Source organism: Polypterus senegalus, chromosome 1 (assembly GCF_016835505.1).
Source record: "Polypterus senegalus isolate Bchr_013 chromosome 1, ASM1683550v1, whole genome shotgun sequence".
NCBI classification, from domain to species: Eukaryota; Metazoa; Chordata; class Cladistia; order Polypteriformes; family Polypteridae; genus Polypterus; species Polypterus senegalus.
In genome coordinates this window covers 149,028,710-149,100,798 of record NC_053154.1, presented here as the reverse complement: position 1 = coordinate 149,100,798, position 72,089 = coordinate 149,028,710, and the positions used below count along the sequence as shown (strand labels likewise).

The following is a 72,089-nucleotide window of genomic DNA, read 5'->3' as shown; positions in this document are numbered from 1 at the left end:
TCGTTCCGGGCGAGTCACTCGATCATTAAGCATAGGAAGTCCTTCCAAGATGGAGAGATGATAAAAGATGCCTTCGTTGAGACAGATGGCTAGGGAGAAATTCCTGCTGAGATTTCAAGACCCCTGGCCGGAGAAAAAGGAGTTTCTCCTTGTCATTAAACATGCAGAATACAAGCAACTTAATAACGATCAATGGCCGCTAGACTTGGCATTTTTTTTCCGATCTGACCAACATGTTGAATGAGCTTAATTTACAGCTGCAAGGAAAAGAGAAAACCATGGTCAATATGATTAGCTTAGTTAATGCTTTCAAACGAAAAATGCAACATCTGTCCTCAAAGCTGCAGCGCCTTCATTTGGGGAACATCCAAAACCTCGAGTCAGAGATGGAGACGCAATGGAAGGCGTGTGCGCAACTTGACAGCATACGCTACACAGAGCTGATTGAAAATTGTCTGTCAGACTTTATCTAATGGAAAAAAAGTAACGATTCGAGTGTTGCCCAATGTAATGGAGTAAGAGTAGAGTTTCTTTTTCACAAATGTACTCAAGTAAAAGTAAAAATTATGGTGCGGTAAAACTACTCTTAGAAGTACACTTTTTTTTTTAAAGTTATTTAAGTAAATGTAACTCGTAACTATCCACCCCTATACTACCCCTATATATATATATATAGCATTTTTAATGTAGGTAGATCATTTTGACCTGGTCATTTTAAAAGTAGCTAGTGTGGACAAAGACTTCAGACTAGACAGTAGGTGTGGTTAAAACGCAGCTTTATTTTGCAGAGTCACAGTGAGAAGAGTTTCAGAAAAGCAGACAATCAAATATACATGACAGCGCCAGGGCTCTTCTGAACCCCGTCTGTTGGGTGGGGCAAGTTTTTATACCCCTAGAATGCGTGATTTAATATCATTATGAAATGTAACAGTCAACACGTTTATTATACACAATCCTTGAGCCCCTTCAACGCCCCTTATGCAACTTGATTTCTTGACCCCTTTTGTTATGGCGTTCAGATGTAAGCTAGGGGAAAACGTGATAAGGCAGACTCATGTGTGGAATGCTTAGACCTTGAGTCCTTTGCACAAATATTTTTCTGTTTGCTAAAACAAAGCATGCTTTTACATAGTTTAGTAAAGCTTACTTCTCAGACATGAATTAGTACAAGGGAACGAAGAGAACATTCATCTTCCATATTCCCCCATTTTTTAGCAAACAAAAAATATTTGATCAGGGGAGAGTTGAGTGGGAAAGGGCAGGAGAGGTGGATGGAGTGGAGTGGGTGGAGGAGTGTGGGGTGGCTGTGCTGATCTGAAGCATTTTTTCTTTGTGTAAAAAGTAAGCCTTTGCCATAGAGGCAGTAAAATACTTGGATACAATGTATCTTATCAAGGGAACAATACAGCAAGCTACAAGCAGGAGAATGATAAAAGCAACTGTAAGAGAGATGAAAACTGACTTAAGCCATTTAACCAGGTTGAGTGGAGGCATGTTCTGACTCAGGACCCACAACAGTGGCTACAGCTCAGCTAAATGAGCCACCAGAAACCTGCAAACAGGAACAAAGCACAAGGAGTCCCGAGCATTGAAAATAAATCACCCTAAAATGTCCAAATATTGCTGTTCTTATAGCTGAAAGTGCATACAATTTTTACTATTATGTTCAAGAAAATAATCTGTTGGAAGAACAAAAATCCAGCTTTCTTTCAAGCCGTGCATTATATAGCGTCTTTCATACATTCATCAGTCCATCCATTTTCTAACCCACTTCAGTTCAGGGTCACCTATCAAAGTTGTGGGCACTGGAACCCTTGAACTGGATGCCATCCTATCACAGGGCACACTTGTTCACATGTCCATAAGAAACACCAGGCAAAAGTAAATTATCCAGTTAACCCAGTTTTTACATCTTCAGGATATGGCAGCAAACAAGGATACCACAATCAAGGGTGCCATCTTTTGCAATGTGAGATGTGAATCCAAGCAGGCAGTCCCTCAACTTTAACAGCGTGTGGTGTCGACAGCAGAACTTGGAACAGTCCTCTCCACCGAGGGTGATGCCAATATTTCCTTCAAGTATCTCTAACCAGAATCCAGGTTCCTAACGGAATCGGGGAGTCCTTTGATGGAGGACTAGTTCTCCAGGCCTGATTCACCTGCTCGTGGACTTCCTTCAGAGAAGCTTGGAGACCTGTAAGACTGGAAAGAAGATCATTGTCCACAGTATGCAGTGTAACATTACCTATGACCATGCCGACTGGCATGGGCCATCCGGTCAGAATTTCGAATGGCGACATCCCTAACTGCCAATGTGTTCTTCCCCTTAATCCCATCAAGGCCAGAGGCAGAGCATCAGGCCAAGTTAAATTTGTTTGCTCACAGATTTTAGCCAATTTAGATTGCAAGGTACCATTGCATCGTTCCACAATACCTCCACTCTGGGGGTGGTAGTTGCAATAATGATGCACATTTATCTGGAGCCAGGTGGTTACAAAGTGTGTGCCATTATCAGTTTGTAATTTCTGCGGTATGCCCCATCTAGGAATGATTTCCTTTATCAAAGCTTTTGCCACAGTTTTGGCATCTGCATGTTTGGAAGGGAAAGCTTCCACCCATCGGGAGAACACATCAACAGTTACTAAATAGTATCGGTACCCCTTTGATGGTGTTAATTCAATGAAGTCCATTTGAAGGTGTTCGAATGGACCCATTGGGTTAGGTGTAATGGAGGGACTTACCTGGGTGCCTTTTCCTACATTAAACCTTTGACATAATACACAGCACCTGCTGAACTGCTCTGCATATGTAGAGAAACCTACAGCTTCCCAATGTTTTTCAACATCTTGAACCATGGCATCTTTTCCAGCATGGTCTAGGCCATGGGCGATTTTTTCCATACCTGGGAAAGAAGCCTTTTGGAGGAAAGGTTTGTTAGTTTGCTTATGAGTCCAGATCTTGTTGGCCAATGATCCTTCCTTAGACCAGGTTCGTCTTTCTTTTTCTGAAGCTGAACTCTGTAAAGAAATTACTAAATTACCGGAATCTCTGTCATCTGTCTGTTGGAATAAAGAGATTTGGGTATTATTATAAGCAGCTTGTTTTGCAAAGTGATTGGCCAGTTTATTTCCTTTACTAATGGGATCTTGTTTTTCAGTATGGGCTTGGCATTTAACTATAGCCAATGTTGATGGCTTTGTTATAGCTTCTAAGAGGGATTCTATTAGTTTTTGATGCTGAATGAGCTTGCCAGTACTGGTCTTGAATCCCCCGAGTTTCCATAATGCCCCATGATCATGGCAGACTCCAAAAGCATATCTAGAATCAGTATAGATAGTTACAATTTTTCCCTCTGACAACTGACAAGCTCGGGTGAGAGCTATCAACTCAGCTGCCTGCACATTTAAACTTAAAGAAATTTGGTTTGCTTCCAGCTAAAGGCTAAGCCTTTGTTTTTTTTTTCTTCATGGAGTTGTGTAACAACTGCATTCATATATCCCCCCTTTTCGTCCACGAACAGAGTGAATGGACGAAAATAGACAATAGTCCCAACGCAGGCGCAAACAGGAGTGCACATTTTTTTTTTTTTTTTAAGTCACATAGAGCCTTCTCAGCTTGATCATTCCATGCCACCTGACCAGAAAGGGGGAGATCAGGGGTGATCGCTAAAGATTGCAAAAGCTGTGCTCTTTCAGTGAAGTTTAAAATCCATTGCCGGCAGTATCCTAGAATGCCTAATACCGACACAACCTGTTGCTTTGTAACAGGTCGAGGAAGATTTTGAATGGTGTTTATACGATCGCTAGAGAGTGAGAGCTGTTGTTCCGCAAGAAATGTCATGACCTAAATATTTCACAGTTGTTTGAATTAACTGCAGTTTTGTTTTAGAAACTTTATGGCCATTTTCTGCTAAAAATAATAACAATTTCTGAGTATCATGTGCACAATCTTCTTCTGTAGTACTACACATTATATCATCTACATACTGTATCAATACACTGTCTTTATCTGGCCTTCTAAATTTTGAGCAAGAGCTTGTCCAAATACACAAGGGCTTCAGTATATCCCTTAGGCATAACAGTCCATGTCCAATGGCGGTTTTGGAAAGTAAAGGCAAACCAGAATTGAGAGTCAGGGTGCACAGGGATAGAAAAGTAAGCGTTAGCAAGGTCAATAACAGAGAAATAACGGGCAGACGGGGGTATAGTAGAAAGAATAGTGGAAGGATTAGGAGCAATAGGTGCCCTAGGAACAACTGCAGAATTAACTTGTCGAAGATCTTGAACAAAACGCCATGAACCGTCAGCCTTTTTAACAGGTAAAATGGGGGAGTTGACTGGAGAGTATTTAATTTGAATGAGTGCTCCACGTTTCACGAGATCGGAATGTACGGCGGAGATGCCAGCCTCTGCTTCTGGAGACAGAGGACACTGGGCGCGATGCGGGCGGAAGGATGATTCTGGGTAAATCACCACTGGCTCACAGTGCACCATCCTTCCATAATCATTTTTCCCCTGGGACCACAGTGCATCAGGAAGTGAGGAAAGCTAAGACGGATATGAGGTCTGTAATGAAAATGTGGAAAGGGTGGGATGACATAATGAACGGATAACTGGAAGGTCATCCCGAAGTAAAACCTTAGTTATCAAATGATCTGAAGTATCAAAAATACCCGGAGCAACGTGCAGCCAGTCCATCCTATCGAGACATTGTCCCACCCATTCCCCAATTTCGACTCAGTGAACGGTGCTAGATTTGGCTAAGAAACATGGGGAACCGAACCTCCTAAATAGAAAACGCTTTGTGAATATGTGAGGTGAACTGACACAGCAGCTTTGTTGGATGAGAAAAAATGCAAGGGATATGGAGGGTCTCTGGGCTACTACCTGAAGAGAGAAAAGATTCTAACCAAGGTGTGTCCACTTCAGAAGGGAAGTACTGGGCAGTGCAGTGGAGGGTGTTGGGGACTTGCAAGTGAGGAAAATGACATGAAGGAAAAGAGTGTAGGGCTTTAAGGAGAATGGTTTGTGAGGAGATGTGCAGGGTCCAGGCTGCAAAAGAGGGCTTAGTGTGGGGGGAGGTTTGGCACAGGAATTTAGGAAAAGAACAGTAAAACCCTCGTTCGGTTAGAAATATAGAGAGGGAGAGCTTAGTCATCAGACCCCTACCTAACAGATTAACAGGGCAGAGCTGATTTAATAAAAAACCGTGCATCAAAGTGGAACCACTGAAATGAAGCTGAACCCGAAGAGGTTTAGACACCAGCAAAACATGAGGTTGTCAAGAAGCAATAAGCACAGTCACTGTATCTTTCGAGGCAGACTAGAAAAGCAGTTTCAGTGCCATTCACCAGCAAAGTCAATAAAGGATCTGTGTCCGCATGGCGAGTGAGCAAAGGCAACTGAAGAGAATGGCTGGGGGTCCCTGTGAAAGGAATATCCTCAGGTTCAGGTAAGGGAGGCGGGGGAGGAAGCTGATGTGGGCAATTGCGGCAGAAGTGTCCCGTCTCACCGCATCCGTAACAGGCATAAGATATAGATGCTTGATCTGAGGGGAGAGGCGGCTGAGCAGATTAAGCATTCCGATTCGCCCCTGTTCTCGGAAAACTCCACGTCCTCGACCCCTGCCTGAGGCAGCTCCACCTGCATAATAATTCATTTGTGCCGCGATTAACTTGGTCTGAGTATTTGACTCTTTTTGCTTAGTCTATCGTTCAGCATGTTCTGCGTGTCTTTTAACTTCATCAAAAGTGGCACTTTCCCATCCAAATACAGGACATGCTTATTTTGGATATCACTTCTGAGTCCTGACACAAAAGGAGGAACTGCTGCCTTGGCACGGTCGTCTGGGCTGTCTAAGCCAGAATGGTTTGTTATCAAGTTCTGAATGCAGTGTGCCCATTCATCTACCGTCTCATCTTTCTTTTTGTTTGAAATAAGGGACCAGTCGGTGCCCTTTTTATATTTTGCAGTTTTCACGGGTTCCCATTGGGCAAGGAAAGGACCCTCATTATTTTGTCCACGAGGCAATGCCTCATTCCACTGCCACTGTACTCCATTATGCTGCCCATGATTGACAGTAGCCCAAGTAGTGCCCATCTTTCTGCGTAGCACCTGGGTCCACTTGGCTGCACTGGGTTTGTATATGTTGTCTAGTTGCTGCACCTGTTCCACAAACTTCAACCCACCGATTACCTTAGAATCAGGCAATGCAGACACTACGTCTTTCAGCTCTTGCAGATCCCAGTTACGATGTATCATTACCGTAGTGGGATTATTGTTTCCTGGGGGTTGTGTGGGATCGTGTCGGGGTAAAGTTTTCAGGGGACTTATCTTGGAGGGTCTTGCTTCTAGTACGTTGTGAAATGGAGGGCTTTTTGTGTGAGTTAGAACAGCCTCCCATAGCCCCTAACAAGTGGCCGTCAGTCTCCTCATCTGGATCCGTAAGTGAGGAGGGGTCGCACTGATATTGTTCATCAAAGAAATCATCAGTAGCTGGGGCATCGGTAACCACAGGAGACATTGGGGCAATGATTGAATGTGGCGGTGGAAGGGGTTGTGGGTAAAGTGTTGGGGAAGACAGCATGGGATATAAAGGGTCTTTTTTATCACTCTTCTTCCTCCTTCCTTCAGACTGGGGTCCCGAATCAGCCTGCACTTTCTGTAAAGCTATAAGCAGCTCTTCCTTTTCCTTTATATTCTTAAGTTCAACAACTAAAAGCTCATTCCGTTTCTGTGCCGCTTCCAACGTACGGTCTTTAATAACCAATTCCCATCTGTCATACATATCCATCCGATAAAGACCTCCATTACAACAACCCTGTGTATTTCTGCACAGTATTTTTCTAAAATCCTGTATCTCATTCATACCTCCGGTTCCTTCCACTACGCCATCTACCTGCACTGTCCTTATTCCACTTCCTACATGCCTTTTTTTAAATCTAATCCTGTCTTCTTTTCAATGAGCTTTCTAGGGGACCCGCCTTTCGATCCCGACAGCGCACTAAGAGCCTGGCGATCCCCCGAAAATAACATTAGGTTTTTAGGACTCAGGGGGGGACTGTTTGACTGGCTTGCTTTTTGTTTTTCCCATAGTGAGAGGCAGGATATCAGCAGAAAATGACTCAGCCCTCGATAAACCCCGTTCCTCCCGCTGTCCGATCCTACTCCCGGATTACAGCCTCAGGTGACTTCGTGTACGTTTATTCGCATCAGCAGAATCCTGCATCAATACGCCCCGTGGAGTCCGGGATATGGAGGTTTTAACCCCGATCTCTTCATCAGACGGTTTGTACGCGTCAATCTGCCAGGGTACTGTCTCCGTCACCTTAGCAACCCATTGAAACAAGAGTATGACCAGACAGCGGATTAAAAACTCGAACTCCCGTTTATTTAGACACACATTCTCTAAATACGCCCTTTCACCCCCATTCCTCAAATTATTATAGGAGCGTGCCACTCGCCTCTTTCTATTCCACTGAACAGGGGTGACTAGCTAACATTCACACTGTGCCGTTTTCCGTAGGGTCCCAAAGCCACTTTCCGTGAGTCCCTAGAACCCTCCTATGGGTCTGATACAGTATGCTCTCTTATTCTTTATTTTGCATATGCTTTTTATTCTTTTTCTTTTTATATTCATATTACTTCTAGCACACCAGTCAAACTCAAACTAACAGGAATCCCCCGATCTACTCACCGTGACTCCGTCCACCTGCCTGGAAATGCCGTTCAAGTCGTGCCTCCTATCGTCTACGAGGAGGTCAGGGACTCCCCACGCAGGAAACGCCCAAGGCAGGCCAATCCTACTTTTACCGAAGCTGGACCCGACCCGGCCGGAATCGGCTCCACCACGGTCCTCTGGACGATCCTGCTCGAGGAGCCGCCTGCCATCTCCTGCCCCACGTTGGGCGCCAAAACTGTGGACGAAGACTTCAGACTAGACAGCAGGTGTGGTTATAAAGCAGCTTTATTTACCAGAGTCACAGTGAGAGAAGTTTCAGAAAAGCAGACAATCAAATATACATGACAGCGCCAGGGCTCTTCTGAACCCCGTCTGTTGGGTGGGGCAAGTTTTTATACCCCTAGAATGCGTGATTTAATATCATTATAAAATGTAACAGTCAACACGTTTATTATACACAATCCTTGAGCCCCTTCAACGCCCCTTATGCAACTTGATTTCTTGACCCCTTTTGTTATGGCGTTCAGATGTAAGCTAAGGGAAAACGTGATAAGGCGGATAAGGTGTGTGGAATGCTTAGACCTTGAGTCCTTTGCACAAATATTTTTCTGTTTGCTAAAACAAAGCATGCTTTTACATGGTTTAGTAAAGTTTACTTCTCAGACATGAATTAGTAAAAGGGAACAAAGAGAACATTCGTCTTCCACACTAGCAAGCCAAAAAGGTGTTGCCACCCCTGCCCTAGACTGATGTATACTCAATTATGTTGTCCTCTTTTTGTAAATCACTTTGGATAAAAGTGTCTGCTCATCAAATAAAGGTATATAAATGTTTCCATTATTTGAAAATCAATCCACTTTGGTCTGCTTACCCCCTTGCTTGTATCTTCTCAACACCACTTCTTCAACTCCTACTGGAACATCCTGTCACCGTATTTAAAAGTATCTTTGTATGCATATTCAGTGATTTAGTGGTGAATGAATGCACCACAGCAAATCAAACTTGCATCTCAATAATTCATACTCTGAATTCTTTCAAGTTCAAGTTCATCCTTTCAGTAGTGCAGTCTAACAATCTTCAGCCTCAGTTTCCCTCTTTTCACATTTCCTTTGATCTTTCCAACGATCAGAGTCTTCCCCAGCAAATTCTGCCTTTGCGTTATATGGCTACATTTTTACATGTTAATCACGTTATTAATCCTTCAAGTGATCAACCTGGGTGGAATTCCTTGAGAATTAAATAATTTGATCTTTTTGCAGTTCAGAGAACTCTCAAGTTTTCCTCACAGCATATTTAAAAGCATTGATTTTCAGATGCTCAGCCATTTTAAAGATACAACACCAGTTGACATAAATCACAACTGGGAAGAGTTACAGCTCTAACTACACAAGCTTAAATGTATATATTCATGTAAGGCTTTTGCAAAATTTCAAATATGTCAATTAGAAAATGAGAACATTTTGAAACCATAAATGAATGAAGATGAAAATGAGTGCACTTGTAAAATATCTGCACTTTGAAGAGAGTCGCCAAACTATAAAGAAGAGATCAAAGACAAACAGAAGATTTGTAAAATGCCATAGGATAAAGACCTTGTGTTGTAATTCTTAGTACAACAATACATAAAATTAATTAAATACATGAAATAAATAGTAAAATACAGGCATAACTAAAATATTTCCCTCAGTCTACTGCTTTTATTATAAGAGATGTAAATAGTTTGCTACTGAATATGTAATAATTGTATAAGGTAACCTTGAAATTACCAAAGTGTTATGTTAAACTATATAAAATATTTTTTTAAAAATAAACATTTATTTTCAACCACTATGGTGACTTAAGAAGGGTGTCTAACCTTTTTAGTTTTATACTCATTCCAAAGCCATGTCTCAACCAACAAACTCCACCTTAGTCAGGTATGTTAGACAACAATGTTGCTAATTAACATGAGTACAAACAGAAGATACACTGGGCATGTTATTGCAATGTTATATACATGGTAGCATGGTGACACAGTGCTTAGAACTGCTGCCTCAAAGCTCTGGGAGAGTATGAATCCCAATTCTTCACTGTCTGGGCTCACATGGGACATAACATTCAAATATTCTAGCTATCCCTCGACCAAAAGTCCAACTTGAGCTGACCCTTTAATGTACTGATTTCTAATCCTATCCATCATTGTCACGCCCAGTACAAATCTTAGCATCTTAAAGTTTGCTACTTCCAGCTAGGTCTCCTGCTTTCTGGTCAGTGAAACTGTCTCCAACCTATATAACATAGCTGGTCTCGCTACCATCCCCTAGACCTTCCCTTTCACTCTTGTTGATACCCATCTGTCACAAATTACTCTTGAAACGCTTCTCCACCCATTCCACCTTGCCTGCACCTTCTTTTTGACCTCACTTCCACAATCCCCATTACTCTGTACTGTTGATCCCAAGTATTTAAACCCATCCACCTTCACCAACTCTACTCCTTGCATCCTCACCATTCCACTGACCTCCCTCTCATTTACACACATGTATTCTGTCTTGTTTCTATTGACCTTCATTCCTCTCCTCTCTAGAACATATCTCCACCTCTTCAGGGTCTCCTCAACCTGCTCCCTACTCTCGCTACAGATCACAATGTCATCAGCAAACATTATAGTCCACAGGGACTCCTGTCTAATCTCATCTGTCAACCTGTCCATCACTATTGCAATTAAGAAAGGGCTCAGAGCCGATCCCTAATGTAATCCAACCACCAACTTGAATGCATCTGTCACTCCTACCGCCAATCTAACCACTGTCATACTTCCCTCGTACATATCCTGTACAACTCGTACATACTTCTCTGCCATTCCCGACTTCTTCATACAATATCACAACTCTTCTCAAGGCACCCTGTCATATGCTTTCTCCAGGTCCACAAAGACATAATGCAACTCCTTCTGGGCTCCTGTATACTTCTCCATCAACATCCTCAGAGCAAAGATGCTCAGATGCTCTCTCTTGGCATGAAACCATACTGCTATTCACTAATTATCACCTCTCTTCTTAACCTAGTTTCCACTTCTCTTTCCCATAACTTCATGCTGTGGCTCATCAATTTTATCCCCCTGTAGTTATTACAGTCCTGCACATCCCCCTTATTCTTAAATATTGGCACCAGTACACTTCTTCTCCACTCCTCAGGCATCCTCTCACTTTCCAAGATTCCATTAAACAATATGGTTAAAAACTCCACTGCCATCCCTCCTAAACACCTCCATGCTTTCATAGTTATGTCATCTGGACCAATGACCTTTCCATTTTTCATCCTCTTCATAGTCGTCCTTACTTCCTCCCTGCTAATCCACTGCACTTCCTGGTTTACTATCTCCATATCATCAAACCTCTTCTTTTTCTCGTTCTCTTCATTCAGCAGCCTCTCAAAGTACTCTCTCCATCTGCTCAACACACTCTCCTCACTTGTGAGTACATTTCCATCTTTATCCTTTATGACCCTAACCTGCTGCACTTCTTTCCCAGCTCGGTCCCTCTGTCTAGCCAATCGGTACAGGTCCTTTTCTCCCTCCTTAGTGTCCAACCTCTCATACAACTCATCATATGCCTTTTCTTTAACCTTTGCCAGCCCTCTCTTCCCCTTATACCTTATCTCCTTGTACTCTTGTCTACTTTCTGCATCTCTCTGACAATCCCACCTCTTCTTCGCCATCCTCTTCCTCTGTATACTCTCTGTATTTCCTCATTCCACCACCAGGCTTCCTTTTCCTCCTTACTCTGTCCAGATGTCACACAAAACACTCTTCTTGCTGTCACCCTTACTACATCTGCTGTAGTTCCCCAACTGCCTGGTAACTCTTCACTACCACCCAGTGCATGTGTCACCTTCTCGCTAAACTCAACCCTGCAGTCTTCCTTTTTCAACTTCCACCATTTGATCCTTTGCTCTGCCCTCACTCTCTTCCTCTTCTTGATCTCCAACATGATCCTACAGACCACCATCCTATGCTTCTTAACTACACTTTTCCCTGCCACTACTTTGCAGTCTTCAATCTCCTTCAGATTGACTCTTCTGCATAGGATGTAATCCACCTGTGTGCATCTTCCTCCACTCTTGTACGTAACCCTATGTTCCTCCCTCTTCTTAAAATACGTATTCATCACAGCCATGTCCATCCTTTTGGCAAAATCAACTATCATCTAACCTTCTTCATTCCTCTCCTTGACACCATACCTACCCATCACCTCCTCATCTCCTCTGTTCCCTTTACCAACATATCTGCTCCAATCACCACTGTACACATATTGATTTGGCAAAATTTTACACCGGATGCGCTTCCTGACATAACCCTCCCCATTTATCCGGGCTTGGGACCCACATGAACAAACATTGGTTTGTGCATCCCCTGTGGCTGGGTTAGATAGAAAGACAGATATAATATAATATAATATAATATAATATAATATAATATATATATATTATATATCTATATATATATGCCAGCAACACTCATGACAATGACAAAACAATTACATTGTCATTCATGTTACGTTATTATTAAAATGTTTCCTTTTCTTTTTACTTCTCCGCTGCCAAGCACGGGTATTTTGCTATATATATATACACTCACCTAAAGGATTATCAGGAACACCATACTAATACGGTGTTTGACCCCCTTTCGCCTTTAGAACTGCCTTAATTTTACGTGGCATTGATTCAACAAGGTGCTGAAAGCATTCTTTAGAAATGTTGGCCCATATTGATAGGATAGCATCTTGCAGTTGATGGAGATTTGTGGGATGCACATCCAGGGCACGAAGCTCCCATTCCACCACATCCCAAAGATGCTCTATTGGGATGAGATCTGGTGACTGTGGGGGCCATTTTAGTACAGTGAACTCATTGTCATGTTCAAGAAACCAATTTGAAATGATTCGAGCTTTCTGACATGGTGCATTATCCTGCTGGAAGTAGCCATCAGAGGATGGGTACATGGTGGTCATGAAGGGATGGACATGGTCAGAAACAATGCTCAGGTAGCCCGTGGCATTTAAACGATGCCCAATTGGCACTAAGGGGCCTAAAGTGTGCCAAGAAAACATCCCCCACACCATTACACCACCACCACCAGCCTGCACAGTGGTAACAAGGCATGATGGATCCATGTTCTCATTCTGTTTACGCCAAATTCTGACTCTACCATTTGAATGTCTCAACAGAAATCAAGACTCATCAGACCAGGTAACATTTTTCCAGTCTTCAACTGTCTAATTTTGGTGAGCTCATACAAATTGTAGCCTCTTTGTCCTATTTGTATTGGAGATGAGTGGTACCCGGTGGGGTCTTCTGCTGTTGTAGCCCATCCACCTCAAGGTTGTGCGTGTTGTGGCTTCACAAATGCTTTGCTGCATACCTCGGTTGTAACGAGTGGTTATTTCAGTCAAAGTTGCTCTTCTATCAGCTTGAATCAGTCGGCCCATTCTCCTCTGACCTCTAGCATCAACAAGGCATTTTAAGCCCACAGGACTGCCGCATACTGGATGTTTTTTCCTTTTCACACCATTCTTTGTAAACCCTAAAAATGGTTGTGTGTGAAAATCCCAGTAACTGAGCAGATTGTGAAATACTCAGACTGGCCCGTCTGGCACCAACAACCATGCCACGCTCAAAATTGCTTAAATCACCTTTCTTTCCCATTCTGACATTCAGTTTGGAATTCAGGAGATTGTCTTGACCAGGACTACACCCCTAAATGCATTGAAGAAACTGCCATGTGATTGGTTGATTAGATAATTGCATTAATGAGAAATTGAACAGGTGTTCCTAATAATCCTTTAGGTGAGTATATATATATATATATATATATATATATATATATATTAGATATGACAACAACTCATATCAATAACAAAACAATTACATTAACAATCATATTAAGTTATTTTTAAAATTTTTCCTTTTCTTTTCATAACTTCTTTAACACACTACTTCTCCGCTGCGAAGTGCAGGTATTCTGCTAGCAATATATATAATATAATATAATATAATATAATATAATATAATATAATATAATTCTCAGAAGCACATAAAAAGCCCAAGACAGGACTCATACCCACTCTGACAATTGAAAAGGGCCAATTTGGAATCTCCAACAAACCTAACATGTATAGTACATGTTTGTGAATGTGGGTACCGAGAGGAAAATCCACATAACAATGTTATTTGAACCCAGGGCACTCTACCCGTAAAGGAGCAGCACTATTAGCCATGTCCTCCTATAGTATAATATAATATAACATAACATAATCTATTATCTTGCTCAGTGTTTCTTACTGTCAGTTTTCACAGCACCACCAGATGCAAGGCAGAAGCCACCTCTCGATGTGGCGCCAGTCCATTAGAGTTCACACTCACATATACACCTACACTCATAAGGGCTCAGTTTATAACCACCAGTTAACCTTAGGTGCATATCTTTAGAATGTTGGAGAAACCCCACCCAGCACAAAATCACATGTGGGCATGTGGAGAATATTTCAAATTGCAATTTTGAACATGGGAGGCAGCAGTACTAACCACTTTGTGGCACCTGTGAAAACATTGTGAACTGATTTAAATGGGATCAATAACGGAGGGATGACTATTAAATTGGAGGACTGGTGTCACACACATAGCTGTTTTCAGTCTGGTGGCCATTCATCAGATTAAAGTGAGTTTTAAAAAAATTGACAGATGATACAATATCCCAACATTTCAGTTTGGTAGTCTGCATATCATGCCCTGAAGATATAGTATAAAGAACTGGAGTTTATTTCAGCAGACTTAGGAATAAGCCAGGAACGAACATAAGATAGGATGCCAATGTATTGTAAGGCACAACACATGACAAATTTAGAATCAGATTTGAGAATGGTGTTATGTTATGTTAATGTAGCTAAAATGGACAAATTTGCAATGCATTGTTTTCTGAGATTATTCCAGGTATTAGGTGAAAAGGGGACAGGCATACCCATAACAATTCAAGTCTTTTGTGGGGCACAGATGAAACTGACACAAGCAAGGGAAGGACATTCCTCACTCAAGCCTGATACCAAGCCCTGTGAGGCAGTTGTACGTCCCACCATGCCCCCCTCATACTGTAGTAACCTAACCTTAGGAAATAACAATGGAAAATGAACTTATGCATGAATACCCCCAGGCAAGAAAGCTGTAAGTATTAACCTTCAGCAGTGCCCAAGCCAGAGGTTCACGCTAATGTGCTATGCTTCATTTAACACTCAAAACATAAAAGCATCTAGAGCAGAGAATGCCTAGAATAAGCAAACGGCAGGAAATCCTGCCGACCTGACATTGTGCCCTTTCCTGTCTGCTGAGAGGGAAATGGCAGCAAGTCAGGATGTTTGTGTAGATGCCAACCATCTGTAATGTAGGAATGGGCAAGGAAAGGTGAATAACTGAGAAAATCATTGCTGCATTTCATCTGACAGTATAAATGTATCATGCACTATGCATATTTGCCTTATTATGACTATTGGCAACCCTGGAAAGGCAAAAAAATAAAAATTCTTTAAGTGAAATTGGCTGCAAATATGAAGCATCTAATACTGTCTGAGATTTAATCACCGTAGTAGCAGCAGCAGGTTCTATCCTTCCTGCTGTTTTTTTGTTTCTGCCACACTTATCGCAGCCCAGTTAATGGAAAAGCAAGAAAGAAGAAGCAGCAGCAGGTTCAGGAGGATGCACACTTTCAATACAGGATCCACAAAGTCACTGAACACTGACAGAGAAGACATCAATTAACCTGACAGTGTGTTGGTGGACTGAGAGATGCAGCTGAATAAATCCACAGTCCTCAAAACTTGACGGAAATTTCAGTCTCATAATAAGAACATTCCACTGGGCTGTGTTAAGAAATCCCCTGGAGGGCTTGTTACTCAACAATGCAATCAGCATTACTACTCAAAAATGTATTCTGGTGGGGGGGCACATTTCCACATAAGCACATCTAAGGGGGCACAGGGGTGGGTGGAGTCTGGGTCAAAGTTAGCAGCCTCCCAAGGTGCACTGCAGCATGTCCAGATCAGCAAGATAAGAAGCACAGTGAAGTCTTTTAATGTATAAAAAAATACAAATGCTATGGCAACAAAAAATAAATAATGTATAGTGCCTTTTCTATCCTGTGTGTCGGTCTAATGGAATCTAAATGGAAGGTTGTGTTACAATAGGCTGTTTTTTTAAACTCTGATCTGATGCCAGGACATTTTCCAATGTCTGAACAGTTCTTTGTAGCTCATTATGTGTTGAAATTATCTTGCTATTTTGGATTGTTTTTTCTATCATTTTGCCATGTGCTTTTTATAAGGTGAAACTTGCTGTACAACACACAAATGAACTGACTTCTTCCTCATCTAGGAATGTAGCAGTCACCTGACTGAATGGCAGTGGGGCGAGTCAGCCTCAATCAGATTATCATTTAAAACAAATGGATGTGATAACAGCTCATTTCTAACAAATCTTACAAATGCTGGCAGGCTGCACATAAAACCTGATTATCTGTCTCTGCTTTCTCGGCTCAGTTCCAAACTGTTAACAACAGCATTTCAAGTAAACAAAGTTAACAACAGATGTTGAAGCGAGCCTTCCACAGGCATTCTACTGAGTAGCTCTGCTTTTTCACAGTTTACTTCAGAGTCCCACCTTGGCCATCAGGCATCATCTAGTGACAAAATTATAGAACATCCTCTGAATTTTAGAAGGCAGCTTCTGAGTCAGGCCCAAGTTTGGATCTGCACACACTTTTGTTGGAGTTTAAAGAGTCCCACCAGACAGACCAGATGCCATTTACCTCTCACCACAAAAAATAAGCAGAAAGAGGAGAATTCAATTAATCTTAAATGAAACATAAAGTACGCAGTACCCATAAAATCAATAAATTCAGTCACAAGACGCTCACATTAAAACTCTTGTAAGGTCTCTTTCACAGTCCACAGTGCTTTTGTCAGTCTGTTCGGCACTAAAAACAAATTAGCTAAGGTTTTCAATTAATAATGACTTTGAGTTTTGCCTATTTAAATTTCTTTTTGTGGTTACTGTATTTGTATTTATTATTGTTATTCTGGCAGTGACATTCTGTTTTCTGGTCAACACCATTTCGCAATAGGCTATGCATGGCTGAAGTTATGTAGTTTACAGTCACTGTGCCTATTGTCTGCTGACTCCGCTGGCTGGCAGCAGGATTTAGATAAGAATGGAATTAGAAGATGGATAGGGCTTTTTTAACAGGTAAAGGTTGATATTAGGAAGACAGTACTCTAATAAACAAACCCAGGTTGTGAAGCCAAAATTGCAAATCAAAGGACATAGTGGAGGAGGCAAAAACCAAGTCAGTATTGTAGTATACAGTGTCATACAATATCCATAAACACAGGACAAGGGCAAAACAGGCAAGGAACTATACCATAAATATAGATATATATTTATATATATATATATATATATATATATATATACATATATATGTATCTATATATATAGATATAGATAAATAATCTATACTAATAAAAGACAAAGCCCTCACTGACTGACTGACTCACTCACTCACTCACTGACTGACTCATCACTAATTCTCCAACTTCCCGTGTAGGTAGAAGGCTGAAATTTGGCAGGCTCATTCCTTACAGCTTCCTTACAAAAGTTGGGCAGGTTTCATTTCAAAATTCTACGCGTAATGGTCATAACTAGAAGCTATTTTTCTCCATTTACTGTAATGGAGTTGAGCTCGAAAGTCATAGGGGGCGGAGTTTCGTGTGACATCATCACGCCTCCCACGTAATCACGCAGTACGTAGAAAACCAGGAAGAGCTCCAAAAACCGCTGAAGAAAACATACATTATATAATTAAGCAGGCAGCGAAACAATTAGAAGCGAGCGAGTGACATATAAAACCATATTCAGCGGCTCACGTGAACTGACTCAGTGCGCTAGACAAAAAGCAACAGTTCCAAAGAGTGCTGAACAAAAACTGAATTACACTGCTACGCTCAAATAGACAAACCACACGCCGTGGCGCAATAGTAGAGGCTTCGCTAGACCCATCTTCCGAGGTTCGATTCCCGAGAGGGGATGCACTAAGTATGTACGCGCGCTTCCCAATACATTTTAGCCTCGCATCCCCTTGGTTTGAGACGATGAAAAATATGCGTTAACGAGAAAGACAGATCACCAATTGAAGCTTTATGAATAATGGATACTTTATTCGCGATCAATGATTGTTTTGGTAAAGCCATACTCAGTGTATTCATTAGATGAATGGTAAAAAAGTAAGAGCTAGGGGAGCATGACTTATTGAGGCACGCAGGCAAAACCACAATAGTACTGTAGTGCGTCAACTCGATCTGAATTGCGCGATCACATTTGAAAAAATATATCTTTTCAAGTTCTATTTAGTCCATATGTGTCAAACTCAAGGCCCGCAGGCCACATCCGCCTGGCGTGTAATTATATCCGTCCCGCAAGATCATTTTATATATTATTGTTATTAATGGCCCGGGGATATGAAGCGCAGGTAACACAATAAACTACAGATCCCATAATGCAGCGCTTCAGCTGCCTTGCCGAACACTTACCGCGTTAATCAAGTCTAGCTTATGATGCTGCAAGTTATTGCGAAGCTAGCCCACACGATGAACATAGAGCCTTTAAAAACCGATGGGCGGCTGAGTATATGTTTACTGACATTGCCAGTAAACCCGTGTGTCTCATTTGTGGAGCTAATGTGGCTGTAATTACAGAATTTAATCTAAGACGGCACTATGAGACAAAACATCAAGATAACTTGAAAGACCTGAATGCAATGCACAAGATACAGAAAGCAGAAGAGTTAAAGAAGAATCTGACACTTCAGCAGATGTTTTTACCCGTGCAAAATCACAAAGTGATTTCAAGTGAAGCTACTTTTATGGGAGACACAAATGCACCAGTGCAACTTGCCCCACTTTCCCTGTTGCCAAGTAATGTTGAACCAAGTCAGCACAACGGTTTTCCCAAATACACATTTTGCTGATAAACTGAGCGCACTGAGTTTGCACGGCGCTTTGGTGACTTTGAAGAACAAAAAAAGTCCGTCTACATGCGGCTCGAACCTTGTGCATGTTTGGTAGCACATATCTGTGTGAGAAGCTCTTCTCAGTCATGAAGACTAACTAGACAGCACACAGGAGTCGCCTCACTGATGAGCACCTGCAATCCATCCTGAGAATCTCCACAACACAGAACCTCACACCAAACATAAATGAACTTGTTGCCAAAAAAAGATGCCAGGCGTCCAGCTCTAAAATGACATATGAGCAAAGACAACTGAATGATTTGATTTGTTATTGCTGAAAGGAACACATTTTATTTATATTTCCAGGTTTTGTTATGCAGCATGTTCATATTTGAATTTGTATAATTTTGACAGGATATATTTTTATGGAGAGCAAAATCTTTTGGGATATTTAAAATTTAAGTTTACTCTTATGTAATTTTATATAAAAAAATAAAGAAATTTGAATGTTTGTTCTTTTAACGTTTACTTTATTTCTAACTTGTATAATTTAGACAGGATATGTTTTTTCATGGAGAGCAAAATATTATAAGTTATTTAAGGTTTGAGTTGATTTATTCCAGAATAATATTTCTGTCGACTAAATAAAAATTCCTTCTATTTAAAATTTAAATAGAACCTGAACAGAAACGATAGTTGTGTGTGTGTGTATATGTATATATGTAGATATGTATGTATATACAGTAATCCCTCCTCGATCGCGGGGGTTGCGTTCCAGAACCCCCCGCGATAGATGAAAATCCGCGAAGTAGAAACCATATGTTTGTGTGGTTATTTTTATATATTTTAAGCCCTTAGAAACTCTCCCACACTGTTAAAATTATTAGAGCCCTCTAGACATGAAATAACACATTTTAGTCAAATGTTTAAACTGTGCTCCATGACAAGACAGAGATGACAGTTCTTTCTCACAATTAAAAGAATGCAAACATATCTTCTCTTCAGGAGCAGAGAATTTCAGAGAGAGAGAGAGAGAGAGTGCTCGCAAAGAAAAGCAAACAATCAAAAAATCAATACATGTGCTTTTAAGTTTGCCGCGGCATTTTTTAGAGGAGCGTCAGTATCTTCTAAGCAAACAGCCTCTGTGCAAACAGCCCCTCTGCTCACATCTCCTCCGTCAGGTGCAGAGAACGTCAGAGAGAGAGAGCGAGATTAAAGCAACAATCAAAAAATAAATAAGTGTGCTTTTGGAAGCACCGCGATAAAGCGGCCGACATTTCTTAGAGGTGCGTTCGTATCCACTAGGTAAACAGCTTCTGTGCAAACAGCCCCTCCGTCAGGCGCAGAGAATGTCAGAGAGGGTGAGAGAGAGGCAGAGACAAGCAAACAATCGAGCACCGCACGGGAAGCATATCTTATAGCATTGAGGATTTTTAGTTGATATGTAATACATGCTCTGATTGGGTAGCTTCGAAGCCATCCACCAATAGTGTATAAAAATCAACTGGGCAAACAAACTGAGGAAGCAAGTACCATAAATTAAAAGACCCATTGTCCGCAGAAATCCGCGAACCAGCGAAAAATCCGTGATATATATTTAGATATTCTTACATTTAAAATCCGCGATAGAGTGAAGCAGCGAAAGTCGAAGCGCGATTTAGTGAGGGATTACTGTATATGCTTATATATATGTGTGTGTATGTATGTATATGTATGTGTATATATGTATGTATATATGTGTGTGTGTATATATATGTGTATATGTATATATGTATGGATATGTATATATATATGTTTATATGTGTGTGTGTGTGTACAGTATATATATATATATATATATATGACAGCAACACTCATCACTCACAACAGTGACAAAACAATTACATTGACAATCATGTTACTTTATTTTCAAAATGTGTATATATATATACTGTATATGTATATATATATAACTGTGTATATATATGTGTATATATGTATATATATATATTTATATTTGTATATGTGTATATGTACAGTATATATCTATATATATATATATATATATATATATATGCCAGCAGCACTCATGACAATGACAAAACAATTACATTGTCAATCATGTTACGTTATTTTTTAAATTTTTCCTTTTCTTTTTCATAATTTTTTTAAAACACTACTTCTCCGCTGCAAAGCGCGGGTATTCTGCTAGTTAAAAATAAATAGACAAGTTAATAGATATAGTACGCTGAGACCCCTGTTTTGATAACAAAACAGAAACATTCATAGGCATCAGAAATATTGTTGGCCCCTATGCTCCTGATGCCTCTGGTCAGTGCCCATTGTGCCCATACATTAAGATGTCCCTGTGCAGCCCTTCACAATGTTATAAGCTTTGTGGATACAACGTTTTACAATGATGTCTTCAATGGGGGTCAGAGAGAACACAACTTTTTTTCCGTGGTGTGCTCTATCCATTTTAGTACCTTACAAGTCAGAGACACAGCAGTTTCGAAATAATATTAATTAAAATAATTTCACATACCTGGAGACAAAATGTAAGACAAAAGTCGGAGTCAACTAAACAAAAGAATCCACAGCCAAAAATCAGATTGAAAGTATTTTCTTTTTTGTATCCACAAACTTGGACAAAGCAGGAAGTGTTGACCTTTTAATGCTTGGCCTAGCAACTGCTTGGCAACAAGACTAAACAGAATGCACAAAATGGCTGTGCCCATGTCACAAAGAAGATGTCGCTGCTGCAAAACACATTTGCTTTTTTAAAAAATATTAAGAACTGGGTCTGTTGCAATTTCCAGATGTAATACATTTTTCCTGGCTTCTGATGTTTTTTCTCATTAGTTTTCTGGGCTAATTTCCACATTTTTCAATATGCAGAATTCAAATATTTAACTATTTCCATTATGAATTTGCATTATAGCATGATTAAAATTATTGTTTTTAATTTACCTCAAAGCTGTTACGGAACCGCCATTCATGTATGGACTAGACTTCAGGTTGCTAGGCAGCACACCACTGGAGTTGCATCAAGTATCATCATTAGGGTTATGATTTATTAGCCAGCAACTATGTACATTCCATGTCCAAGTTTGACTATTCTAATTACAGTTTAAAGTGATTCATGTTTTAGCTTTTTTGGCACTTAAAACAGTGCACCAACTTTAATTTTGAGAGTGTTTTAATTATATAACAACAACAACAACATTTATTTAACTAGCACATTTTCATACAAACAGTAGCTCAAAGTGCTTTACATAATAAAGAATAGAAAAAATAAAAGACACAATAAGAAAACAAAATAAATCAACATTAATTAACATCGAATAAGAGTAAGGTTCAATGGCCAGGGGGGACAGAAAAATCAAAAACTCCAGACGGCTGGAGAAAAAATAAAATCTGTAGGGATTCCAGACCATGAGACCGCCCAGTCCCCTCTGGGCATTCTACCTAACATAAATGAAGCAGTCCTCTTTGGATTTAGGATTCTCATGGAAGGGCTTGATGATGATGGTCACGTAGACTTCTGGCTTTTAATCCATCCATCATTGTTGGAGCATCATGATGCTTTGAGTAGGTGGAGGTGGCGCAGGCCACCACCACAAAGAAACCGGAAAAAGAAACAGAAAAGAGAGTAGGGGTCAGTACGGATTTTAGAGCCACCATGGGTAATTATTATGAGGAAATTGAACATACAGAGTATCAGGATTAAGTTAAATTAAGTTAAATTGAAGCTATAAAAAGGCCATGTTAAAGTAATATGTTTTCAGCAGTGTTTTAAAGTGCTCTACTGTATCAGCCTGGCGAATTCCTATTGGCAGGCTATTCCAGATTTTAGGTGCATAGCAGCAGAAGGCCACCTCACCATTTCTTTTAAGTTTTGTTCTTGGAATTCTAAGGAGATACTAATTTGAGTATCTGAGGTTACGATTTGGAATATAACGCGTCAGGCATTCCGATATATAAGATGGGGCGAGATTATTTAAGGCTTTATAAACCATATGCAGAATTTTAAAGTCAATCCTGAATGACACAGGTAACCAGTGTAGTGACATCAAAACTGGAGTAATGTGTTCTGATTTTCTTTTCCGAGTTAGGATTCTAGCAGCTGCATTCTGCACTAGTTGCAAATGATTTATATCTTTTTTGTGTAGTCCTGAGAGGAGTGCGTTACAGTAATCTAGTCGACTGAAAACAAACGCGTGAACTAATTTCTCAGCATCTTTCAGTGATATAAGAGGTCTAACTTTACTTATGTTTCTTAAGTGAAAAAATGCTGTCCTAGTGATCTGATTAATATGCGATTTAAAATTCAGATTACAGTCAACAATTACCCTAAGCTTTTACCTCCGTCTTGACTTTTAATCCTAATGTATCCAGTTTATTTCTAATAGCCTCATTGTATCCATTATTGCTAATCACTAAGATTTCAGTTTTCTCTTTATTTAACTTGAGAAAATTACTATTCATCCATTCTGAGATACAAGTCAGACATTGTGTTAGTGAATCAATAGAATCGGGGTCATCAGGTGCTATTGATAAGTACAGCTGTGTGTCATCAGCATAGCTGTGGTAGCTCACGTTGTGCCCTGAGATAATCTGACCTAACGGAAGCATGTAGATTGAGAATAACAGCGGACACAGGATAGAGCCTTGTGGAACACCGTATCGGATATCATGTGTCTTCGAGTTGTAATTCCCACAACTAACAAAAAAATTTCTCCCTGTCAGGTAGGATTCAAACCAATTTAAGACTGTGCCAGAGAGGCCCACCCATTGACTAAGGCGATTTCTAAGAATGTTGTGATCAATGGTGTCAAATGCAGCACTCAGATCTAAGAGGATGAGAACAGATAAATGGCCTCTGTAATATAAAACTATCTGGAATGTTTTTTTGATGGTTTTGACAATGCTCATTTCACAGCCTTGTTTCATCCTCTGAACTGTTATTATTCTCCCCTTGTGGCTTGCCATTTTCCTCCTCTTGGCAGAACAGTGTCTAAACAAAAATAAACAAACTTTTGTGTTCCTTGGACTTAATAAAAATACAACTCAGATCATGACACATTGCTGGTGATGTGATGTATTTCGTCAGTGCAACCCTATATAAGATGGTGGCATGCTACTGAGTGATTCTCAGCAGTGTTTGTTTTATTATTGGAAACTCTCCACTTATTAACCTTTAACAGACCAGCAGCATGGCTTCACTTACGTTATGGATTCCCAACAGCAGCATCTTCTTCTTCATAGAACATTCAACTTTAACATCCAATAGTGAAACGTTGCTGATTTTAAAATATACTGCAGTTGGTGAAAGAGACAAAAACTTCAGAGTAAAAACAGAATGTCTTTGTCATGCATGCACATCAAAAAAAACACCTTCTGGGCTCACCAAAGGTATGTGGTACCACCTCGGAATGAGAACAGCAGTTGTCGCTGACAGTCTTGTTTCCTTTTTCCCTCGAAACCTTGAGAAACCACCCCTTGAGGGCAGCAGAGCCAAAGAAGTCCCACCCCTGCCAGTATAAAGGTGGGACACTCTTAAGAGGCAACATCTTAGTTCAGACCTGAGGAGCCACAAGGAAGGTGACACGGATGCCTCAGAGCTTTTCACACCATGGCAAGTTGCTGATCATTTTTCCACCATTGTGCACTCTTTTCTGTTAAAACCTTGTTTAACCTTTTGTAGCAATGTATTAAACAGAGTTTTGTTTGATTGGTACCCCAATTATTCTTGGTCTTTCCCAGGGTCAACAGTTGCCTCACTAAAGTATTAAATAAAGCCAATTAAATTGTAAAAATGTGATCAATTGATCCAGCTCAAGTGGCTCAGGCTGCACCGCCATTTATTAAAGGCACCTCATTCCCCACACAAAGCAATTATATTAAAACTGAATTCAGGTATAAAGAATTTTAGCAAAAGATCTGAATTGTGGAAAGCTCACATCCATCTGCTCTCATAATGTGGACCTTGCTAAATCAAATAGCCTTGATTTCATATAGCTTCCTCCATAGCAAGCATTAAACAAGAGCAATTTTTTTCCCTAGCATTTGAATTTCAACTAAAAAATAAATCATTGTAGCCAAATGTTGCAAAACCCAGCCCTTCAAGAATGTTACAGTGTTTCAGATCTAAACCTGTTTTCAGACTGATGGCTCTCAGGCTATTATCCATTAAGTGCTGTCACTCATATCTTTTGCATGGCTTCCAGGCACATTTTTGATTGGCATAAACCTGAGCCGAGTTTCTTCTCAGGCCTGAATGGCATTGGCAAGGTCACAATTCAAGAAGGTAATAGAAAGATCTAATTCACTGCTGGGGGGCAGTCTGTGAATACGTAATGACCAGAAGCCATTCCAGTTTCAATCAGGCTATCCAGTGTTCTATACTATTAAAGGTTCACACACCCATGATTTTTAACTGCAGATCCATCTACAAATATGGAACCAGTCCCAAACTATTATCACACTGGCATTAATTGTTACAAGACATACTTAGTTGAAAAGTAGACAACCTGCCTTATGTGATGATATACCTTAAATTAGAATATATAAAAGAGCAACTATTAACATGTTGCTTATTACAAATCAAGTTTTTCAGCTTTTTAAAATGACATATCTTAATAAGAACATTAGGCATCATGTTCACAGACTCAAAAAAAAGCCTTCACAAGGAATACAGTGAATACAGAGAACCAAAGGGACTTGTGGTCAAGCCCTTATACTTTAGATAAGCGACTTCCTCAAAGTGTAGGAAATGTGGCCCACTTTCTTAGATTGCGTGTCTATTTCTGCTGTATAATGATACACTGCATTCCCTGTAACAAGCTCCATCTTTATGTTGGAGGACTTGGTCTGGTGCCCACCACCATGACTGCTATTTTTTGCAGCTGAGTCCCATCATGCTCCTAATTAGATTGCAGTTTTAATTAACACATTTCCATTTTTACATTTTAAGAACCAATCCACTAGCAGCCAATCGGAGAATTTTATGTCCTATTGACAGGAGTTGATGACAGTGGTGTAGCATTTACTGCTGCTGCCTCATAGCTCCAGAGTCCTCAGCTCACATCATGGCTGGGTCACATATTAAGGAATAAGCATTGTCAATCTGTGGATTTGTGGCATTTCAACTGGTACATGCTGACATGCACTGTAGGTTGGTTTTGTTAAATATAAGTGAGTGTGTGTGAATCTTCACCCTGTGACAGAGCTGTGCCTACATTATGGTCCAGTTCTCCGCGATTCTGTTATGCAATAGGTAGGATCAGACAATCCATTAGCAGATGGACTATTTTTACCTGAGCATGCTTGCTTGTATTGCTTCATAAGAACATAAGAGATTTGACAGATGAGAGGAGACCATTCAGTGCATCTAGCCCATTTGTTCAGCTATTGGCTAAGCTGTCCCAATATCTCATCCATTCTTGGTTTTCAAGGTTTCAGTTCAATATATGCTTATACTGGCATTCTTCTCAGTAGACAGGGTAATCAGATTTACAGATTTATTTATGTATCCATTTTCTGACTCGTTTACCCCAGTTAGTGTCATGACAGTTAAGTACCATTTAACACAAAGGCCCAAGCATTGTCTGTCTAGAGTTTGTTTGTTCTACCACTATCTGAATTGGTGTTTCTTCCACTTCACAAAGTCATGCAGAAGAGGTTAACTGGCCCTGTGTAAGTAAGTGTTTTAGATTGTGCCCCCACTTCAACAGTCGACTCCTCTCTTAAATGATGCTGCCTGATTAGGCTTTCACTCCCTGTATCTTCCCTCAAACAGCAAGAATGGTCAATGAATATGGGTGGATTGGGCAAAATGTTACTAAAAACAAACATTTGTAAAATTGTAAGAAACCAAATGCAGAGCATACTGTACTTTTTTGTGTTAAATGTTATGGTGGTATACAGATCAACTAATTTTGTAAACCCTTAGACTTGTAGGACTTGACTAATGATCCTCTGTCTGTCTGGACTCTTCAGAGGAAAGTGAGACATGAAAAGAGCAGCCACAACAGAGACCCCCCTCCCAGGATCATATCTGGGAAACTACTTTGTTATGTTGCTACTTATAGTCACCAGGCAGGTTAGGCCACATGCTCTGGGCCTTCCAGCTGGGAGGCAGTGGGATTTGGACCTCTAAACTTGTTCTTTGAAGTCTAACTGCTGGAACAAATATTGGCCAGCATTGCCCATCGACAGTGAGGAGAAAGTACTGTCCATCTTCAAAAGCAGTAAAGCAGCGAGGCTCAATGGGTCAGGAGTTGGAAGTCATAAGGTGACAGATTCAAATTCTGTGCTATTTGGGAAAGGAAGAATCCAGAGGTTTCCAGATAAGGTCCAAGTTTGACTAGTAATACTTGGTGTTCCTAACAACTGGGAGTGAGGATGTGTTCCATGTTGGACAGACATGCAAGTAAGAATTTCACTGAACTGTGCAAAAGAGCCAATGAGTTTGAATTTGCTGTCTAGCCAAGCTGCAGATGCGGATAAATTGTCAAATGTGTGCTTCATATTCGGCATCTTAACCAATCCTGTATAAAATAAATGCTAAAAAAGTGTAAAGGTTATTTACATGCTGAAAAGAAGGTTAAACACACAATCAGGTGTGCAACTGCAAAGCAAAAAGCAGATAACATACTATTTACAGGAAGCGAAGGAGAGAACACAGATGAAAGGAGAAAAGGTGAGAGTAGGTATGGAAAAGTTGCCATTAGAGGAGATGAAGTGAGAGATTAAAAAGTTAGTTAGTCATTAAGACCTGGAAAAATATGTGATACAAGACTGAAAACGAGCTTAATGTCTCCTTTTTTCTTGAAAAAGTGTCTTTGAAACACTGTGAAAGAACATAGACAGAGATATCCATGTGGTTATGATCAAAGGATGTGATATTATCTACAATAGACTTTGTAACATTCTTTTATCTTAATAGCTCAAAAGTATTCTTCTGAAATGCTCTGTTAACTGTCTCCTTGTTTCACCTATGCAGATGGATGAACACTTTATACATTAAATATAGTAAATAAGATTTTTAGACTGGTAAGAGGTCAGTTGTTTAATATTAAATTACAATACAATGGATTGTTGGTGACATTTGAATGTGACACAGTGGCTCCTGTTACAACTGAAAGTGCCTGGTGGAGAAAGTGCCTCTACCCTGTGAAGAGAGCTGCAGATGAAATGTTTGCATGGGTTAGGTGGTTGATGGAAGGAGATTAAGGGAGAGTTAAGAAAAAAGGTTCCTGTGGAAGGATCAGTCTATAAAATGGGGACATTTTGTTTAATGACCTGAGGGAAAGAGTGAGCATTCGGATGGAATGGAGGGATTCATTATTGGGGTTCCTCTTAGAGTGAATGTTATGAGGTCTACTTATAACTACTCAGGTCTACTGGCTTCATTGAGGGCCCTGTCCACAACATGAGAAGGTTATCCTCTATCAATGAAGAAACCCATTCTGAGTGCTCCATTACAGAAGCCACCCTCATCATTGTAGAACCTGGTCAATTCAGTCGCTCATTTAAAAACACAAAACTGTATCATTTGTGTAAAAACATAAGAGATTTGAAAAATGAAAGGACACTATTCAGTCCATCAAGCTCATTTGTTTAGCTAATAACTAAGCTGCCCCAATATCCTTCCCAGATTCTTCTTAAAGGTTATGAAGGTTTCTCCTTTGACTACATATCTTAGGTAGTTTGTTCCAGAGTCCCACAACTCTTTGCATAAAGAAATACTTTCTGGCTTCAGTCTTAAATGCTCAAACCTTTCATGTCCATTGGTGTCCTTGAGTGTGTGATTCACTGTTAAGTTGAAAGAATTTATAAGGGGGAGGCCATAGTTGAACAAAAAATAAACAAAATATCACAGTCTTCTCAAAGTAAGTAAACTAAGGAGAGCCTTGTTATTTCAGGCTTACAGTTTCAGGAGCTCCAGGTCCTTGTCAAGGTGGTAACTAAGTAAGGCAGGAATTGGAATTTAAGTCTGGACAAATTAGTTTTATTTACTGTATCGTTTGTTCTGAGGGTGTTGATGAAGAAGTATAGAGAAGGCCAGAATGAGTTTCATTGTGTCTTTGTGGACTTAGAGAAAGCATATGACAGGGTGACTAGAGAGGAGTTGTGGTATTGTATGAGGAAGTCAGGAGTGGCAAAGAAGTATGTAAGAATTGTATAGGATATGTACGAGGGAAGTGTGACAGTGGTGAGGTCTGTGGTAGGAGTGACGGATGCATTCAACGTGGAGGTGGGATTAGATCAGGGATTGGCTCTGAACCCTTTCTTATTTGCAATGGTGATGGACAGGTTGACAGAGGAGATTAGATAGGAGTCTCTTAGAGTGAATGTTATGAGGACTATGATGTCTGTGGATGACATTGTGATCTGTGACGAGAGTAGGGACCAGGTTGAGGAGAACCTGGATAGGTGGAGATATACTCTAGAGAGGAAAGGAATGAAGGTTAATAGGAACAAGACAGAATACATGTGTGTAAATGAGAGGGAGGTCAGAGGAATGGTGAGGATGCTGGGAGAAGAGTTGGTGAAGGTGGAGGAGTTTAAATACCTGGGATCAACAATACAGAGTAACAGGGAGTGTGGAAGAGAGGTAAAGAAGAGAGTGTATGCAGGGCGGAGTGGGTGCAGAAGAGTGTCAGGAGTGATTTGTGACAGATGGTTACAAGCAAGACTGAAAGGAAAGGTCTACAAAATGGTAGTGAGACCAGCTATGTTATATGGGTTGGAGACGGTGGCACTGACAAAAAGACAGGAGACAGAGCTAGAGGTGGCAGAGTTAGAGATGTTCAAATTTGCATTGGGTGTGACAAGGATGGACAGAATTAGAAATGAGTATACTAGAGCTCATGCTGGACAGTTTGGAGATAAAGGCAGAGAGGCAAGACTGCATTAGTTTGGACATGTGCAGAGGAGAGATGCTGGGTATATTGGGAAAAGGATGTTAAAGATAGAGCTACCAGGTAACAGGAAAAGAGGAAGGCCTAAGGAGAGGCTTATGGATGTGGTGAGAGAGGACATGAAGGTGGTGGGTTTGATGGAGCAAGATACAGAGGACAGGAGGATATGGAAAAAGATGATACACTATGGCAACTCCTAACAAAAACAGTTGAAAGAAGAAGACTGTATTGTTTTAACAGAGTTAAAGACTTCTCTAGACCAACCCACTTCACTCTACCCTTTATATCTTCCAGTGGGGTTGTTCTTGTCACCTCATTGCACTTGGAGCTTGGTGGAACAGCTTATCTGTGACATTTCAATGCTCTCCCTTTGTTCTTGTGGTTAAATGGTGACTATAGACAGGCTGAGCGTGTTTGCATTTGAATGTGTGTGAGCATAATTCCTTGAATATGTGTATAGTAAACTTGTCCAAGCCTACACTCAAGGGAGAGAGTTGTATAGAAATAAGCTGAATTGAACTCATGTCCCATCAAGGTTTGGTTCATGCACTGCACTCTATTTTCAGCCTATCTTTGGCCTAGAAAAAATAAAAGAAATTCAGAAAATGGATGGATGGAGTTTAGTGCACTAAAGCAATAGCTTTCTATTATGTTCAAAAAGTGTAGGCAGAAAATGTTTAAAAAAAAGAAAATTACTTAATATCTCTAAAAACAATTTTGAAACTGAACTACGTTATAATTTCAGAAGGCTTATATAATTTTCTTTATTACAATGCTGCAGAAAATCAATATTGCCCTACAGCAACATACACTAACCTGAATGGACTGCAGATGGGTGTCGCATTGTGGGGGGGCAGTGCTGCGTGCAGTCAAACACTCCTTTGATATGAAAGATATCAGCAGAGGTGAGCCACTTCTAACTAGCACAAGCTGAAAAAACAATGAATGCAGAAGAGAGGCCTGAGTTTGCCACTGCTAATTTTGGTCTTTCTAGTAAATTCTAAAGATCTCCATTCATTCAGTCATTCGTCTGGCATAGTCTTAGACTCCATGAGAGTCTGCAGTTAGATTAATTGGGATCATTACTAGGACAGGGTGATTTTCTAAAAACTGCTTATTCCTGTACGGCAGTGGTTCTCAACCTGTGGGGTGGGCCCCCCTAGGGGGGCACAAAGTAACAAAAAGGAGGGCGCGAAGATGTGAAAAAAAGAAAACAAGAATCAAAAATATGAAAGTAAAACAAATTAACTTAAACTACAGTCTGATACCAGAACAATAAATCTAGAGTTTGATAAAAGTTAAGTAGCTATAATAAAATATGCATCTACATTTCAAAAAAATGTTAGGGGGGGCGCGATTAAAACTGTTATGAAAACTCGGGTCGCAAATACTTAAAGGTTTAGAAATGCTGCTGTACGGCCTTGTTCGGAAACCTAAGTGTATATTCTAGGATCAGATTAAAGAATGAGCCCAGATCTGAGTGGACTGCCAGTCCATCGTAGGACACACTCACTCACACTGGGCCAACGTGACATCACTAGACAACCTAACCTGCACTACTTTAGGATCTGAATAGATACACCCAAGAAAGTTCAGCTTAGTACCTGAATTATGTTCAAATTCCATATAGAAAAAGTAACGTCTGAGCTTCAAATGCAGAACAGCCCCAGCTGTTGTGCCTCCTATATCTTCTGCTGGCCTCCTTATAATTACATTCTAGGTTGACTGTCTTCTCTCTTTGCCTTTCTCATGTCCTCATTACTGTACTGTCTGCAGCTGCTCTGTTTATTCTCTAGCTGTGCTTGACCTCCATTGCTTCTTCATATTAGTTTGCCTACTGATAATGCTATGTAATTTTATACCATAGCTGTCCCAGATCTGTATAATTCTTCTTGACACTTATCTGTAACTAATCTGACTAATTCAAGGTCCTTCTGGTGTCTACCTGTGGTCCAGCTACTAAGTGCATACTGAGTTATTAAATTTGATATTGTGTTGTAATTCTGTTAGCTCTGCACAGAGTTCCTAGTTGTACATACTGCTAATGGTGCTACATACAATAATGACTGATCGATTAATTAGTCTAGTAATGAAATATGAATATCTCAGTCCAGCAGGTAAGGTGCTATATAAATCAATGACTTGTTAAAATAGACAAGGATAGCATGGTAGTGCAGGGGTTACCACTTTCATCTCATGGATCCATCAGCCAGTGTTGAAATCCAGCACCCTGTCATTGTCTGTGTATTGTCTGTGTGGGGGTCCTATGGGTACAGCAGTTGCGCTCTTACATTCCCAAAGACATGCAGTTGGTCAATCCAAACTGACCCTTGTGTGAGTGGACCCATTCGATTGACTAGAATGGTTCCTGCCAGCCAGAATACACCTCTGCACACAAGAATTGGATTAAGTGGGTTTGAAAATGTTACATAATAAGTGAATGCCACATAAATAACGGTGTAACAAAAAATCATTTTATAATGTCAAGGAGCTGCAAGGTGAACAGATTCCCACTTCCATTATTATTTTACACAGACCTTTGTTTTTTTTTTTCCTGCACTCTGTTAATTTTCTGCTTTCCACCAGCAACATTTCACATAAAATGATATGCAGCATTTGTTACAAGTCACCAGAGAGCAACAACAAGGAAAGTGCAAATAGCTCAACTTGTAAATTACCGAACAAAAGAACTGCTGTACATCCTAGTCTAAAAGCTTTTCTTTTTACTTCCAACCAAAAAAAAAAACAGGAATTTAGCCTTTAATTTTTTTTCTTTATTTCACACTACCTCCCAAAAAAGCAGAAGTACTGTGACAATAATCACTTTAACATATTATCTGAATCCCACTGACAAATGAAAAGGATTAAAGTGAACTGCAGAGGATCAATGATATGAATATAAATATTTATACACTTGTAAACACTTTCAGATGGAAAGCCAGCTCGCTCACACGTTGTGAGAACTACAAACACTGCTAGACATTATGGCTCTTTGGTGAAAGTAGTTTAATCTGCTTTTTCTAAGGTTTACAATATTTGCAAATGGTCTTACAGGGGCCAGTTCTGTTGTGGAAAAACTTGAGGTATTTGGGTTGAAGGCTCAGTCTGGATATTGTGTGTTACGATTCGCACTTTCTCCCAGGGGATGTGTAAGTGTGACAGACTGACGTCACTTTCAGGGTTGTGCTCTGTTGCTGTCACACCAGGCCCCAGATGTTCCTGAGCCTGCCATGGCAAAGCAGGCTTAAAATATGAGCTGCAGTGGTAAGATCCTTGACATTCATTATGATTTTGATCATTATAAATATAATATTCTGGAGAGAATGCATTACAGAGTTTATGAAAATAGAATCAGTGATTTACATACAAGTATAATAATATAATATTCTCAAACATGCTTAATCCATTTCAGGGATGTACAGTGTATAAATAAAATGCAGAAGATTCTTCCTAATACAACACAATCCATCCATCCATCCACTATCCAACCCACTATATCCTAACTACAGGGTCACAGGGGTCTGCTGCAGCCAATCCCTGCCAACACAGGGCGCAAGGCAGGAAACAAACCCCAGCCAGGGCGCCAGCCCACCGCAGAATACAACACAATGTCATGTAAAAAAAAAATAAAATAATAATTCTGAGTGTCACTGTTTTGAAGTAAAATATCGTAAAAACAAAATGTCAGTGTACAATAGAGATGATGGAGCTTGAGCAGCTTTGCAAAGAAAAATAAGGAAAAATGGCAGAATCCAGATGTGTAAAACAGATACAGATCTGTGCACATAGACTCAAGATTGGAATGGTTGCCAAAAGTGAATCTACTAAATACTGTCTTGGAGGGGGTGATCAGTTATTTTGTTCTTTAGATTTCTAATTAATTTAGAGGTCTGTTTTATTTTGACATTAAAGGGTCTTTTTGTGTTTATCTGTGTCAAAAAAGACAAATCCATTGAGTTTCAATGTTGTACAATAATGAAATTTCCAAGGAGGGCCGATACTTTTTGTAGGAAGTGTGTATATAAGTATTGTGACCAGTCGGGGGGCTCAACAGCACTCTCCAAACCCCAAACACAAACTCACCAACATAGTCCCAGGTTCAAGTATGTATTTTATTTAACAAGGTTCTTTTAACAGCGTGGCAGGGTGGCACAGTGGTAGCACTGGTGCCTCACAGTAAGGAGACCAGGACTTGTGTCGTAGGTCCTCCCTGCATGGATTTTGCAAGTGCTGCCAGTGTCTGTATGGGTCTACTACAGGTGCTCCGGTTACCTCCAACAGTTTAAAGACATGCAGGATAGGTGAATTGGCTATCCTAAATTGGCACCTAGTATGTGGTTGGGGTGTTTGTGTTTTCACCCTTCAATGAACTAGTGCCCCAAACCAGGGTTTGTTCCTGCAATGTGCCCTATGCTAGCTGGGATGGGCTCCAGCAGACCCCTCATCAGTCCTTCCATTGCAATATATGTTTATTTCTATAAATATTGGCACATACACACATAAATACACACATACATATATACATTTATATATATATATATATACTAATAAAAGGCAAAGCCCTCACTCACTCACTCACTCACTCACTCACTCACTCACTCACTCACTGACTCACTGACTCATCACTAATTCTCCAACTTCCCGTGTGGGTGGAAGGCTGAAATTTGGCAGGTTCATTCCTTACAGCTTCCTTACAAAAGTTGGGCAGGTTTTATATCGAAATTCTACGCGTAATGGTCATAACTGGAAGCAGTTTTTCTCCATTTACTGTAATGGAGATGAGCTTCAACATCATCACGCCTCCCACGTAATCACGCAGCACATAGAAAATCAGGAAGACCTCAAAAGCGCTTGCATTAATAATTGAGAAGGCAGCATATACAACCATATTCATGAGTTCTGCTACTTGAAACAAAGCACGATGTAAACCTACACTTTAAATTAAGTTCATAGGGCTGCGCTGGCGTTTGTAATTTAGTGCCTGCCCATATAAGGCCGTCCGTCAGCGGCAATCCAATAGCAAACTGCCACTAAATATTCACGGGTGAAGGACTGTGCTTATGGAGAGGAAGATGAGATGGTCAGGGTGGTGTTTGACACAAACTCAGACATTAAATACAGCCATGGACATAGCACGAGATGGCACCAGCACAGCTGGGAACCTTCGATGCATGTACACAACAGTTCCAAAGAGCTGAACAAAACCGAATTACACAATTGAAAAGGCACTACTGCGGAAACAAAGCACACGTAAGATAAAGAAGAAGGCGAGCTGTTTATTGATGCAGTAAGAAACGATCGATGAATGAAACCTGTCATCTTTACAGCGATTGACAAACACGGAATGTAACTTGACCTGATTGAAAGAAATAATGATAATCAAATCCTTGATGACAGCAACACTCAGTAACACTCACAAAACAAATACTGTATATTGACTCATGTTACGTTATTTTTAAAATGTTCCCTTTTCTTTTCTAGCTTTTTAACACACTACTTCTCCGCACTATATATATGTATATATATATCCCGATCTACATACTCGAATAATGGATACTTTATTAGCCATCAATGATTGTTTTGGTAAAGCCATACTCAGTGTATTCATTAGATGAGCGGTAAAAAGTAAGGCGAGGGAGGATGACTTATTGAGGCATGCAGGCTGTAGTCGCGTCAACTCTATCTGAATTGCGATCACATTTGAAAAATATATCTTTTCAAGTTCTATTTAGTCCATATGTGTCAAACTCAAGGGCGTCCGGCCGGCGTTGTCATTTTATATACTGTATTATTGTTATTAAAGCATAAATGGTAGATCTAATGCAGCACTTCTGCCTTGCAACAAGTCTACCTTATGATGCTGCAAGTTATTGCAGCTAGTTGGAAGAGAAAAGTTGATTCTGTCCTTTAAAACCGATGGGAGGCTGAGTATATGTTTACTCCCGTGTGTCCATTTGTGGAGCTAATGTGGCTGTAATTACAGGTATGAGACAAAACATCAGGGTAACATGCAATCAGAAGATACAGCAGAATAATTAAATAAGAATGACACTTCAGGGACGTTTTACCGTGCACAATGTGATTTCAAGTGAAGCTGCTTTTATGGGAGACACAAATGCAGTGAAGAAGATGTTAAACCAAGTTCACTACGGTGTTCCCAGTGCTGATAAACATCTTTGGTGACTTTGAAGAACAAAAAGTCCGAGTCGAACCTTGTGCATGTTTGGTAGCATATCTGTGTGAGAAGCTCTTCTCAGTGATAAAGACTAACAAAACAGCACACAGGAGTCGCCTCACTGATGAGCACCTGCAATCCATCCTGAGAATCTCCACAACACAGAACCTCACAGCAAACAGAAACGAACTTGTGGCCAAAAAGATGTATGACATATGAGCAAAGACAACTGAATGATTTGATTTGTTATTGCTGAAAGGAACACATTTTATTTATATTTCTAGGTTTTGTTATGCAGCATGTTCATATTTGAATTTGTATAATTTTGACAGGATATATTTTTATGGAAAGCAAAATCTTTTGGGATATTTAAAATCTAAGTTTATTTTTTATATAAAATTACATAAGAGTAAAGAAATTTGAATGTTTGTTCTTTTAACGTTTACTTTATTTCTAACTTGTATAATTTAGACAGGATATATTTTTATGGAGAGCAAAATATTATAAGTTGTTTATAGTTGATTTATTCAGGAATAATATTCCTGTCTGTTTTACCATTCCTACCAAAGATATTTCTGTCGACTAAATAAAAATTCCTTCTATTTAAAATTTAAATAGAACTTGAACAAATACGATAGTTCATAATATCCACGCAGACTTGCAAGAGCATCCGTTTTAACAAGCACACACTGATCAAATAGCTGTGTGTGTATATATGTAGATATGTATGTATATATATATATGTTTATATATGTGTGTGTGTGTATATATATATATATGTATTTGTGTGTATATACATATAATGTATATATATATATGTATATATATATATATATATATGCATATATATATATATATATATATATATATATATATATATATATATATATATATATATATATATATATATATATATATACAACAGTGATTACTTAAACAAATTTTGGGTGTTTCCTTTTCTTTTCATTGCGTGATCATCTGAGGGAGACACTTTACTGTAACGTGATCATCTGAGGGAGACACTTTACTGTAACGTCCCGGGAGACAAGGAAGTGAGACAAGAGGACAGCTGCTGTACAGGCTTTTTTTATATATATATATAAAGAGAGACTTTCTAGGGTCCTTAATGTCCCCGTGTACAGAGTATAGTCAAATTCTTACTTGTATGTGCTAAACAAAATGTCAATCGTGTCTCTGGTGCCATGATTAGTGAGTAGAACTACTTTACCTGAAAACTTTTACTGAAATAAATCTCTGAACATATATGTCATTAACAGACATATGATTAGATATATAAAACAATGGTAAATATTTAATTTTTAGGTACATTTGCATAAAATGTGAAAGCACCTATTCTTATTGTTATGTCTATCTGCATGAAACAACTCAGCTTCCAGTTGTCCAATTTCCCTGAAATTTTCTACCCTTATTTTTCAAAGGAATTTGTCAGAAAGTTCTATTTTGTTTTCAGATATCTCAATCAGAATACAGGGCACAGATTTCTGAACTTTCAAAAGCATTGGTGAATTTTCAAAGGCACCTGTCTTAAAAACAGAGACACATTCTTTGCAACCTCAATTACTGATTCATTTACCTTACGAGAGACTGTTTCCGTCTGTATATTTTTCCCTTTTACACATTTCACAGCCGCTCCTGACAGCAAAACAAATCCCCAGTACAAGTTACAGAGTCGCATGCATGGCTGGAAACCTGTCGACATGTCAGCAGCATGGGTGTGCACATGCAGACTTCAGCAAAGATTTTTAACTCTCTGTTGGGTACTTTTGGAAATGTTATGCTTAAGAAACATGTACTACAACTAGGCACAGTCTCTCCATAACCGAAAACTAGTAATAGTACATCAATGGCTGCAGTTTTTACACTGCTTGAGTTAAGATCTGATGTTTATGAAAGCTACTATATTTCAGGCACCACTAGCCTGTTTGGGGTTTTAAACTCTTTTATGCTGTAGGATGCCATTAAAAAGTAAAATGTAATAGCTCTGATTTTAATAAAGTAAATAAGTAAAAATTAAAATGCTCCAATTTTCAATACTCTCCAAATACAATTCAATGTTACACATTTCCTAACTCTTCTAAAGCTAGTGTGAGTGGCACTGCTGGATCATTATTATCAGACTTTTGTGCACTTTTTGGTTAATCATGTCAGTTACCGTCTTTGGATGTGTGCTATTATGCCCTGTGTGTTCCACATTAAGTTTATTTTGTACCTACCCAGTTGGTCTTCTTGGGGTCTTTGCCCGATCAATAGCAGAGTGGTACTCTTCTGTTTCCTGGCTGTGCAATGTGGAATTGTTTGCTGTCCTTTTACTTGAACCTGTGAGACAGATCAGAGTGACTCAATGCTTCCTTGAAGAAGTTTCTAAAAAGGGGTTTGCCTCAGTCTCACACCCCAATTTTTATGCCATTCATTTTCCAAACTCACGCATCACAATGCAGTTTTACTAGGAGTGGGAGTCCATCCCAGAAACATAATGCCTATGGCATGAAGCAGCCTTGGGAGGAATGCTAGTCCATTACAGCAGTTCACACTCACATGCATGCCCAGTGGGTTTAGAGTTGCCAGTTAAACTAACTTGGACAGTTTTGGTGATGTAGAAGAGAACCATAGTTGTGGAGTGAAAATGCAGACGTCACATCATAGTGGCCAGACTGGGATATGGCCGCCGGTCCCTGAGGCTATCCGCAGCACCAGCACACCACCAGACGAACTTCATTTATAACTCTACACACAAGTTCATCCATGTATGCGTGTCTATCTGTACATGCATATAGGATAACCAGCCAGCAGTTAAAGCTGGCAAATGCACCATTTTCGTCAGCCCTGTTTAAAATTATTTGATGTGTTTAATTTATACAAATAGGTCTTCTTTTCACAAGTCTCAAGGTGTCCCAGTTGTATCAAGAAACAAAAAGAGATTTTGAAATCAATACACCAGATATTTAGACCTGTATTTCTATTCAAATCACTTATACATTTTGTCAAAAAATATATACATATATCACTTCCTCACAAAAGCCAACTAAAAATACATTTTTCCATCAACACTGAGTCTCACTTCATTATTATTTAACACCAGCTCTCCTCACATTGCTGCCTCACAGACTAGGATGTGAATTTTACAGATTACTGCTGCAGAATCATGTCCAAAGGGGCTGCTGTGTGTTACTTTACTTTATTATTTTTTAAGCGTATTGCTCACTTTTATCAACCCAACTCGCACAAAAGCCCTTTCTGGTTGTCGAGAAAGCTCACATTTTCTCATCCCCAGCCTTTGACAGTTATCTTTCAAAATCACCTTCTGAATGTGTTGAAACCATAGATGACACTCAGGCTACTGATAACTCGCTCAGTTGTGTTAGGACAGTTTCTGATATTGAGCATCAAATAGGGAAAAAAAAGTCAAAGTATTAAGAGCAACAGCATGTAATCCTTAATCCTGTAGTACAAGGATCCTTCCTCTGTCACTTTACCAAATAACCAAAATTGTGCAAGCTCAGAAGATCTCAGCAATGAGCTGATTGATTGGGAGGAATTTTGGTAGCAACAAAAATTATGGTTAGTCATTCTTCAGAACAATGGAGTCCACACAGAAGGGAAGGAAAGAGTTTGAGGGCCATTAAGAAACCATGAAATTCCTAAAATTTAGTTATACACAATTACCTGGGCATTCACCTTTCTTTTCCTTACCTGTGTATCCTGTTCAGGGTTACAGCAGCTGTAAGTTAACAGAAGGGGTACAAGATAAGAACCAGCCCTGACTTGAATGACAATTTATGACAGGTCACCATACACTTGACCAACTAATAGCTGCCTGTCGCCCTGAAAGGAGAAGTATGACATGCAAAAACGGAGCTCCTTGGAGAAGCCCATAGGAAAAACATATCATCCTCAAACAAAGTATCCCCCCATGGTTGAAGCTAACAGGGTTAGCGGTGCCCAACATCATATTGACCTGATAACAATTTATAGTATTTTAAAATATTAGCCATGCACACTGTGTGGAGATAGTAACCCAGATGCTGTGTTAGATAAAAAACCTTTCTAAAACTTATACAAATTGCTTCAATCATAACACTTCCAAATATATCACCCTTTTTAGGTGCACCTATACCTACAATTCATTGCCCATCACATCAGAGGCAGTGTGACCCTCTACATAAAGCACTGGAGTGCACCCTGCCTCAAATCCCACCCACAGAGAGGCTCTGCAGCCCTGTACAGATCACACCATTGCTTGTGCTAAAATGATAGAAATACGGACAGCATGGCAAACAGCCTTGGGAGGGTAATCACTGTATTTTAAATGAAGACAAATTTGCTTGTCTTACCTCAGGAATTACTTATTTAAACCTTCATTTTTCCAACCCCAATTAACAAGTTCAGGTGAGGTCAGCTTTACGCCTATAAGGTATTGCCAGATATGCAGAATCAATGATGTCTGTATGGTAATTTTGCACTTGGGACAGTAAGGGGTGGTGGAGCACCATGAGACTTGACCCGAAATGGAGATGCTGACTGTGAAGAGCCTACACACTGTGAACATTTCTGCTTGGGCTATCATCCAAATTCTTAAGTGTTCCTCTCACACCCTCAAAGATAAAAAGCAAGTCTAAGTTAGGTCCCACTTGTGTGTGACCTGCTGCAATGCACCACAGTTAGTTCCTGCCTTGGCCCAAATGTGCCATGGTGAGCTGGGACTCCTGGTAACCCTGTATTGGACAGAGTGGCTTATTAAAACAGATGGACAATCAGTAAGCAGAAATAGCCATTTCACCAGACTAACACCGTATAACCAGATCAGCAATCAAAGATTCAAACTCGACACCTACTGTAACTTGCCGAGTATGTGATGCTTAGTAAGGGGCATGGAAGTGTTGAAAAGTCAAGTATCATCCAAAATACTCTGCACCCAGAATGATGATTTCTCCAGCATCACAACATGCAAACAATAAACACACCTTTTTATTTGGTCAGGCTTACTTCAGACTTTTGGTGCAGGAATTTTAAGAGCTGAGACAAAGAACGTATAAAGAACTTATCAACAAAAATAGACAGATTTTAATTAGTTTTGTGCAAAGTTCAAAATCCCAAATTTTTATTTTCTATAAATACAAACGTTTTACAGACAACAGAAGAGCATCAGATTTTAGAATTAAAGCCAAGATGTTTTTTTTTTTTAACCACAAATAGCTTAAAGATCCGGAGCTCAAAGTCTGGGATTACTTTAATTGACTTCCATTTTACTGCCGTCTTTATAAAACATTGATTAAGTGCTTGTGATATAGCACTGGGTTTGAAATAATTCCTCATACACTGAACTTTGCATTCTGTTGTATTTACTGTAGATGACAAGCTCACATAATAACGACGCCCGGCACAAATCAGGCTGTTATCTTTCGAGATATTTATGACCCAAATTGCGTTCCGTAGAGGAGTGAAAATGCCAGACTGGGTCGAGCAGACCGGAGCACTTTTGGGCGGGGCAATGACGTCATCAAGACGAAAAAATGAGCGAGGTGAGCGGAGGGGTTTTTTTTTGGGTTTTTTTTTCTCAGTTTCTTTTTTGAATTTGATAATGGACTCGGTAGTAGTGGATAGCAGTTTATCAAGATATCACATATACAGTAACGTGACGCACAGCTATCTTTAATGTGCAAACAGGAGTGACGAAAGGTTGAGAAATGACTGGCGTCATGTCCAGGGATTGCTCCTGCCTTGCACTATGTACTTGCTCGGTTAGGCTCCAACTACACCGCCACACCAACCTGCACAAGAGGGTTAGGAACGGACAAATGGAGGGCATATTAGCATAAATGAACATTTCGGTACGTGCGATCGGGAAACCGCGCGGCCACATTTTTTTTAACAATGTCTTAATGGTGGGTTCAGTCCACCCATGTCTTATGAAAGCAACGAATTGTGTTTATAGTTTATAACCAACAGTGGTATTTCAATTGTTGGCTCCAGTCAGTTCCTGTGTGGAGTTTGCACGTCCTCTGCGTGTGTTTTGGTTCCCATTTTTATCCAAGACGTTTGTCTAGTAACTCAAAACCGCCCCAATTTAAGAGTGTAATCTAGGAATAAGTGTACAGTAACAAGCAGGCACCCAGTCTAGGAATGGTTTGCATCTTACATCCAATCCTTAATAATTTGCCTGCATCTCTCTTAGACCCTGAATTAAAGGGTTTAATGGGGTTTTAAGAAATCAACAGGCCTTTCTGTATCTGGACAAAGTCGATAGTTTGGGCCTGGGTGCCCACTGTGAACAGAGCACACTTCCCAACGTGTTACTGCTTCTATCTGGACTTCTTGCTTAATTAAACAAGTTGCAATTTCCCAAGTTCTATGTTTTGATGTAAATCCAAAAATGACAACATTCGGCTTGCTATTTTTATTTGAATGTACGAAACGTATATATATTTGAATCATACTTATATACATGTCATATATATTCATGTTTTAATATTTCATAACGATTGTCATTCTGATTTTTCATAAGCCATTATTTATAATGAGCCGTCTAGCGGCTCTGACACTTAAGGAGACCAGTGTTTGCCTGGGTGTCCACTCCAACGGTCATTTATTGATATTATTGCCACTGGCAGCGCACAATGTGTAATGGATAAGGCTTTAGATTTCAAACCCTGAAGCCGTGGGTTCAAATTCAACTCCACTTAACTGATATTGGGTGACCATGAGCAAGTCGCGTCATCTGGCTATGTTCCAATTGAAAAAAAAACGAAAAAATGTAATCAGAACTTTTCAAATGTTGTGATCCGACATTGATAAAGGTGTCAGCGTCGTAATAACAAAAGTTATGATACACCGGCTGCGGTGGACTATCGCCCTGCCCGGGGTTTGTTTCCTGCCTTGCGCCCTGTGTTGGCTGGGATTGGCTTCAGCAGACCCCAGTGACCCTGTAGTTAGGATATAGCGGGTGGGATAATGGATGGATGATACACCAGGGAGGCATAGATCGCAGAAAATTTACATTTTCCTTATTAATTGAAACATGTATCAAAGATTTAATAATTTACAGCTATTGAAAATACCGACATTTCTGAAAGCAGAGAAACACACAAAAAGACCAGTTAATTAAACAATAAGATCAATTAGAAGTAAAACGTGTCGCTGACTGTGCAGATGATTGGAACAAAAACCTACAGCCCAAGTAAAGCTCCTCGGGACTGAACGAATTTGATCGCCGTTTTACGGACTGATTACAGCAAGGCAAGTGTTTATGTTCGGGTTGGAACTATAGGACGGTGTCCGGCCTGCCTGAAACTCCTGTTTTGTTCAGGATTAGTGCAAATACAAAGGTGTTGACGTTAAGGATTACTGATCAGCAAGAGCTGCCGATTGACCGAGACGTGAGCAATGAATATCACAAAATGCCTAACTCCGCTTTAGACGCTACTAGAAACGGGCGGCAATGAATCGCTTTGTGTGAGGATTTAAACATTTGGGGAAACTGAAATCGTGTTAACCCATGTACAAATATCTACAACTTAGCATCCCGTTCAGCCACTGGTTTGATTTTTTTTTCACTCTTGCACATCTAGTCGTCTTTAGCGCTTCTCCCAACAACCACAGCGCCCCTTAGTGCACAATTAAGCCCTTTAAGTGCTCCAAAACTCTGAGATGCCACCCATTGTGCAAACTGAACAAGTCAGCTAGCGTTTCAATTTCTTTTTTGTTTTTCTGATATACTTAGGCAGATTCAACGTTATTTACTTCATATAATCATTATTTTTTTTTACAGACGACTCCAGGCACGTTGAAGCACTAAAGTTCAGGTTGCTGCATACGCCCTGCGTTTTACTGACTAGGACTTTGGGCTTAAATTCAGGTGAAATCTAACAAAACGGAAAACGAGTGCAGCACACTTCAACTCAACAGAACGAAAGCGTCGCTGGTAGCCTTTTTAAGATCATTGCTTCGCGATTGTTCAAATGGTTTCATTAAAAGAAAGGGTGCCAGCAGATTAGCATAGCTGGCACCGAGTTTACAAGGCACAGACGCGCATTGGCACCTCTCCGCCGATTAGTTATGGCAGTCATTTCGCTGCGTGGCTCCCACGCCCAGTGGCAGGGACTCGGACGTAAACCTGTCTTAATCCAAATCCGCAGCGCTCCAGCCTTCGCGCGGACAGTTTTGTGGACAGGGTAACCTTACGAATTCTTTTCTGTTCTTTCACATTATAACTCAGATAAAGCTGTGTACAAAAACAAAAATGCATTTCAACCGAAAAAAAAGAAAAAAACTACCACATGAAAAATGCTGCTTCTAAACTATCCTGCATTACTTTTCAAAACATGGTTTCTGGATGCAATTTTGCTGGGTTGTAAGGTTGCTTGAAAGCGACCCTATTTAATTCTGGGAAGGGCTCTTTGTACATAAAAATGGTTATTTGAGCTTTGAAAAGGTTCCTAACATGTGGACAAAACAGGTCTATTTAATGTCTTGTAGGCGACTTATACCAAGATACCAACAGAGCAGGAAAATCTTGTTATAATATGCAGTAAGAGTTCTTTTAAAATCAGAAAAGCATTTGTATTTTACAAATCTTTTAACATCAGTCATAGGCTGTTTATGAACCATGTTACAGAGAAATAAAGGTTCTTTCTGGAACAATAATATTCATAATTCAATATATGCACATTTTATCCATCCATTATCCAACCCGCTATATCCTAACTACAGGGTCACGGGGTCTGCTGGAGCCAATCCCAGCTAACACAGGGCGCAAGGCAGGAAATAAACCCTGGGCAGGGAGCCAGCCCACTGCAGGGTGCGCACACACACCATGCAGAATTTAGAATCGCCAATGCACCTAACCTGCATGTCTTTGGACTGTGGGAGGAAACCCATGCAGACACGGGGAGAACATGTAAACTCCATGCAGGCAGGACCCTGGTCTCCTAACTGCAAAGCAGCAGTGCTACCCTCTGCGCCACCCGCACATCTTATATACAAGTATTATTAAAATAAACTGCACATGGTGTACACATAATTGCAAAAAATGTTACTCAATTTCACACAGCCTAATATTTAATATAACATGCCCATTTTCTATCCCTCTTATTGTGTCTAGACAAACGTTAAACAATATATTATTTAAATAAACTAATATGTATTTAAAGCTGCCCTCCTCACAGTTTCACTTTTTCCTGTTTATAATTGTTTGTCCTATTGTGTACATGTTGTCACAAAAGTTTCTCTCTTCTCTCAAATTCTCATGGATGTTCAGCACAAGAACAGCGCAGAAGTGAAGAAATATGAAAAAAGTCTATAAAACTCTCACTGGTTTCATTGGGAATGTTTATCTAGCTGGCGGACAATTAAGCTGTGTTTTGTTAAGGATTTAATGCTCACCATTAGTATATGCACAGAGACAACACTTTGACTTGATATATTTGTTTAAAAGTTTGCAAATACCTATTTCAAAAGAGAAATAAATGAAAAGCACAGAATTAGTCATGGCTATGCTACAATGCACCTTCATCTTTAAAATTCCTAGCTTCTCATCAGGAGAATCATGGCAATAACAGGAAAAAGTACACATTTCTACAGGTGTGCTTAAAAGCTGTACAGGCGCACACAAATAAAATGAACTTGCATGGTACTATTTGTGGCACCTTATTAAGTAATAATAGATAATACAAGTAAAAATGATTACTAAACCAGAGTTGGGCACTCACTTTTATTATTTGATCTTCAATGTAAAAAAGCTGAAGTGTCACACTAATAGCAAAACAAAATGTGCAACTTTGATGAAAATGAACTCTTTTACCATTTCTTAACCAAGGTTAAAATTTTAACAACATATATTTCTACTGACTTCTCAGCCCATGCAGGCTTCACACAAATCACAATACCTTACTTCATCTCCAGCAAGTAAGCGGAATTAACATTTATAGACTAACCCCAGGTAATTTTTTTCTTCCCATTTTAAAAGCTACAGAGTAGCTAAAATTATGGCTTTACATTCAGTGACCGACTTACTTGTTAACTAGCCTGGGTTTTATTTCATCTTATAAGAACACCAGTTAGATTCAAAACTTCTTATTTTACAGCACATATTTATAACCCCTTAAAAATGATTAGGCACGTGTAAACTATTTTTATTATTCATCATTTTCAATAAAAACAAAAGCTTATTAACAGTATGTGTGATTTCATAAAAAATACTTAATAGCTATGTCTCTGAAAGTTTAATTATGAACCAATGAAAACTTTTGCCCACTCCAGTATCCGTATCTTAGAAAATATTGTCAGAAATTCTCCCAACGTTGCAAAAAAAAAAAAAAAAATGACACCAGAAATAGTCAGAGAACTTCCTCCTAACAAAATTGACTGACTATCTATTAGAAATGTTATTTTGTAAATCAACAAGCCACCAATGCCTCAACAAAAACATAAATAAATAAAAAATTACAGTTCAGGCATTAAATTATTATAGAAGGTTTTAAACTAATCCTTGAAACTTTACACTAGCATCTCACGGAGCAAAACCTTTATAACCAAGCCACAACCAGAGAAGAGTCCAGACAAAGATTTAAACATGCACAACTTTCAAAAGTGTGACAATGCTGAAATTCAGGACACATTTTAGTGCCTCTTCTGATGCATATTTTCAATGAAACTAGTAAAAGCTTTTATGCATTCAAACAATGAAAATAGTTTACAAAGGTTTTATGTTGCCTATTATTGTAGAACATGGAAAGTCCCAGTAAATAAGTAACGTTAGGAGCAAATCAAATATTACTCCCGCTATCATCTCACCCTTACAATCTTCAAGGTTCTCATGATACAAATTTAACTTTTAAATGAAGGCAATCAGCATATTTGGCAAGTTAATCAATGGCCCAGGACACATTTTACACAGGATATCATTCAGAAGAATGCTTTTGTCTGATTGTCTTATGAGAAAAAAACAATGCCATATGTAAGAGAGATGTTTCACTATAACAAAACCTTTTAACCGCTTCATACAGTTTTCAACAGCAGCAAAGAACTGATATGTAGACATTAAGTTTATAAAAAAATATAAATTACAAATGTATTTAAAGCTTTAAAACACACATGACATTTGAGGCCAAATCAAAGTACACCAATTACAAATCTTACTTCTAGTACCTATGAATCTTACAACTGCTTTACATTTGCAGAGCACAAAGAGGCATAAAGTTGCTGTATTCACTTTCATTTTTTTTTTTTTATAAAACTGTCTGTGGGCTCTCTGGGCAATATAGTGTGTGTGTGTGTTTTTAAAGAGCATCCCTGCTCCTGCTATTAAGTACAAGAAACAAAAACAAAACTACATTCAATGCAGTCATAAATGTCCAGTGGAAAATATCATTAAATTAAAGAGAACTGGTAAAACTTGTGGTAACATAAAATTCTGTAAATTCAGTACAACTTTTTTTTTTTTTACTGTCTTTACAATTGAACAAAAAATAAAACCCAAATAGAACATATAGATCTCTGATAGTCTGTAAAGGACAACCTCAAAGTTTTGGGGGTATTAGCAGTGACTTACTCAAATCTTTCACCTCTGATGAGGATTTTACCCGCTCATACCCCAGTATGTTCATGGAATGGTAACAATAATCTTCAACCTGCTTAATCTGTTGGAAACTCAGCACTGTCCTCCAAGCACTGGCTGCCTGAGTGGCATTTCTAGAGGAAACAATAAAAGGCTTTGAGGAGGAACTTGACCCGCTTGTCATGTTAAGTGCAAATGATTCAATGTCATGGTTTGCAGACAGATTTACAAAGCGGTACACCTGCCTCAGAGTTTTTATTGGGTCTTCCACAAGGTCTTCGTAGCGCACCACCATGTACTTCCCTTTAAGCCAGGGTGGTGGAGACAGGGCAGTTCGTAAGGTCCTCGTGGTTCTGTCACATATGACCTCCATGGCTCCAATGGAGTGATAATCTGAGCCATCTTTTTTGTTCATTTTGTGATTTGGGTCCACAAAAGGTATCCTGCGTAGCTTTGGATCCCTGCTCCTTACCACCTGTAGGTTCTCTCGAATCAAGCCATGCCTGGACTTAATCCGGGAGTTAGCCACTGCCCTGGGGTCCCTCACCAGGTGAATGACTTTCACCTCTAAGGAGGGGTCTTCCATCAACGGGGCCAACACATTGATATCCAAAATGCGCACTCCCTTGATTACTATAGTGTTATACTTCAGGCACTCTTCCTCCAGGAACCTCAAATTTTGCGGGGGGCACTTTTTACACACTTTATCATCCACCATGCCCACCACTTCCTTCCGATAAGCCGAACAAAGTGGATAGGAACAGATCACCTTGTTTAGGGTGGCCCCGAACAGGCCCAGGGAGGTGATGTTCTTACCCCCTGGAGTGTTGTACAGCTGGAAAACAGAGAGGTCACATCTGTAGAGAGAGCTCAGCATATCCCTAGCGGCACCCTGCAGTGACACAGCATCCCCAGGATACAATTTCTGCCAAATGTGCCACATGGGCTCATAGAGAAAGAAGACTTCGGGGTTCTGATTAAACAGTTCCCCGAAAAAGGAGGAGCCTGATCTCCAGGTTGTGAGCACGTAGACGAGCTGCCTCTTCTTAGCCAAGGATGGTCTGTACAAATAGCGGATATCAGACCTGCTCTGATATGGGGTGCTCCTCATCTGATGATTGCACTGCTGAGGCTCTTTAGTCCACTTATAGTTGGCTAGGTTGAGCATTGTTAAAATCAGTAACAAAAAGTAAGCAATGAATAAAACGATCCGTTTCCTGCGTAACACTTTCATCACGGGAGCCGGTGGGTGCCTGTTATTCCTGCGCGATCGCTGCTTCAACTGCTGCCGTCTTCAGTCGCTTCGCCGAGGCTTGCATACTTTGTATCTCTTGACAGCAAGGAAAAGCCGTGAGCACGGTTAAAAAATATACACATTTTCAGATGCCTGCGGTGTATGTGTAAGGAATGCCTGCGTAACGGGATTCCCCACTTCCTACCCCAAATACAAGCTCACAAAATGTGGAGCTCGCAGATAAGGGCAGCCGAAAAATAAACTCGACAAACAACGAAACCGAATTAGTATCGAACTAAATCTATTTTCAAAGGGCTTCGGTAACTGCCACTGCACTGCGCCAGGCTCCGCATCGGCCGGCAACAATGCACATCCATTGCTACAAGTTGAAAAGGGGCTCTCTTTCTCTTAGAAGGCAGCGACAAAAAGAAGGTGGCGTCACGCCGACTAATAAGCCGGCCTGGCTTTTAGTGTACATTTACGCCAGTCTGCTCCTTTCATAACATTTTGTAATCAGTCCTTTCTCGTCTATGCTGTGGCACCCCATAGTAAAGCTACACCGTTAAACGTCTTTAGTGAACATCCAAAAACGCGAGTCTCCAAAATGATGTACAGTACACAAAGAATACTAACGTTCGGTGTCCATTCAAACAAATCACCTCTCTCGTTCAGCAAAGAACTGTAGCACTTGCACCAAAATGACAAAGCCCCCACCATACGGTCCAACACTCCGCGGTGCCGTCTCTATGTAACTAATTGAAACCGCACCGATTCAATCAGAGTCTGGGAAACAACAGTCGCGCCCACGTTTAATTTTGATTGGCTTTTAGCACCCGATTTGCCTGTCACTCTGCTTGTTCATTGGTTCGAAGGAGTGCCAATCACTCTTCCCACGCTATGCTTCCCAAATCGAACGGTACTTATTCTACGTAAGGAAGATCCTCCTTCCTACGTATATAAAATGTGTGTGTGCGTGCAAACAGCCACTTTATATGCATTTGTAATGAGACAAAGCAACAGGACAGACGTGTCACTCGGTTCTGAGTGTGCGTTTGTGTGGCCTGGCCTAACCCTTAGGGAGTGTTTCTACTTTGCTACACCTTACTGCAGAAACGGACGCTGGAACCCTATTAAACAAATGAAGATAAGCAGACAAGGTAACGAAGGGTTAATGGGCTGGTGGAGTGCATCAGCCCAGACAAATTTCAATTAACGGGAACAAGATAAGAATCGTGCCCACCTACAGAATATTAAAGTCTGCCCAGAATAAAGAAACACGGAGCAGGCTGCTGTGTAAACGAGCCTTGATGTGAAATAGGGACCTAGTGGGGGTTGAATTCTGTTTTGTTAGGTTTTGTTTCTTTTTATTCTTCCTTTCCTTTTTTGACTTTCTGATTTTTTCTTTTCTTCTTTGTTTTTCTAATTTGACTATGAAATGCTGTAACTTGTTGTATAAGTTCGACTTGAATGTATGCAATGTTATTTTCTTCAGGAGAATGAAAATAAAAAAAAGAAATGGGGGCATAGGATGCCTTTAGACTTGTTAGCAAATACAGCTCAATATAATCCACTTGTTTAAAAGCATTTTATGAATGTGTTCACTCCGGTGGTTTGAATGAAGATCATTCTTGATCATCTTCTCTAGGACATGTAAAGTATATTTTCAACTCCACCCTTGTTAACACTTGAGGAGCAACTTAATATAGAGTTTATTTTTTATCCTCAAGTTACAGTTAAAAGAGCTGGTGTTTAAAGTGTCCCTCTATTCTCCCTGTTGAAAGAGTATTGGGAAACATAGCTATTATGGGGTCCTGCTCGGCACAGAGTGGGTCAGGCAATATGAGAACATCTGCCTGGATTGTCTTTATAATCTGAAATTTAATTTGGCTAAATACCAGAAGCAGCCAGCACTGTGTGTCAGGTATGACCATTTAGGAATAAGTTTAATGTTAAAAAACTGAAGTGGATTTGTTTATTTATATAAACCAATTAGGTGAGTGGGACTTTTCCTAAGTCTCATAAAAAGCCTTCTATTGCTCTCTCTCTCTGTCTCTGTCTCTCACATACACGCACACATTACCAAGTTCCTCCTGCTCTAAATGTCCTCTTGACTTAAGACTCATTTCATTTCACAATTTGGTGTTTAGCAACTTTAATCTTTCTCAGAGGGTCACTTCCAGTTAAATCCCATCAATTACTACCTGGTTCAGAGTAATACCTTTTTTTGGCTGCAGATTCACCAAACTACAACTATTTCAGTGACCCCTTAAAGTCAAATGTTGTTTGCCTCAGATCGTCTCTGGACTTTCTACCATAAAAAGCATAACATTCTTCTTAGTGGGTGACTACATGCTACTCCTAGTTGGGCTGGAGGGCAGTGACTTCTCTCACTGCCAGTCATGGTGGTGCACTCCATTTAAAGAGAAACATGTTCTCAGTTTTGCTGTGACAGGACAGGGCAATTTTCTCTTCTGCACACAATCTACAATGAATCATGATATCCCAACTCTATCCACTGTTTTCTCGCTTCCTCTCCAATTGCACTGAACACTAACCAGACAGAGTGCACTTGTAGAAAAACTACATCCATTAGTGGCAGAGAGTGACCTGGTGAGGGGAGTTACTGTATAAGCTAGACTCTGGAGTCAGGTCAGGAGTTTGAGGTGATTGGACAACTAGCAGGCAGAAGAGGCCAGAGATGAAATAAAGCTAGATATAAGGGGTGTGAATGGTAGAGCCTTTAGGTACTGAAGATGTGAGCAAGTGGGTTATCCATCCCACATGATTGAGGTTCAGGGATATCAATCTGTCCAGTTAGGAAGCATAAGTGATTGTGAATCAACTTCACCTGCTTTGGTGCAAATGACAACGACAACAGGTGCACTGGAGAGGCAACAGCAAGCCAACCCCCAGAAAGGGAGTAGTTTGCAGGTGATAGCCACAGACTATTGCTCTTTGCTTATCCTTCCTGAATGATTCTCCTCTAGTTTTGCTATTGTCTACTGGTAGCATGAGGCACTATCTGTGCCAATTCAGGTTGGACAGGTAGTCCAGCTCCTCCAGGTTGGCACATCCACACTTGCTGTTTCAAAAAGGTTTGCTCTGTCTCCCAGAGTAGTCTCAAGAGCATGGGGGTGATAGAAGGAGATGGATGGTTATACAAGGAGAGCTGGACAGGACCGTAGAAGGGCATCAACCCAGCAGCAGGACTGGTATCTGTTCTTTGGCACAAACAGAAGTAACAGGAGGAGCACTGCCAGAGCCCTACAAAATCACCTCCAGCTGGCTACTCCATGAGGGTGGAATGAGGCCCCGATGTCATCTAGCAGAACCTGTGCTCACAGTCCATCACTGTGCCGCTCGATTGGCATTCGCCAGAGAGTATACAATTGGCAGCTCTACCATTGGTGCCCCATTCTTTTTACAGATGAGAGCAGGTTCGCACTGAGCACATGTGACAAACATGAAAGAGTCTGGAGAAGCCAAGGTAATGTTATGCAGCCTGCATCATCATCCAGCATGACTGGTTTGGTGGTAGGAGGCATACTTTAGAGGGTTGCACAGACCTCCACATGCTAGGCAACAGTACCCTGACTGCTGTTAGGTACCAGGTTGAAATCCTCAGAGCCATTGTCAAACGTTACACTGGTGCAGTGGGCCCTGGGTTCCCCCTGGTGCAGGACAATGCCTGGCCTCATGTGGCCAGAGTGTGTAGGCAGTTCCTGGATGACAAAGGCATTGATGCTATTGACTGGCCCGCACATTTCCCAGACCTGAATCCAATTGAAAACCTCTGGGATGTTATTTATTGGTGCATCCAACGCCACCAAGTAGTGTCACAGATTGTCCAGGAGCTCACTCATGCCCTCGTTCAGGTCTGAGAGGAGATCCCCTTGAATACCATCCACCATCTCATCAGGAGGATGTCCAGACATTGTTGGGAGTTCATACAGGCATGTGTGGGGCCATACACACTACTGAATCACATTATGAGTTGTGATGAAATTCACACAAGTTGGATCAGCCTGTGACTTTGAATTTTGGTGTGATATTGAATTCAGCCCTCCATGGGTGGGTGATTTTGGTTTCCATTGACTGTTGTTAAATCATTTTGTTCTCAACGAGTTACACAGTATTGCCTTAATTTCTTGAGCAGTGTGTGTATATACTATTTATATATATATATATATATATATATATATATATATATATATATTTGTGATGGACAGCCGGGTCCCATGCCCGGCCGGGACACCTCTGCCGCATACGTCCCGGGGGAGCCATCATGGACATTGCAATACCTTCCCCGGGGTGCTAGGAGGCAGTCTCCCTGGCAGTGGATTCCTCCTCAATCTCCCCCGTGGCTCCATGGGACATGGAGTCCACCACAGCAGCCCGGTTGGGAGATGGGGTGGCCGCTAGGGGGTGCTGCAGAGAACCAGCCACCACACTGGACGGTTTATCAGCCCCACCTGGAGGTGCAATTAAGACCAGCTGGTCAGGCACCTGGATCACTTCCGGGTGGGGTATAAAAGGGCCTGCCTCCCAGCAATCGAGGCCAGAATCGGGAGGAAGAGGACGAGGTTGCCTGGGAGGAGTGGTGGAGCACGAAAGTGTTTGGTTGTGTTTGGGTTTTGTGCTTGGGACTGTGTTTGGGCTGTGTGGCACGGGGAAGACGTGTCACACGGCTGAAGAAACAAAATAAAAGATCCTTGAGTGTGAACACATGCCTCTGCGTATTCTGTGCGGGTTGGGCGCTATATAGCGCCTTGTTTACAATTTTTTTCTATATATATATATATATATAATGTGTATATATTGCCATAAGTACATTCCATTTATTTTCTAACTCTTCTAATCCTGATGAAGATCACTGAGAGCTGATGCCAAGCAATCTCTTAACAGGGCAGATTGCCACGCATATGTGTTCTCCCAGTACTTTCCAGTTTGTGTTTACTAATGTACACATCTTTACATCATTCAAAGACACTAAAAATGAAAGATAAAGCCCACATGTACATAAGCAAAATGATTCGCCCTCACATAAATATGACCTTGACTTGAAATCAAGTCCAAGGTGCCAGTACTGTCCACTATTCCACATCAATTTTTTTTTTTACTACATTAATAAGTTTATTTAAAAATGCTTTTATATGGCTGGAAAATTAATGAAAACTTTTAACTAGCACCAATGCTCTGCATGGTTTTCCAATTAATTTAATTTATGCAATATCCCAGGGTTAATTCAACGATTGAGGTGCAAATGAAGACAAGTATCCCACAGAAATGCGTCTTTTCAGCTTTGACACAAAATACTATAAGTAGTTAATCCTTATATTAAAAGCAAAGACTGTACTATATCAAGGCTGCTCTTCTATATCTAACTTCTTTTTTAGTTAATCATGGAGCTTGTAGCGGATGCCCCTGTGATGGGAGGACCAGGGTAGGAGACATATTCTGGGCAACATGAGAGGGCAACCCCACTGGCTTACACCGGGGCCATGGGTTTGGAGCTTAGAAGCTCAACACTGCTGGGGCTCTTGGCCAGAGGGTGCCTGGACAGTTTCGGAGCCACACCTGGAAGTGCTGCCGAAGAGAATCCAGGTGCTGCGCCACCGCCGGAAGTGCTGGCAGAAGAGGATCAGAGAGCAGCTGGAGCACTTCTAGGTGCGCTATAAAATAGGCTACCTCACTCTGTTCGGGTAGCCAGAGTTGGGAGGAGATGGACAAAGCTTGCCCAGAGGAGTATTGTGTTGTTCTGTGTTTGTGAATTGTGCTGTGCTTATTGGAAATGGGGGAAGGCATTTCCTATGAGGGAAAAAATAAAAAAAATAAAAGCATGTACTTGTACTTGTGCCTCTGCGTGTGTCTGTGTCAGGTTTGGAAGGCAGCATGCCTGTCTGGTGGTCCACAAGCTCCAGTATCTCAAAATGGAATACTTTTTCAGCCATCATTATTGGTTCTCCAAGACTGACCAGATACTGGGTAAACTTTTCTTAAGCTGATGTGCCCACTGTGCCAGCTAAGTGTGTATCATGCCATACTGTATGCTAGGAATTTCCATTTACTGGTCTCACATTACCTTTCTCAGTGTGGCATTTTCAGATTTTTGAATCTCTATACATTCTTTTTAAGCTTTATGTTTACATGTCATGCTTGTAATAGTCTAAAAATACCAGACTGGTAATAATCTAAACACACACAGGTACCAGCCAAAAAGATGAATGCACTGACGAGAAGCTGGTTAATATGGCATATAGAAACTGGGTGTTACTAAAGCAGGTTTCATGTGCTTCATAATTGAGACAGTGGGAGAGATCTGGCACAATATTACCACCAAATAGTTAATTAACTGATGCTTTTCATAAGGAGATGGAATATACACTCATCGATTAGTGATAACTTCTCTGCTTACTGGGATAGGTTTGCTCACAACAATGCTCAGGATAAAGTGGGTTTGGAAGCTGGATGGGTGAATGTTGAAAGATCACTCACTTCACGATATTACATTTCCCCATTGCTCCGCAGCCCATTGTACAGTATATATTTGCTGCCTCATGGCAGTTTCTTCCATAATTCCACTGAATGTGGTAGTTTTCTATCTTGCTCAGCTCACTTTGCATATTTTCTCCACTATGAAAACATCTTTTTCACTACATGTAAGCAAGCAGACAATGCTATGGTTCACACTGTGCCGACAACCTAAATGAACAAAGTTAGAGAAACTGACATATAACACCAGTTTAGGTAATGTATAAATGTGCTTAATGAATCTTGCCACCCTTGAAAAGGTATAACATTTAGTCACTAGTGCTGCTGTCTTATTCAGTTTTGGGAATGTATTTACAGATGGTGGAGGTGCTGCGGTGGGCTGGCGCCCTGCCCAGGGTTTGTTTCCTGCCTTGTGCCCTGTGTTAGCTGGGATTGGCTCCAGCAGACCCCCCGTGACCCTGTAGTTAGGATATAGCAGGTTGGATAATGGATGGATGGTGGAGGTGAGCTGCAGTAAAGACTGGATTTTACTGATGAGTTTACAGTATGAAACATTATTTTTGGGAGCGATATGTTGAGAGCCATCCACTTTTTGTTTTTGTTTGTTGAGGACGAAGGTAAGCATTTGCAGAGTCACACATACAGTGTATGCGATTCTTCATTTAGTGCTAGCACCTCATCATCCCTGAGTTAGCTGTAAGTTTTTAAGATTTCTCAAGTTCTCTATAAGCTAAATGTTGCCCTGTGTCATCAGAAATATTGTAGTGGTTTAATTTTCATAATTGCAAACAGGAATAAGATAAGAATATTAAAAGCCTAATTACTGAGCTCTGGTGGTTTTCTTTTCACAGTAATTTTCACAACGAGGCGCAGCATAAACTGAATAACTGTCTAGTTGATGAGGTGGAAGAAGAATCACTTTAGTACCAGATCTAAGCTGAGTTAAGCAACATGTTTATGTGTTGAGGACACATGAGAGAGTGCTCTGGAATGACAGAGGAAATGACCTGGAGATGAGATAATAGAGCAGGAACAGGCAAAATGTTAGTCAGGGGAAAGGCAAAAGGTCAAATCAAATCAAGAAATCAAACAACGCCAAAATATGCAAAAACTAGACACAAGGTAAAAAAAGTAAAGGCCTAACACTGACATCTTTTTGAAAGCACCTTTTAGCTTCCACTAGTCAATAAAGAGAATGCAAAAAAAAAAAAAGTGGATCCAAAGATACAATGTCAGAAGCACATAGTACAGTATTTAATTCATGAAAGTCACTTGGTATCTCAGCTTTAGAGTTCTTTATGCTGATGATGTCCTTGCACCTTTTAGTCACCTCTGTTGTAATATGGAATTCTCTCAACCCACATTTCCATTTTCATTAAGCATTACTGGGAAAGTGACCTCTCATTTTCACTATTTCATGTAAGAGAGAGAGAGAGAGAGAGGGGTTAGGAGCACGCGCTGAGACAGCACATTGTCACACCCACCACACAACAAACCAACTCAGGATCCCAGATGAGGACCTGAGTGCAGCCATGCAAAGGGTGACACCTCAGCACCACACTAGTTCAGATGGAGTGGAACAGTGTGAGGTTTCTTATGGTGGCTGGAGTGCCAATTCTGCCATCAATCCCTAAATTTTTCCCTGCAGGTTGGAGGGCAGATTAATGTCATGCCTTGCTCATGGGCCCAACAGAGCAGAGTCCCTTTTGGCATTTATGGGATTTGAACCAGCAACCTTCCGATTGCCAGTGCAGATCCCTATCCTCAGAGCCACCATTCCGCCCATTTCATATAAGAAGTGGAATTTATTAATTCACAATATTCACCCTTCATAAATTTATGTGATACATGTTGTAATTCATCTGAAATTGTACACCAGATCCACCTCCCCAGATTAAAACTGTCCAAACTAAATCAGGGATTGGGCCCTAATTGTGACTGATGCTATATAGCTCAAGACTTGCTGGATCACACGTTCTAGGGACATTCTCAATTAACATCTTTTGGGCAAAGATATTTTCTTTTGTATCAGACAGAGTTGGATCAATGATTATCACGACGTCTGTAAAAGCATTGTTTGGGGGGCTGCTTCTGATGGGATTTGACTATCTACCAATAATCTCATCGTGGTTTTCTACACTACATTGCTAGTGCACTGACTCATCTTGCCCAGCTGGAAGGGTCCTAACGCACCCTCCATAACTCAATTGGAAACAATATCTTATATTGCCTAAAATTATAAAAGGATAACTTTTTCTTTGCAAGGAATTGTGCAGAGCTTCTTTGGAATCTGGCAAAAATTAACTGATTTTATTTTAAATGAATCTGCCAGCCTGTGTCAATGTTTCCATTAATCAATCAGTATAATACAACGAGCCTCTTTTCATTACTAATTAGGCGCTTGTTTTGGGTGAAGGTGGAGTTTTAGATGAACAAATCTTAACTCTTTCTACTACATATGGGATTGGTGGCACTTTTATTTTCCTTTTTGTGTATAGAAGTCATTGTTTGAGTATTTCATTATGACACTTCCCATATAGTGCACACTTTTGGAAATACATTAAAATTTATGATTAAAGAAAAAGCTGGGTACCACTATCTCATATAGACCAGACAGGATGGGAAAATGTATCATATGACCATGTGTGTCATGTGACTGGCAAATTGTATGGTAACAATAAATAATTGGGCCATGGCCATGAAAAATGAGAACAAAATGGTGGTGGCCAAGAAAGTCAGGTATCCTAAGATAGAATCATAATAATAAAATATACTAGTTACAATAAACCAAAAGTACAGCACACAATTCTATGTGCAATGCAAAATAATCAGTTCATAGCATTATGATGTACATGATGTGTTACGATGTGCATTATATCTATAGCTGTTCCAAAAGCTAATGCTAAGAAAACTGGCCGTTGGCACCTTTTATACATGGTATATAGATTGCAATATCCCTGTGTTAAAAAATTAACAGAAAGATGTGAAGAATTTTAAGGGCCCCAGATAAGAAAAGTAATTTTTATTCTAAACCATTGAGAGGAGATGAAGTTGTGTAGATTTAGGGGTTCAAATACCACCTGTGATGACTATTGCACTGGGTCAGAGAACAGAATAATAGAGTGTTGCCATCCCATCTAGAAAAAGAAATGGAGTCAAATGAGAGAAACATTTTAATGTCAAACTGCTGTAGTAGACATTCAGAGATAAGACACTAATCTCTTAATTTTCCCGTGACTTTGACCTGATTTACATTTTTGTAAAGCAGTTTTGTGTTTGCTGATGTGTTTTGTTTAGTGGTGGATCCATTTTCTGATTCTGGCCTTAATTAATATATTTCTGATTAGATACTCATTCCTATCTTCTGTTTTACATGCAACTATAAAACTACTGTACATCTTACCTGAATGCCACTCTGAATCACTTCTGACCCAAGACCAAATATATATTTAGTAATATCTCAGTTAATGAGTCTTCTGCTTTATAAGAAAGTTGTCATCAAACACACAATGGCACATTTGCAAATTCAAGCATTTGTCCACTAGAGTGCTGTAGAAGTTATCATGCAGACTTGGAGTAGTGCTTGCTGGCTGTTGATATCATGCATTCTATAAAGCATAGAGTTATTATACCTGCTATTATTATAGTGCTTAGGTATTTCATGCATAATACAGTAATTTTAATATTTTTATAAAGAAATACCATTTTCCCAATATGTCATAAAAACATGAAGCAGTAACCTTAAAAATAAAATGAGGGTGAAGTGAGAAAAAAGAAACGCCTCCTTGCTGAGGTGACATGGATAGACAGCCCTTACCTGCAAGCATTCCTAAGGTGTTTGTCCACAGTTAAAAACCATTCGTCTAAGGGGTGCATGGACACAGTTGAGTCTCCAGAAGGACCCTGGCATGAAGTTGGGGCAAATGAGTCCAATAGTGTTTGCATAACCCCTGGTGAGTGTAGCAAGTTGGATCCAGTGGCATGAATGTGCAGGCAGGAAGTGGATGTGGTAGTGAAGATTTGTGGAGGATCAGGGTGGCAGCAATAATACTAGAGGGATGCTAAGGAAGTAGATGGCAGTTTTGGCATAGTGCAAAATGAACAAAACCATCACCCTCTGGTAGGGGTCTTTAAAACATGTATCCTTATTCCACCTGTGGTACATCTACCTCCAATAATGCAGTTTGTTATAATGAACAGAAGTTCTGGAATGCACCGTCTTCAATAACTGATTAACAGCCAATCAAGTATCCCTAGTAGAGGATATCTCTGCACAGGACCAACATATCGCTCATGTGCCTTCCTTACAATAAAACTTGACATTTACTGACTGGTATCTTAGTGTAAACATCCTTATGCATTTTTAAACAAAAGTCATGTTCTATTTAACAACATTTGCATGCAAAAATAGTGAATTCTTGCCATTATCTGAAATAGATTCTTTTGTAATAACTCAAGAATATAAGTTTTGCAGCATTTATTCCTGACAGGAGTTCCTAAAGGTGTGTAGGTTACCTATTAAAATGTGATAACTAGACAAGGTTGAACCAAGACAGACTTTGGAATATCACCAAATGCTTTGATAGCATGTTTGATTGTTATTCACTTTGACAGGGACATAATCCTTAGTGTCTGTGACAACTGATAGTCTGCCTGATGTGTCACAGCACATGTTGGCCATGCCATATAGATGTGACAGTGTGACACTATTGACAACAATGAATCCAGCAAGGGTCTTGAAGAAGGAACTAAGCTATAAGAAATCAACAAATCACGTGGTTGACTATTACTTACTTTAATCCATCTGCAGAGAGGAAACCTTTAGGCCACAGAGGGATGATCCCATTAATGTCATCTGGTATGACATCTTCTGTTGACCTCTTAGCATGGCACATTGTGACTAGACAGTTTCAAAACTCAGAGAGTTCATTGTGAGACTCAAGAGCCAGAACTACAGTTGGGTCATCTTCAGTATTCAATCATCCTTTTTTCCCTTGGGTATAATGGCATCAGATTCACACATGGAAACAATGTTGGCAACAATGCAATAAATACAACATTCTTGGATAACAGACTGGTAGAGCAGCCAGTGAAGTACTCTCATCTGTAAAACCAGGGGTCTATTGTAAAGTAATGAGTGGCATGAAATTCACTAAAAAACTGTACAATGTGTATGCCAGAATAAAATCGGACTTATAAAACCTGGAGTATGCACATTTTTCTACATAATTTACCTTTATAATTCACAATCATCTTGTAAATGTGCATACAAGAACACGCCTCAAACTCCTTCTGGTTTCCCTGGACTATGCTAATCAACCTTATACTGTACATATGTATTAGATAGATAGATAGATAGATAGATAGATAGATAGATAGATAGATAGATAGATAGATAGATAGATAGATAGATACTTTATTAATCCCAAGGGGAAATTCACATAATCCAGCAGCAGTATACTAATACAAAGAAACAATATTAAATTAAATAGTAATTAAAAATGAAAAAAATAAAAATAAAATTAATGTTAGCATTTACTCCCCCGGGTGGAATTGAAAAGTCGCATAGTGTGGGGGAGGAACGATCTCCTCAGTCTGTCACTGAAGCTACTCCTCTGCCTGGAGATGACACTGTTCAGTGGATGCAGAGAATTCTCCATGTTTGACAGGAGCTTGCTTAGTGCCCGTCGCTCTGCCACAGATGTTAAACTGTCCAACTTTAATCCTACAATGGAGCCTGCCGCCTTAACAAGTTTGTCCAGGTGTGAGGCGTCTTTCATCTTTATGCTGCCACCCCAGCACACCACCGCGTAGAAGAGGGCACTCGCCACAACCGTCTGGTAGACCATCTGCACCATCTTACTGCAGATGTTGAAGGATGCCAACCTTCTCAGAAAGTACAGTCTGCTCTGACCTTTCTTACATAGAGCATCAGTATTGGCAGTCCAGTCCAATTTGTCATCCGGCTGCACTCCCAGATATTTATAGGTCTGCACCCTCTGCACACAGTCACCTCTGATGATTACAGGGTCCATGAGGGGCCTAGGCCTCCTAAAATCCACCACCAGCTCCTTGGTCTTGCTGGTGTTAAGGTGTAAGTGGTTTGAGTCGCACCATTTAACAAAGTCTTTGATTAACTTTCTGTACTCCTCCTCCTGCCCACACCTGATGCAGCCCACAATAGCAGTGTCATCAGCGAACTTTTGCACGTGGCAGGACTCCGAGTCATATTGGAAGTCTGATGTATTTAGATTGAACAGGACCGGAGAAAGTACAGTCCCTGCGGCGCCCCTGTATTGCTGAACACAATGTCAGACCTGCAGTTCCCAAGACGCACATATTGAGGTCTGTCTGTAAGACAGTCCACAATCCATGCCACCAGGTGTGAGTCTACTCCCATCTCAGTCAGCTTGTCTCTAAGGAGCAGAGGTTGGATGGTGTTGAAGGCGCTAGAGAAGTCCAAAAACATAATTCTTACAGCACCACTGCCTCTGTCCAGGTGGGAGAGGGATCGATGAAGGATATAGATGATGGCATCCTCCGCTCCCACCTTCTCCTGGTATGCGAACTGCAGAGGGTCGAGGGCGTGGCGGACCTATGGCCTCAGGTGGTGAAGCAGCAGCCGCTCCATGGTCTTCATCAGATGTGACGTCAGAGCAACAGGCCGGAAGTCATTCAGCTCACTAGGACGTGATACCTTTGGAACTGGGGTGATACAAGATGTTTTCCAAAGCCTTGGGACTCTCCCCTGTTCCAGGCTCAGGCTGAAGATGCGCTGTAGAGGACTCCCTTCAGCAGTCGTGGCGATACACCATCTGGACCCGCTGCATTGCTGGCACGAAGTCTTTTCAGCTCTCTGCTCACATGGGCTGCTGTAAATACCTGGCTAAATAACAAAGATGGGGATGAGTGTAACATAGAGGGATACAAATTTTTTAGGAAGGATAGACAGAACAGAAAAGGAGGTGGGGTTGCTGTTTATGCCAAACAGGGATTAAATGTAAGTCATCTTCAGTTTGATGATGAGCCCCATCTTAGTGAGGACATGTGGCTTCGCCTGGAAAATATTAGGGAAAAAGGTCTCATTTTAGGAGTGTGTTATAGACCACCCAATTCAGACAGTAATTTCAACACACATCTTTTTAGTAATATCAAAAGGCAAGTTTACAGGGGATATTATAGTCATGGGGGACTTTAATTATCCAAATATTAACTGGGATAACCTTACAGATGGAGGAGCACAAGAGCAGGAGTTTGTAGAAGTAATCAGCGACTGTTTTTTAACACAGCATGTTAGAGCATCAACAAGGGGTGAAGCCTGTCTGGATTTAGTATTCTGTAATAATCAGGATAGAATTGAGGGTGTAGAGGTGATTGAACCACTAGGTTTAAGTGACCATAATGTAATACAATTCTCAGTATTTTGTAAGAGTACAGATGCAAAGACTAAAATTGTTAAGTTGAACTTTAGTAGGGCTAATTTTGAGCAGATGCAACAAAGTCTAAGTAGGATAGACTGGGATAAGCTTTTAAATGTGGAGACAGTCGAGGAGCAGTGGAACAGGTTTAAAAATGTTTTACATGTAATGCAGGACAGATACATACCTAAATTTGGAAGTAATAGGAAACTAAAAAAAACTCCACGATGGATTAATAAAGATTTAAAAAAGAAGTTGCAAAGGAAAAAAACTGCTTTATAAGGCATATAAGACTAATGACTGCAAAGAGAATCGTGAGCGTATGAGAAAATGAGGGCAACCATTAAGAAGGATATCAGAGAGGCTAAAAGACAGTTGGAGAGGAATATAGCAGATAAGGCGAAAGAAGACCCCAAGAGATTCTTTCAGTATTTTAGTAGTAAAAGAACAGTTAAGGAGGAGGTCAAGTTCATCAGGAATAGTAAAGGGAATTAAAAGATACAGACAATGAAATAGCAGATGCCCTAAACTTACATTTTTCTGAGGTGTTTACAAGTGAGCAAGTGGATAACCTGCCAGAGGTAAACGCAACTACTAAGGAGGTACTGAGGGATTTGGAAATTGTAGAGGGAGAAGTGCTGCTCAGATTAAATAAGATGAAATCAAACAAATCACCAGGCCCAGATAATATTTATCCTCGTGTTCTTAAGGAGGCTAGTGAGTACATATATAAACCCTTGACACATATTTTTAGGAAGTCACTGTGCACTGGAGAGATTCCAAAGGACTGGAAAATGGCAAATATCATCCCATTATATAAAAAGGGTGACAGGGCAGATCCAAGCAACTATAGGCCAGTAAGCTTAACAAGCATCACAGGAAAATTAATGGAAGGAATTATTAAGGATAAGATTGAGCAACACATGACAAGGACAGGAGTTATTCTGAACAGTCAGCATGGGTTCAGAAGAGGGAGGTCGTGTTTTACTAACATGTTGGAATTCTATGAGGAGGCAACAAAAGGATACGATCAAAGTGGAGCTTATGATATTATTTATCTGGACTTTCAGAAAGCATTTGATAAGGTGCCACATGAGAGGTTGGGCATCAAGTTAAAAGAAGTGGGAGTTCAGGGTGATGTTTTTAGATGGGTGCAGAATTGGCTCAGACACAGGAAGCAGAGGGTGATGGTGCGAGGAACCTCATCAGAACTGGCGATGTTAAGAGTGGTGTTCCACAGGGGTCAGTGCTAGGGCCGCTGCTATTTTTAATATATATAAATGATTTAGATAGGAATATAAGTAACAAGCTGGTTAAGTTTGCAGATGATACCAAGATAGGTGGATTAGCAGATAATTTGGAATCCGTTATATCATTACAGAAGGACTTGGATAGCATACAGGCTTGGGCAGATTTGTGGCAGATGAAATTTAATGTCAGTAAATGTAAAGTATTACACATAGGAAGTAAAAATATTAGGTTTGAATACACAATGGGCGGTCGGAAAATCGAGAGTACACCTTATGAGAAGGATTTAGGAGTCATAGTGGACTCCAAGCTATCAACTTCCAAACAGTGTTCAGAAGCCATTAAGAAGGCTAACAGAATGTTAGGTTATATAGCACGATCTGTGGAGTACAAGTCCAAGGAGGTTATGCTCAACCTTTATAATGCACTGGTGAGGCCTCATCTTGAGTACTGTGTGCAGTTTTGGTCTCCAGGCTACAAAAAGGACATAGCAGCACTTGAAAAGGTCCAGAGAAGAGCGACTAGGCTGATTCCAGGTCTACAGGGGTTGAATTATGAGGAAAGATTAAAAGAGCTGAGCCTTTACAGTTTAAGCAAAAGAAGATTAAGAGGTGACATGATTGAAGTGTTTAAAATTATGAAGGGAATTAGTACAGTGGATCGAGACTTATATTTTAAAATGAGCTCATCAAGAACACGGGGACACAGTTGGAAACTTGTTAAGGGTAAATTTCGCACAAACATTAGGAAGTTTTTCTTTACACAAAGAACGATAGACACTTGGAATAAGCTACCAAGTAGTGTGGTAGACAGTAAGACGTTAGGGACTTTCAAAACTCGACTTGATGTTTTCTTGGAGGAAGCAAGTGGATAAAGGACTGGCGAGCTTTGTTGGGCTGAATGGCCTGTTCTCGTCTAGATTGTTCTAATTCTAATTCTAATTCTAATTGTGGGTGGGGATGTCTCACCTATGCTGGTATCAGCAGAAGGATGGTTGGAGGATGCAGTACTCCAAGGTGAGAGTGGGTTAGGGTGATCAAACCTATTAAAGAAGTTGTTCATTTGGTTTACTCTCTCCATGTCTGTCTCGATGGCGGCACCCCGCTTCAAGCTGCAGCCAGTGATATTCTTCATCCCATCCCACACTTCCTTCATGCTGTTGTTCTGCAACTTCTGCTCCAGCTTTCTCTTGTACTGCTCTTTCGCCGCCCTGAGTTGGACTCGGAGTTCCTTCTGCAAGCACTTGAGCTCATGCTGATCACCACCTTTAAAAGCCCTTTTCTTCTGGTTCAAAAGGCCTTTGATGTCACTTGTAACCCATGGCTTGTTGTTAGCATAGCAGCATACTGTTCTTACTGGAACTACAATGTCCATACAGAAGTTGATGTAATCTGTTATGCATTCAACAGCCTCTTCAATGTTCTCACTATGTGACCCAAGCAATATATCCCAGTTTGTAGTTCCAAAGCAGTCTCTCAGAGCCTGCTCTGCCTCAGGGGACCACTTCCTGAATGAGCGTGTAGTTGTAGGTAGCGCCCTCACTCTTGGTTTGTATTGAGACTGAAGCAGAACCAAGATACTGATAATCAAGATACTGCAAAACTTCATTGACTGGTAGAACAACCATCCTCCTGATGCATCAAGACCCCACCACCTGCATTCTAGAGTATTTGATTGCAATTGGCAATTGACTGGACTGCACAAGATCATACTTACATTACAGTGCCTCACCTCTGTATTCTGAGGGTCTGGGAATAGTGTAAGGCGCCAGAATCAGAATACTATCACCTGGCACATGTAATGACATGACTGCTGTTAAAGTAAATAGTGCGGGCCATGTGAAAAACTGTGAGTTCAGCTGGTTACCTTACAACTAAGCTAGCCACCACATATGGCACCATCACATCTGACAAAGCTAGTTTGCCTCATAATAAATGAATAATGGGTTGGCCCAAGCCAACAAGCTGTGATGTTTGTCAGTCTCATCTTGGCATCACATATAGCTTGTGCATTAGTGGAATGTAACAGCTTATGGTTAACAAGAGCAGCTTCTTTCTCACTAGGTGTTCTTACTGCAAAAAGAGTACAGTCACGTGCTCCGATTGCGTTAAGAGAAGCAGACACTACTGCGAATTGGCTTGATATGTTAGCAACAATGTTAGGTTTTATAAACTGCTCAAAAAATTAAAGGAACACTTTGAAAACACACCAGATCTCAATGGGAAAAAGAAATCCTCCTGGATATCTATACTGATATAGACTGGGTAATGTGTTAGGAACGAAAGGATGCCACATTGTTTGATGGAAATGAAAATGATCAACCTACAGAGCCCTGAATTCAAAGACGCCCCAAAAATCAGAGTGAAAAAATTGTGGCAGGCTAGTCCATTTTGGCAAAATTTAATTGCAGCAACTCAAAATTGTATGCAGCACTTTGTATGGCCCCTGTGTTCTTGTATACATGCCTGACAACATCGGTGCATGCTTCTAATGAGATGACAGATGGTGTTGTGGGGGATCTCCTCCCAGATCTGGACCAGGGCATCACTGAGCTCCTGGACAGTCTGAGGTGCAACCTGGTGGCATTGGATGGACCAAAACATAATGTCCCAGAGGTGTTCTACTGGATTTACGTCAGGAAAGTGTGGTGGCCAGTCAATGGTATCAATTTCTTCATCCTCCAGGAACTGCCTGCATACTCTCACCACATGAGGCCAGGAATTGTCGTGCACCAGGAGCCACTGTACCAGCATAGGGTCTGACAATGGGTCCGAGGATTTCATCCTGATACCTAATGGCAGCCAAGGTGCCTTTGTCAAGCCTGTAGCGGTCTGTGTGACCCTCCATGGATATGCCTCCCCAGATAATCATTAACCCACCACCAAAGTGCTCATGCTGAATGATGTTACAGGCAGCATAATGTTCTCCATGGCTTCTCCAGACCCTTTCACTTCTGTCACGCTCAGGGTGAACCTGCTCTCATCTGTAAAAAGCACAGGGCACCAGTGGTGCATCTGCCAATTCTGGTATTCTATGGCGAATGCCAATCGAGCTGCATGCTGCTGGGCAGTGAGCTCAGGGCCCATTAGAGGACATGGGGCCCTTGGGTCACCCTCATGAAATCTTTCTGGTTGTTTGGTCAGAGACATTCACACCAGTGGCCTGCTGGAGGTCATTTTGTAGGGCTCTGGCAGTGCTCATCCTGTTCCTCCTTGCCCAAAGGAGCAGATACTGGTCCTGCTGATGAGTTATGGACCTTCTATGGCTCTCTGCAGCTCTCCTAGAGTAACTGCTTGTCTCCTAGAATCTCCTCCATGCCCTTGAGACTGTGCAGGGAGACACAGCAAACCTTCTGGCAATGACACGTATTGATGTGCCATCCTGGAGAAGTTGGACTACCTGTGCAACCTCTGTAGGGTCCAGGTATCGCCTCATGCTACCAGTAGTGACACTGACTGTAGCCAAATACAAAACTAGTGAAGAAACAGTCAGAAAAGATGAGGAGGGAAAAATGTCAGTGGCCTCCACCTGTTAAACCATTCCTGTTTTGGGGGTCATCTCATTGTTGCCCCTCTAGTGCATCTGTGGTTAATTTCATTAACACCACAGCAGCTGAAACTGATTAACAACCCCCTCTGCTACTTAACTGACCAGATTAATATCCCATAAGGTTCATTGACTTTATGCTATACTCTGATTAAAAAGTGTTCCTTTAATTCTTTTGAGCAGTATATATGTACACCCTCAACATACAACACTGAATGTAGCGTCTCACTGGTCTGTTAATGGATTCAGACTCAACAGGCATGATGGAGTAAAGCTTGGCTGAGATATTCCTGACCTGTTTTCCAGTTCCTTGAGAAGTGACAACAGGTAGCCAATATAACTTGCTGAAAAATCAAAAAAGTTCAACAGTGCATATAGGTACTTTAAAAACAAAAATAAAATCCTGTCTGTATATCATAATTATCATTTTTGAGGTTTAATGTGTTTGTCACATCACCGCATATTCTAATAATGACTCAGTGATATGAATTATTATACATGTGAGTTGTCATTAAACTGGTTTGGCTGCATTTTCCAACTTGATCAAATGGTGTCGTCATTTTTCAGTTTCTCCAAAATGTTATGTATGGATGGATGATATTTTCCATAAATATACATCCTGCCATCCAGTTTTCGTTTACCCAAGTTTTATAAATCTGAGTCCAGCTCTATCTGCTGTTTGCTGGAGACAGTTTGAAGACCGACAATTCATTGAAGAGATCCTGTAACTCACTGTGCTAACTTTCATGGCAGATTTGTCTGGTGACAATTTCTAACTGGACAATGCCCTGCTGAGCATGAATGCCATTTCCGGGGTATGCCTAGGTGATGTCGCTATCCTTATCTCACCTTTCCCATCCCTGGCTGTGACTCTAGTTAAGCTTGTATGCGACCTTCTGAAACTTTCCACGCCACTCCTTCTGCAGAGCATTGCCTTCCTGAAGGACACAAGGTTGGCGAGTGCCACAATAGGTCAGCTGACACTAAATGGCAATGATGGTTTTTCATTGTTTATTTATGTGTCCCAATTTTCACACAAATGGAACTGCCATATAAGTACTTTTTGTCACTGATTGCACTTTATATAGCTCTATATACCCTATATTTGCATAGCATGGTGCAACACATTGTCAGACTGGGTGCCAAACAGCTGTTGGACCCTTGTGTGATCCTCCTGTGAGCGGAGTCTGCTTGTTTCCCCATGTCTGCTTGGCTTTTCACCCACAGATCAAAGACAAATTCCTAGTGTAGATTGAGAGCTTAGAATTGGGCAAGTGGTACTGAGAGAGACTTGTGATATACACTTGCAACTTGTTTCCTATAAAAGTAGGAAATGAATGTTAGGTGGCGTATTTTATATATTAAATTAACAATTCCAAGAAAAATACTGTAGCAAAAGGTAAGTGGATATTGCAGACAAGTGATTTATTTTAAAGCCCACGCAGTCTCCAACGCACAGTCCTGCAGTAAGAATTGCATTTTAAGGAATGTGCCATGCTTTGTGCTGATCAATACAGTAAGTGGTCTTTTGCTGACATTTTGAGAAACTGCTGCTGGCACAAAGACTTGGAATCTGTTTGAGAAGTGTGAGTTACTGTTGCTTTATTGGTGGGTGGTGAATGCTTGTTCGGAGTCAGCACACTGCATGGAGAGAGTGCTCAGCAGTAAGGGCCTGACTTGCACAAAACAATATCCAGTCTTCACAAAAATAAATGTCGTCAGTCGACACAGAGCGGAAAAATCCACACGAGAGCCCCACAAAGTGTGCTGAGTGACTAATGCTTACAGGAAAGATGACCTAAAGGTGCTAAAGAGTTAGGCCCAAAGCCTGGTGCTATGAGATTCCCAAGGCGAGTCACTGGGCCAGATTGCCAGGGTGACTAATTGATTGATTGATTGATTGGATTGCAGCAGTTCTTCTTTCAACAGACTTCCTGTGCAAAGTATCAGAATATTACAGGTTCAAAACACCACTGCTAATGTTTTGACAGGATCCACGTGTTATGATGACATTACCCTTCAAGGCCTAGACTACACTAGCTTTCTAGATGATGTCTTATTATATTCAAAACTCCATCACTGATGCTCAAGGCTGTTCATTTCATCACCCCAGAGCACTATTTGGTCAGTCAGTCAGTCATTTTCCAACCCGCTATATCCTAACACAGGGTCACGGGGGTCTGCTGGAGCCAATCCCAACCAGCACAGGGCGAAAGGCAGGAACAAACTCCGGGCAGGGTGCCAGCCAGCCCACCGCAGGCACTATTTGGTGCCTCATACAAACCTACAGAACAGCTGAAGGTCTTTGAATGCAGCCTTTTAACCATATATAGTATATGTATATGGCAGACACCTCTATCCATATCAGGAAATCATACGTACAAGTTTACTATTTGATTTATACTTTTACAGCTGGAGCACAAGCAGTGTAAGTGACATGCTAAGGGTAAACAATAAGTCAAAAGTGGCATCTGAACTGGCAGGCTTGTAAATTAAAAACTTAGTCCCTACACTGCAGTGTCTGTCCAAATACTCAACGCAGTATTATGGCCAACACTCTCTCGACCTCTCTCCTTAAGTCTGTTCTTGAACTGTCCGTTGCTTCTATTGAAATGTACAACTTTACCTATCTGTGCATAGTATAATTTCACTCTTCAGCTTTAGGTGTATTGAACCCAATTATAATTCTGATGTTATTGTGATCTCAAACTGTCCATCTTTAGTCATTTATTTTCAGGTTTCATATAATTAATCACATATTGCATAACCGTGTATTTTATTTTCAAAGTGTATTTTTATTTATATTGTTAGCATCTTCTACAAAAGGATTCTTTATGAAATGAAGATCTGTTGATTTGCAATGGAGTGGGTCTTCAAGTAGGGTCGGTTCCAGCTTTGTACCCAAAGCCGCAGAGATCAGTATTACATTATGTCATGTTACATTATGACTGATTCATTCACAAATCACAGCTTTTGTCAAATTCATTGACTACTGGATGTTAAACAACTTTCTTCACTTGACTCTATCAGTGTTGCTGGAATTGGCTGCAGCATGTTTTACGATGGTGCTAGCCATGAAAGGCACCAATGGTTCAAGTCCTGTCTCCATTGGATATACTGTATAACTTCACTTTCCTGCTGTCTGGAACATCCATATAAAAAAATAGCACATTGTAGGGATTGTGCTTCTTATTTTTATTTTCCCACTTCTTTGAGAGGTTGATTGATTTCTTGATTCCAGCCCGCTCCACCTTACTCCTTGCTCAGTAAATTACTTTACTTTATTTCAGGCCGAGTTAATCTGGAGGTTGTGTTCTTTTAAACTTTAATTGAAAGTGTTTTCAGGTAAAGTTTACTGATAATGGCATTATATCAGATAAAGGCTTAATAAGGAAGTCCAGTCTGTTGCCATCACGTTAACACTTAACTATGAACACAGACCTTTTGAGAGGGTCTGTACCTGGAAATGCACTTTGTAAAATGTCTGGAATACTAAAATGTATCAAATGCCAACTTCAGGAAATATTTGCAACAATTTGCAATATATGGAATATTGACTTAGTGGCTTTCTGCCTCGTGGACAGAGCAAGTAAGTCGATCTGTCTGCACCTCAATGTTCTTAAATAGATTTACTTTATAACTCATTGATTCAGTTCAGGATCATGGAGTGCCAATGTCTATAGGGTCCTTATTGCCTTGTGTACATAGTATACTGAAGTTTTTACTTGCCTGTGCTATTCAACATGTAATATATTGCCACACTTGGGCACCATGATTAGTGTGTAGAACTATTTTACCTCAAAACTAAAGAGGTCAAAATCGATAAACAACAGAACGATGCCAAATCTTGATGTCTAATTTGTCTGTCCTGCAGCACATGACTTGGACCACTACAGCCTGCATACTTCTTGAGGTTCATCAATAAAAAAAGATGGTCTGGCAGGTTGGAGAGACAGACTTTATAAAGTAAAAAAAAAATATGCACAAATATACCCACATAATGTCTGCAATCAGTTCACCAACATGGCCAAAAATGATACATTTAAGAATTAAAAAGATGATTAGAACATGACTATCACTGACAAGCAAAAGTAGACATATTGGCCTGCAAGATAAGATAGTCAAGAAGGAAACTGTTCATTTTTTGAGAACGCCTGCAATTGCTGATATTAAAATAAAAATATCTTGATGTCCACTGTTGAGGCTACATTGGGTGTAAAGTGGAAGCATTGTATGGCAAACTTATACAACCCCACACTTACTCAAACGGAGCCAAATAAACTAGCTGGCACTACTACATATTATGTGATATCATCTACTGTTAAATTCTACTCCGTACTTCTAAAATATTTTATATTTATACTGTATTGAGGATTTGTTCTGTTCTGTGTACTGTACTGTATTTTATTGACCCCCTTCTTTTTGACACCCACTGCACGCCCAACCTACCTGGAAAGGGGTCTCTTTTTGAACTGCCTTTTCTAAGGTTTCTTCCATTTTTTCCCTACAAGCATTTTGTTTTTTTTTGGGAGCTTTTTCTTGTCTTCTTAGAGAGTCGAGGCTGGGGGGCTGTCAAGGGGCAGGGCCTGTTAAAGCCCATTGCTGCACTTCTTGTTTGATTTTGGACTATACAGAAATAAATTGTATTGTATTGTAATATGGTGTTCCACAAGGCTCTATCCTGGGTCCGCTGCTCTTCTCGAACTACATGCTTCTGTTAGGTCAGATTATCTCAGTGCACAACGTGAGCTACCACAGCTATGATGATGACACACAACTGTACTT

At 40.4% G+C, this 72,089-nt stretch overlaps 1 protein-coding gene and 1 long non-coding RNA gene across 2 annotated transcripts; both read right to left on the bottom strand.

Annotated features, from left to right (window-relative positions):
- Positions 1–30,462: 30,462 nt before the first annotated feature.
- LOC120533561 lies at positions 30,463–39,533 on the bottom strand. The gene is made up of 3 exons (XR_005634537.1): positions 39,506–39,533; positions 38,029–38,131; positions 30,463–30,549 (listed from the first exon to the last, which is right to left on the bottom strand). It is a non-coding gene; the product is annotated as an uncharacterized LOC120533561 (long non-coding RNA).
- A 5,957-nt stretch (positions 39,534–45,490) lies between these two features.
- Positions 45,491–49,364, bottom strand: LOC120533556 (carbohydrate sulfotransferase 2-like). The gene has a single exon (XM_039760503.1). The coding sequence runs from the start codon at positions 48,598–48,600 to the stop codon at positions 47,329–47,331; it is 1,272 nt and encodes a 423-aa protein (XP_039616437.1). The 5' UTR covers positions 48,601–49,364; the 3' UTR covers positions 45,491–47,328.
- Positions 49,365–72,089: the final 22,725 nt, after the last annotated feature.

Coding starts and splice junctions, on each gene's coding strand:
- LOC120533556 (XM_039760503.1), bottom strand. CDS start 48,600: ATGAAAGTGTTACGCAGGAAACGGATCGTTTTATTCATTGCTTACTTT.